Source organism: Gossypium hirsutum, chromosome D12 (assembly GCF_007990345.1).
Source record: "Gossypium hirsutum isolate 1008001.06 chromosome D12, Gossypium_hirsutum_v2.1, whole genome shotgun sequence".
Classification (NCBI taxonomy): domain Eukaryota; kingdom Viridiplantae; phylum Streptophyta; class Magnoliopsida; order Malvales; family Malvaceae; genus Gossypium; species Gossypium hirsutum.
The window spans coordinates 42,229,863-42,301,951 of record NC_053448.1 but is presented as its reverse complement, the minus strand read 5'-3'; the positions used below and the strand labels follow the sequence as shown (position 1 = coordinate 42,301,951).

General features: G+C 35.3%; 3 protein-coding genes, 1 long non-coding RNA gene and 1 pseudogene across 47 annotated transcripts in view; 4 read left to right on the top strand and 1 right to left on the bottom strand.

The window, feature by feature from the left end:
• Window positions 1-29,081: 29,081 nt before the first annotated feature.
• Window positions 29,082-37,472, top strand: LOC107945938 (protein LATE ELONGATED HYPOCOTYL). Of its 7 annotated transcripts, XM_041106785.1 has the most exons (10): window positions 29,082-29,454; window positions 29,741-29,766; window positions 30,025-30,216; window positions 30,343-30,454; window positions 30,635-30,696; window positions 34,940-35,161; window positions 35,251-35,439; window positions 35,524-35,856; window positions 35,974-36,699; window positions 36,796-37,472. In XM_041106785.1, the coding sequence occupies exons 3-10, from the start codon at window positions 30,178-30,180 to the stop codon at window positions 37,210-37,212; spliced, it is 2,100 nt and encodes a 699-aa protein (XP_040962719.1). In that variant the 5' UTR covers window positions 29,082-29,454; window positions 29,741-29,766; window positions 30,025-30,177; the 3' UTR covers window positions 37,213-37,472. The 7 variants fall into 7 exon arrangements, with proteins under 7 accessions (XP_040962719.1, XP_040962715.1, XP_040962712.1 ...); XM_041106781.1 differs by having other exon boundaries at window positions 35,524-36,699; XM_041106782.1 differs by having other exon boundaries at window positions 29,113-29,454; window positions 29,741-29,835; window positions 35,524-36,699.
• A 5,041-nt stretch (window positions 37,473-42,513) lies between these two features.
• Window positions 42,514-49,486, top strand: LOC107923114 (protein LATE ELONGATED HYPOCOTYL). Of its 34 annotated transcripts, none has more exons than XM_041106770.1 (12): window positions 42,644-43,008; window positions 43,087-43,159; window positions 43,271-43,726; window positions 43,819-43,930; window positions 44,111-44,215; window positions 46,096-46,139; window positions 46,980-47,201; window positions 47,301-47,489; window positions 47,574-47,781; window positions 47,854-47,906; window positions 48,024-48,740; window positions 48,837-49,486. In XM_041106770.1, the coding sequence occupies exons 3-12, from the start codon at window positions 43,688-43,690 to the stop codon at window positions 49,254-49,256; spliced, it is 2,109 nt and encodes a 702-aa protein (XP_040962704.1). In that variant the 5' UTR covers window positions 42,644-43,008; window positions 43,087-43,159; window positions 43,271-43,687; the 3' UTR covers window positions 49,257-49,486. The 34 variants fall into 34 exon arrangements, with proteins under 34 accessions (XP_040962703.1, XP_040962699.1, XP_040962684.1 ...); XM_041106776.1 differs by lacking the exon at window positions 46,096-46,139 and having other exon boundaries at window positions 42,690-43,008; window positions 43,271-43,296; window positions 43,564-43,726; window positions 44,111-44,172; XM_041106777.1 differs by lacking the exon at window positions 46,096-46,139 and having other exon boundaries at window positions 42,690-43,008; window positions 43,271-43,296; window positions 43,544-43,726; window positions 44,111-44,172.
• Window positions 49,487-61,057: 11,571 nt separating this feature from the next.
• Window positions 61,058-62,143, top strand: LOC107945914 (uncharacterized). The gene is made up of 2 exons (XR_001696776.2): window positions 61,058-61,442; window positions 61,751-62,143. It is a non-coding gene; the product is annotated as an uncharacterized lncRNA (long non-coding RNA).
• Window positions 62,144-63,552: 1,409 nt separating this feature from the next.
• Window positions 63,553-70,875, top strand: LOC107945913 (caffeic acid 3-O-methyltransferase-like; annotated as a pseudogene).
• An 85-nt stretch (window positions 70,876-70,960) lies between these two features.
• Window positions 70,961-72,089, bottom strand: part of LOC107945912 (metal tolerance protein 1) — a 2,771-nt gene continuing 1,642 nt past the window's right edge. For all 5 annotated transcript variants that reach the window (XM_016880071.2, XM_016880073.2, XM_016880069.2 and 2 more), the window contains exon 2: window positions 70,961-72,089. This exon is cut by the window's right edge and continues 288 nt beyond it. In XM_016880071.2, coding sequence (XP_016735560.1) covers window positions 71,103-72,089 — 987 coding nt within the window. In that variant the 3' untranslated portion in view covers window positions 70,961-71,102.

Sequence of the window (72,089 nt, the reverse complement as noted above, 5' to 3'; positions counted from 1 at the left end):
TATGAATTGACTCTTTAAAAATAGACATTAAAAACAAAAACTAAAGATATCTCAACATGTGAATCGAGGCTCAACTCATTTCTCGCAATATGAGTTGAATTTTGAAAAGCAGAAATTGAAAATACCTCAACGTGTCTTGAGGCTCAACTCACCTCTCGCAATATGAGTTGATTTTCTTGAAAAGCAGAAATTGAAAATACCTTAATGTGTCTTGAGGCTCAACTCACCTCTCACAATATGAATTGATTTTTTTGACAACAGAAATTGAAATTACCTCAGCGTGTCCTGAGGCTCAACTCCTTTCTTGCAATATGAGCTGATTTTGGAAAAGTAGAATTTGAAAAGCATAAATTGAAAAAGCGAAAAATTGAAAATACCTCAGCGTGTGAGCCGAGGCTCAACTCACCTATCGCAATATGAGTTGATTTTTTGAAAAGCAGAACTTGAAAATACCTCAACGTGTCTTGAGGCTCAACTCATTTCTCGCAATATGAGTTAAATTTTTTTTTGAGAAGCAGAAATTGGAAAAAACATCTATTGAAAATACCTCGGCGTATGACCTGAGGCTCCATTCACCTCTAGCAATATGAATTGATTTTTGAAAACATAAATTGAAAAACAGAAATGGAAAATACCTCAGCATGTCCTGAGGCTCAACTCACCTCTCGCAGTATGAGTTGGTTTTTGCCAAACAGTAATTGAAAATACCTCAGCGTGCCCCGAGGCTCAACTCACCTCTTGCAATATGAGTTGATTTAGAAAACAGACATAAAAACAGAAATTGAAAGTGACTCAACACGTGAGCCAAGGCTCAACTCACCTTTCGCAATATGAGTTGATTTTTTGAAAGTAGAATTTGAAAATACCTCGGCGTGCCCCGAGGCTCAACTCACCTCTCGCAATATGAGTTGATTTTTGAAAAACAGAAATTGAACAGGAATTGAAAATACCTCAACGTGTCTTGAGGCTCAACTCACCTCTCGCAATATGAGTTGATTTTCTTGAAAAGCAGAAATTGAAAATACCTCAATGTGTCTTGAGGCTCAACTCACCTCTCGCAATATGAGTTGATTTTGGAAAACAAAAATTGAAATTACCTCAGCGTGTCCTGAGGCTCAACTCACCTCTAGCAATATGAGTTGATTTTGAAAAACAAAAATTAAAAGGCTTAACTCACCTCTCGCAATATGAGTCAATTTAAAACATAAACTAAAAATACCTCGGCGTGCCCCTAGGCTCAACTCACTTCTCGCAATATGAGTTGATTAAAAATACCTCAACGTGTCTTGAGGCTCAACTCATCTCTCGCAATATGAGTTGATTTTCCTTGGAAAGCATGAATATCAAACATCAAAATACCAAAACCAGTCCTTTGGTAGAACTCGGGTTTTTTTTCCTTTGATTCAGTGCGAATCTCATTCAAGATTTCTTGCTTTACTGGATTATTTGTTATGCCATGCATGATGTCATCATGATATGCACATGTTTGTCTTAAATGCCTTTATGCCTACATGATTATGCAGTGCTCCTTAAGCATATTGGTCGTATGTCATTTTCGCCATGATTGTTGAGGATCTGCGTTCATTGCTTTGATTCTCGACCTCCTGTCTTCGAGCTTTACGAGTAATCGACGTTTCTTAGATATCACCCTTTTGCCCTTGGTTAAACTTTGTTCTTGCTTTGAAGATCTTGCACTTATCGAATTCTTATCCGGGTAATGCTTGACATTTCTTTTGTTTAGAGTATGTCATTTCACTATTTATCATTAAATAAACACATAATGAGATGCATGAAAATGGTCAGGTAGGGACAAAAAGGATATCTCATATTCCTTTATTTCAAATGTGGCAAACAAAGAAAGTTAACCAATGAGAGTAAAAATGTCAAAAAGAAAGAAAATGTCGTATTCAACGGATACAAATGCTCTAGATATTCAACACATGAGCTCTTCCACGTTCCTCAATCAATAATCTTTTCGAGCATGGCTTCTTGCGTAGAAAATTTCGAGCTTTCAGAAGTGCTTCAAATACTGTAGTCTCACTACTTGACCTATCGTTCGACCGCCAGGTTTGTTTCATTAGGACGCCCTCTCGGGTTTTCATCCTAATCTTTTTGTACTAATCAAGACGCCCTTTTCGGGTTTTCGCCCTGATCCCCTTATTTTTTTATTTATTTTTTTAAGATGCCCTTTTCGGGTTTTCATCTTAAGCATAATATTTCTTCACCGCATCTGAATTCACCGGATTCGGTAACTCCTTCCCATCCATCTCGTTAAGGATTAAAGCTCCTCCTGAGAATGTCTTTTTTACAACGTATGGTCCATTCCAATTTGGTGCCCATTTTCCTCGCAGGTCTTTTTGTATTGGGAGAATCTTTCTCAGAACGAGTTCTCCTTCATGGAACTCTCTTGGTCGTACCTTCTTGTCATGGGCTGCGATCATTCTCTTTTGGTACATTTGCCCATGACAAATTGCCCTTAGACGTTTTTCTTCAATGAGGTTCAACTGATCATATCGAGCTCGAACCCATTCTGCTTCTTCTAACTTTGATTCTATCAATACTCGCAGAGAGGGGATCTCAACCTCGATAGGTAGCACAGCTTCCATTCCATAGACTAGAGAGAAAGGAGTTGCTCCTGTAGATGTTCGCACAGACGTGCGATATGCAAACAAAGCAAATGGAAGTTTCTCGTGCCAATCTTTATATGTCTCAGTCATTTTCCCAATGATCCTCTTAATGTTCTTGTTAGCTGCTTCAATAGCCCCGTTCATCTTTGGGCGATAGGGCGAGGAATTATGATGCTTTATTTGGAACTACTCGCACACTTCTTTCATCATCTTATTGTTCAGATTCGTGGCATTATCTGAGATGATTCTTTCAGGCAATCCATATCGGCAAATGATTTCCTTTTTCAAAAACTTGCACACTGCAGTCTTCGTCACATTGGCAAACGAAGCGGCTTCAATCCATTTTGTGAAGTAATCGATAACCACAAAAATGAATTGATGACCATTTGAAGCTTTTGGAGAAATTGGCCCTATGACATCCATGCCCCACATAGAAAAAGGCCACGGAGAAGTCATGACATGAAGGGGTGAAGGGGCTACATGAATTTTATCGCCGTAGATTTGACATTTGTGGCATTTTCTGGCAAAATTGATGCAGTCACTTTCCATTGTCAGCCAATAATAACCGAGTCTCATGATCTTTCTGGCCATATTGAAACCATTGGCATGCGTTCCGCAAATTCCCTCATGGACCTCTTCAAGTATTTTTCTGGCTTCAACATCATCCACACATCTCAAAAGCATCTGATCCTTTCCTCTTTTATACAGGATATCCCCATCAAGAACAAATCCCGCTGCCATTCTTCTAATTGTTCTTTTATCGTTCTCATTCGCTTGTTCGGGATACCTTTGATTCTTGATATATTCTAAGATATCATGGAACCAAGGCCGTCCGTCTACTTCTTTCTCAATGCTACAACAGTGTGCAGGGACCTCGTATATGCTCATTTTGAGGGGCATTATTTCTGCTTCTCTACTTGCTTTGAACATTGAAGCCAAAGTGGCTAGGGTATCAGCCAGTTGGTTCTCTTCTCGTGAGAAGTAATGAAAAGTTATTTCTTTGAATTACTTGATCAATCCAGCCACTAAATCGCTGTACTTAATCAATTTTGAGTCCCTCACTTCCCATTCTCCACGGATTTGGTAAATCACTAGGGCTGAGTCCCCGTACACCTCCAAGATCTCGATGTTTCGTTCGATAGCTGAACGAAGCCCCATGATACAGGCCTCATATTCTGCGATATTATTGGTACAGAAGAAGTTCAGTCTTGCAGTGAACGGATAATGATTCCCGTCTAGTGATACCAGGATTGCTCCAATTCCATGCCCTAAAGCATTTGATGCACCATCGAAGTACATCTTCCATGACTTCTCTTTTGATGACTCGGATTCTATTTTTGTGATGCACATTAAGTCTTCGTCTGGGAAATCGAATCTTAAAGGCTCATATTCCTCTATCGTTCGAGTTGCTAAGAAGTCAGCTATTGCGCTCCCTTTTATCGACTTCTGACTTACATAGGCAATGTCATATTCCGAAAGGAGGATCTGCCATCGTGCCATTCTTCCTGATAGTGCCGGCGATTCCATCATGTATTTTATTGGGTCCAGCTTTGAAATTAGCCATGTCGTGTGATACAACATATATTGTCTGAGTCTCCGAGCTACCCAAACCAGAGCGCAACAATATTTCTCAATGGACGAATATTTTGCCTCATATTCAGTGAACTTTTTGCTGAGGTAGTAGATCGCCTTTTCTTTTCTCCCTGACTCATCATGTTGCCCCAGTACGCAACCCATTGAGTTTTCAAACACGGTCAGGTACAAAATTAAGGGTTTTCCAAGGGTCGGTGGTACTAGCACAGGAAGATTAGACAGATACCATTTTATCTTATCGAAGGCCACTTGGCACTCCTCGTTCCATTCTCCCGGGTTATGTTTTCGAAGGAGTCGAAAAATTGGGTCGCATTGGTTGGTAAGTTGAGCAATGAATCGAGCAACGTAATTCAACCTCCCTAAAAATCCCCTGACTTCTTTTTGTGTGCGCGGGGGAGGTAATTCTTGGATGGCTTTTATTTTATCTAGATCAACTTCGATACCTCTTTCACTAACAATGAAGCCTAGCAATTTTCCCGAGGTAGCCCCGAATGTACATTTGGCTGGATTAAGCTTTAGCTGAAACTTTCTCAGCCTTTCGAACAACTTCTTGAGGTTCATTACATTTTCTTCTTCTCCTCGAGATTTAGCAATCATATCATCGACGTAGACCTCTATTTCCTTATGCATCATGTCATGGAATAATGTCACCATAGCCCTCTGATATGTTGCCCCAGCATTCTTTAACCCGAATGGCATCACCTTGTAGCAGAACGTTCCCCACATTGTTATGAAGGTAGTTTTCTCCATATCCTAGAGGGCCATCTTGATCTGATTATACCCCGAGAATCCATCCATGAAAGAAAACAATGAATGTTTTGCTGTGTTGTCCACCAACGTGTCAATATGTGGCAAGGGAAAATTATCTTTTGGGCTTGCTCGATTCAGGTCACGGTAATCCACGCACATTCGTACTTTTCCATCTTTCTTTGGTACCGGGACTATGTTAGCCACCCATTCTGGATATTTGGAGGCTCGTAGGAAGCCAGCGTCAAATTGCTTCTTGACTTCCTCTTTTATTTTCAACAGCATTTCGGGTCTCATCCGTCTTAATTTTTGCTGGATGGGCTTGCATTCTGGCTTTAATGGGAGCTTATGGACCACTAAATCTTCATCTAGCCCTGGCATGTCCTGGTATGACAACGCAAAACATCTTTGTATTCGCGGAGTAAAGTGATCAAACTATGCCTGGTACTTTCTGAAATAGAAGTCCCAATCTTCACTTCTTGTTTCCTCTCTTCAGTGCCCAAATTTATTGTTTCCACAGATTCTTCATGAGGTAGAACCTGTTTATCCTCTTGTTCCACCATTCTTAACAATTCAGGAGACGAGACATAATCTTCAGCATTTTCTTCGACTTCAAATTCTCCTAAGCAAACAGCCTTCTCAAAATCAATTTCAAGATTCGTAACGGGCTTATTCATGTCGTCAATATCTGAGCACCTGAAAGTTGAATGGAAAAGGAAGCTATCGGGGGACATCCAAGTATTGGAAACAACAAACAAATGTTATGTCATGGCAATGACGCAAATGTAAGGATGAGAAAATGATTATGAAATTAGTGATAATGTGAAAAATCGTGACAAAATGCATCTTCATTGATATTCATTTAAATGATAAAGAGCGAATGCAAACTCTTACAAAAGAATTCTATTATATCTAAGGACACAATAGAAGGTTGATGTTTAGCATTACTCTGAAGGCTTATAAACAACAAGAAGCTCCTCAGCAATCCAATTGTTCAACATGAAACCAGGAGGGCAAGGGCGTATCCTCGAGACATCTTTACTTGCACCAGCTTCTTTGTCAATGACATTTATACTGACATTCTAAAATCCCTTTCAATTAATCCCAGCATGTTTCGTGGATCATCTTGTCCAGGGTACATCATTCCCGCAGATGTAAATGTTTTTGACAAAGGAGGGTACTCTATTGGTTCCCATTCTGGTTCTCGGCCTAAAGTTCTTGCAATTCTTCTCTCTTGATCCTTCTTCCACTGTCTTCTTCTTTGGTGCATGTCAGGCTGGAACCCCAAACCGTATCGGGCCTTGTGGTGCACTGGCTTTAAAGCCCTCACTATTCCTTGCAGATGTCTCCCTAAACCTCTTCTCGCACGAGCTCCCCTTCCTACGGTCAACTTGACACCCATTCTGGTATTTCTCGACAGTTTTGGCATCGGAATTCTATTTCCCTCAGCAACGAAAGTGGCATTGATGAATTCAAGGGATCCAAAGGAACATTCCACTGCGTCCTTGCTTACTTCCAGGTATGGCGCATCAGCAGAGATAGATGCGACGATGTCTTCTTCGCCCTCGACTGTGACCAAACAGCCATCCATGATGAATTTCACCTTTTGATGGAGGGATGATGGGACTGTTCCAGCAGAATGAATCCAAGGTCTTCCCAAAAGGCAGTTATAAGAGGGTGTAATGTCCATGACTTGGAATTCGACCTCATAGATGTAGGGGCCTACTTCCAAAGGGATTCTGATCTTTCCCATGACTTCGCGCTTCGTCCCGTCGAATGCCCTCACCATGGAATGACAGGGCTTTAAGTAAGACAAATCCATTGGTATTCTGGAAAGTGTAGCCAATGGCATAACATTTATCGTTGACCCATTATCGATGAGTACGTTCGGTATTATGTAGCCCTTGCAGCGGGTCGTGATATGCAGTGCTTTCACCGAGCCTCTACCATTTGGCGGTATCTCATCATCACTAAAAGAGATGAAGTTGTCCGCATTTAGATTGTTTACCCACCTATCAAGCTTTTCGACAGATGTGTTGTTGGCCACGTAAGCCTGATTTAACACCTTCAATAAAGCGTTCCGGTGTGGCTCTGAATTTAATAGTAGAGATAGAACTGAGATTCGTGCTGGCTGCTTGCTCAATTGTTCCACCACACTATATTCGCTGTGCTTAATAAATTTCAAGAATTCTTGAGCTTCTTCCTTATTCACAAGCTTTTTAGTTTCTTGCACGGGTGGAATTTCTTGCTCGACTTCGACCTCGTACATCACTGCTTTCCCTTTTTGCTTCGAGTCGCTACTTTTCTTTACCGGTTCAACTTCTTTAGAATAGCATCGTCCACTTCGAGTAAAATGACCTACCTCCCCAACATCTTCAGTTATGGCTTTGGACTTTTCAACTTCCGGTGTAACGATATTAACATCATATTTCCACGGTACTGTTTTGTTGTCCTTATACGGGGAAGGAGATGGTACTTCAATTACCATCTGTGGTTTCAATGGCTCTCTCATCGCGTCGTAATAAATTACCAATGGTCGATCAGCACTATAAGGGGGCCCTGATGATTGGCTATCAGAGACGCATACTTCTCTTTCGTTGGCATCTTCACTCTTATTAAGGACCTTGATCTCCTTATTATCCATCCGGTCTTGAAGTAACCTTTTAAAGTCCTCACATGACTGAATGTCATGCCCAACAATCCCATGAAAATTGCAAAAACTTTGACCTTCTTCTCCAAAAATTCTATCAGAATGACAGAGCAATCCTTTCTTAACCAATACCTCCCAGATTTTCTGTAGAGGCTTCTTTATTTCTGATACACATCTTCTGACCTTCCATTCATCCTCTTTCCCCACTGTGCTCACATTCCCTTCGGTATGGTTAGGGAACGGGTTCCCCGTGGCGTTACTAGCACTGTCGAATAGTAGGATACCCGCGTCAATGAGTCCTTGAACTCTCCTTTTGAAAGCGAGACAGTTCTCAGTAGAGTGCCCTTGGTTCCCTGCGTGGTATGCACAACTAGCGTTTGGATCGTACCACTTTGGGTATGGAGGTTTAAGGGGTGCCATGTAATGGGGAGAAATTAGCTGTTTTTCTAAAAGTTTTGGGTACAATTCCCCATACGACACAGGGATGGAGGTAAATTGCGGTCTCTCGGGATTATGCCTTGATTGGCTTTGGGCGGGTACCGTGTTTTGTGGGAAAGTAGTGACGGGTCTTTGGTTGTTCGTGGCGTATACAGGGCAGGACGGATGTGGTGCTTGATAGTAAGGGGTTTGAGGGGGATAATAGGAATTCGGGGTGGATAATTTCGAGGTCGGGGTTGGTTAGGATACGAATTGGGAATATAACGACTCCCAGTTCCCACCATGTGGGCTTCTGGCTCTTTCTTCCTTAAGGGTGCTACTTTTCTTGAGCCTTCTGATCCTTCCATTCTACCGCTCTTAACGGCATTCTCTATGAGTTCACCGGATATTACAATATCCGCCAAATCTTTCGTGGCACTTCCCACTAATTTGTCATAAAACGGTGCCTTTAAAGTATTGATAAAGAGAACGGTTATCTCCGTTTTTGTTAGTGGGGGTTCCACTTGAGTTGAGACATCTCTCCATCTCTGCGCATACTGTCTAAAGGTCTCTGATGGCTTTTTCTCCATCATTTGTAAGGTCATACGGTCTGGCACCATATCCGATACATGCTTGTACTGTTCGCAAAATGCTGACGCCAAGTCCTTCCAGGATCGAATCTTTTCTCTACTAAGTTGATTGTACCACCGAAGAGCTGACCCTGTTAGACTATCTTGAAAGCAATGTATGAGTAGTTTATCCTCGTTCACATAACCGGTCATTTTTCGACAGAACATAATGAGATGTGCTTTCGGGCACCTTGTCCCATCATACTTCTCAAATCAGGCACTTTGAACTTCGGAGGCAAAATTAGATCAGGTACCAAACTGAGTTCCTTGGCACCTAGTGCGGAGAAGACTTCAGTGCCTTCTATTGCTTTGAGTCTTTCCTCTAGACTCGTATATTTTGCGTCATGGTTATCCAATTTCAACTTGGCTACCTCTGCTGGGTCATCCAGATCTGGAACTAGTGGATTAGAAGAACTAGCCCCTGGGTTCGACGCTAACATTCCTTGCCCCAAATTAGTGGGTGGAGCAGGTGGCATAGGTCGATGTTCCAAGCCAGTGGGTTCCTCTTGAGTATACCCTCTTTGTATTGTATATGCGGGCGGTGGAGTGAATCCCGGGGGATAGAGTGGATCCTGATCATGGTGAATTCTTGACCGAGGTTCCATAACATCGGGGTTCTGCATTTTTCCTTTGACCAAAGTTGTCATCATCTCCATCATTTTAGCCATCTGATCTCTTTGCTCGAGAGATTCCTCTCGAGATCTCACCATTAGGTCTCTCGTCTCTTGTTGCGATTTGGCCAGTTGCTCTTGTAATTCCTTTTGAGCCCTTTCCATCCTTTCAATTCTCTCATTGAATTCATTCTCCATTACTCTAGCTTGTCGGCGCGTTTTATACGGATGACGTAGTTCCAGTCTTGAAGTCTGGCAACTGTGAATTGTACGTTTTAACCTCAGCGAACGAGTATGGGATATGCAAAGAATGAACTGATGCATGAATGAATGCATGAATGTCAAATGAATGTCAGTTATGAATGAAATGCAAGAAATTGGTGTTGATTTCAAGATAGCCCCATATTTAGGCATTTCATTTATCAACATAGTCTATTACACAAAGTTCTCATTTTTCCAACAGTTACACAAATTTCCTAGCCACATTGCCTTGTTTCTTCACTTGCTCTAAAAACTCTGATATGCTCGATCTTTGGCTCGGAGGGAATTGGCAACTGAGAACTTCGGCTTCATCTGATAATTGAACAACTTGCATAGCCGCTTTACGAATTTCATTGATCAAGAAGTCAAGTTGCATTTCTTTTTCTTTGAGGGTTCCTTCATACGCGTGAATGTCCCTATCGTACTGCTCACTCTTTTCTTCTAGAGCCTTCAAGAGGTTATCTAATTGTTGTTGACGAGATTGCAGCATATTTTCTAGATCTCGTGTTTTCTTTTTTAATTCTTGATGTTCAGACTGACTATTCGCCAATTTTGCAGCCACTATTTCATACTCGGCGTTCTTCCTTCTTAACTCTATCACAGTGCGCGCAGCCTTTTCCTCCTCTTTCTTGGCTTTTCCCTTCTAAAACTCCATTCCTCCCTTGATATTGCTAATTTCTTCCTTCCATTCTGCTGTCGACTTGCCCAACCCGCTATTCTTTATAGTGTTTCTTAATTTCTTGTTTTCCAAATGAAGGTCCCTTAAGTCGTTTCTCACAATCTCGACTTCTCTTTGTACTTTTTCAGTCCTGGACCTTTCAACCTGAACTTCAATCTTCAGTTGATAGTTTTCTTCTTGAAGGGCACTAAGGTCCTGAGACATCTTGGCCTTTTCTCGTTCGAATTCTTGTATTGCCATTTCTAGCTCAGACGGTGTTTCCTCCGAGAAAGGATTCTGAATGGTGTAGTTTGTTGATGAGATTTGCTGACTATTTACCCGTTGCTTCCTCCATATGTCGTAATCTTGGGTAAGGGTATCAACATACAAAGCTAATTCCATGAAATGAATTTCCTTCCAATACTTTGCAGTGTCTCGGACTCTCTTCATATATCCTTCACCCGCGAAAGTGAACTCGAACTGTGCTAATCCTCCAGTTGCGGGGAGGAATTGTCGCGAAGAAAACTGCCTTTGGACTAATAGCGGGGCATATCCAACTCCTTCCCATAACCCGAGTAAAGGTACCCAATCTTGGCTTCCACATTTGTATAGCAGAATTGAAAGATGGATCCAGGGTGCTCTCCATGTTATATTCTCGGTGCGAAGATTCTGAAAAACTGATACCCAATGTTGCTTGGTGACTTCCTTCGGCCATTCTTTCTTGAGGTAAGCTTCTAGCGGGGAGAATGTTTTAGAAAACATATGGAACGGAGTGCGCTCTACCTTCCAGAAGTGACTCAAAATCCAAACATTGAGCAACTGCGCACATCTGATAAATCGTCCTTCCCCTTTTCTTCGACAACTACTCAGGGACCTGAAGGTCTCGGCTAGGATGGTCGGGACAGGGTTGATTCCATGTTTTAACCTTTCGAAGAAATCAACTACTGCAACTTCGAGATGTCCGAGAACTTTTGGGAAAATGACCAAACCGTAAATGGCCAAAGCGAATAGATTTACCCTTTTCAGCATGTTGGGATGGTTCAGAGCCAAATCTCGTAGGGAGGACCATGGAATGCAAATGGTTTCATTCTTCTTCTTTATCTGTTTTTCGGCCCATGCACCAGTCATGTCTGTCAGTCTCACTAACTTTTTCTTGAAGGTTATCGGCTTAGGCTCTTTCACATATATTTTGCTGAATTGTACATTGTCGATGCGGAGTAAAGCAACATACTCTTCTATGGTTGGAGTCATGTCTTCTTGATTGAAGGTGAAACACTGATAAGCTGGGTCCCAGAATCGAACCATGGCTTGAATCAACTGTTCGTCTATACGGATGGTGATCAGGTGAGCTATATCTCCATACCTCTCAATGAAAATGTCTCTAGTGTCTGAATCCCACTGATTCCAAATTTGAACCAAATCCTCAAGGTTATTTTGGCGAACATTTACAGTTATATATTCGGGCAAATTGGCGACACATCCTTCCACTAGACTATCCCCCTTTTCTTTTTGAATTTTTAGAGACCAGTCTCGAACCACGACACTCTTCTCGGTTATTTGTGTAATTGACTCCTCCATCAGAAACCCGTTTTTTGGCAACCAACCCTTAGTCAACACCTTCTTAATATGATGCCTATGATGCATGATGAAAATAAAAGTGAAAACAAACAAACTTGGTTAGTAAACACAACAAATATAATTTGAAAAACAAATTAAACTACCCAATCCAATTATTTTGCACAAACAATGTAAATGGATGGCAAAAGGTATTTTCCCCATGTACTTGTTTTGGTGACTATAAGCGGACAGAGGTTCGACATGGCTCTAATTGGATAGCTCGTATGGTTCACTATATGCGGTTTTGGTTCTAGGTGGGTACTCAAATTGCCCGTACTATCATCTGCTAAGATTAGCACAGAGCCTCGGTCATGGCCCATCATAGGCTTACGAGATCAATTCGAGGGATTACATTTACTTATGCCTATGCGGAGGGACAAGTTAACTCACGAAAGCATAAGTCATATGTAACCCGAAAGTATTCACTAGCCTGTGCGGAGGGACGAGTTAACTCACGAAGGCGTAGCGTTTACTTTCACTTAAACGGACGGAGCCCGGGTAGAGAGCTCATGTTATGCGAAAATGCAAGTACACGGTGTGTGGGGAACAACTCATAAACCTTTACGTTTCACTTAAAGAAACTAAACCAAAATTAAAACCATAAAAATTGAAACACTGAAAAACAACCAAATAAGCAAGTTAGAAGAAATATTTACAGCACGATACAAATGCATGAATTTTGAAAACGAGATTTTCGGATCATGACCAAATATTTACTTTGAACAAGGAAATTTGAAAATTTTGACAAAATGTGTTTAATTCCAGACACGACTCTCAACAAGGCGGTCCCCAGTGGAGTCGCCAGCTGTAGCGACGTAAAAATTGGTTCCGGGGTCGCTAATTGTGGCGATCTAGTGAAAAAGTTTGGAAACTGAAGTTCGATTTTAAAATAAAGAGGGAGTCGCCACCGATCCTTTTTACTAGGTGTGACCGGACACCTGTTAGACTTCTTTTTTTTTAAACAAAAGGAAGGCTGAATTTAAGTCTACGTTAAAAGCCAGAGGAAAATTAGGGTTCGGGAGTCGGTTACGCGCAAGGAAGGTATTAGCACCCTCGCGACGCCCAAAAATTGGTATCTCATAAACACATGTTGTCTTAATTTTCAAAAATACGGTTCAATGTAAAATTTAGTCGTGATCCGATTAAAAAACAAGACTTTAGTTTATTCCGTTTTTTCTTTTAGAAGGGTATATCACTTTAACACGAGTCAATTGACGTTCACCCAACATAGCGATGAACTTGATAACTTAATGTTAAATCGATATATTGCCTTGACTATTGAAATTAATTAGAAAACCGGAACGTAATTTTCAAGAGAATGCAAGACATAATTGATACGAAATGAAAATAAGCAAATGAAATGGCTTGATACATTTGAAACAAATAACAAACATGACAATAATATTAGAAAATAATAACCGCGCATGCAAGATCAAATGCAATGTTAGCATTGAATACGAAAACGTAAAGAGAACACAATGAATATACATATAAAGATAATTAAGCGTATGTACGTAAAATATATATATTTATATATAAATAGTAATAGTGTTAGAAATATACTATATATAGTGTTTGAAGTATATGCATAAAATAGTAAAAATATATAACTAGTAATGTTAAAATATGTACATAATATATACATATATATGTATAAAATGAATATTGAAAATGTATGTACATAACATATATGAAAAATATAAACATGATATAATATGTAAAAATATAATATAGTATTCGTATGAAATATAAATGCAATATTAAAAAGTACGCACACGTAATACATAAAAAATACATATATAATACGACACTAAAATATTTACATAACATATATATATTGGAAATAATGATGTTGAAGAAAACTATTACAATATTGCAAGAATATATACTTATATATATATTAAAGATATACATGCAAAATAGAACACATGCTAACATTGATAAGAACATATACAAGAGCTAGTATAAAACGTATAACTAATAATACTAACGATATATACATGTAACAAAGTATTCACTATATTAACAAGGATGATAATAATAATGGTAATAATATTAAAATACAAAAAAATAAAGTAATTAAAAATCATACTATATAATAAAGTAATAAAAGATAATACTGTATATACATGTACGTAATATATGTATATTAGAAATAATAATAGGAGTTAATAATAATATAAATATCATATACATAAAAATAATAATAATAACAATAGATAACGTAATAATAAAAATGAATGACAAAATTAATTATTAAAATGTCAAAATGATAGAAAGGATTGAATCGAAAACAAAATAGAAAGCTCGGGATAGATTTTAAAATATAAAACAAAAGAGGAGGGCTTATTTGAACATGCACAGAACCATGGGGGATCAAAAGCACAATATCTCAAATTATTAAAACGCTGCGCAGCGTGGGGGACCAGAACGAAATCAGGGCAAAATAGCGGGGCCGAATTTAAAATATAAAAAAACTTAATTACAAAACGTTGAAAAAGCGGAGGGGCCAACTGCGCAAATAGCCCCTCCCTTAAAAAACACGCGGATCCCTTGGTCGGACGGGTCGGGTCGACCCGACCCGCGTCCAAAACGGTGTCGTTTTTAGTCTAAACAGAGGCGGTCCAAAACGTTGCGTTTTGGACCCCTATATAAGTCAAAAATTTTCTAAAAAAATTCATTTTGTACCGTAGAGAGAAAAAAAAGGGAGAGAAGGGGAGAGGGAAGAAAGAAGAGAGGGGAGAAGAGGGAGCTCCGGCCATGGGCCGGTCACCGGTCCGGTCACCGGAGGCTCGCCGGCGCCGGCGCCGTGCGGTGGCCGGAAAAGGTAAAAAATTTTTTTTTTTTTTATTTTTTTATTTCTATTATTTTATTATATTTTTTGATATATATATGTGTATGAAATCGACCAAAAAACGAATTTAAAATATAAGAAAAAAGTCACCTTAGGTCGGTTCTGATTTTAGCTTCTGATTTGGTGTTAGAGCCCCTGATTGTATATGTATATTTCGAATGGTTCTTGTATTCAATCTGTTAATATTGAAAGAAAATCTCCGTTTTCATCGCCCAAAAAAAATCCCCCTTTACAAATTTCCATTTAGGCTTTATAGCCGAATGTTTCAAAGAAGAGTACAAAAAATATTGTTTCTTCCATTCGCTACTGTTCTGTTGCTGCTGTTGTTTTGTTTCCTTTTTGCAGGTATAGAGTCTGTTGTCATGCGTACGGGGTGTGGGCGTGGCGTACGAGGACTGTGGAGGTATGGGGCTGTTGTAGTGGGGGTATGGGGCGTGGCAGACGCCGGTGGTGACAGAGGCAAGTGGGCGCCGAATGCTAGGGGGGCTAGGGTTTGGGATTAGGTATTTTTGTTTCTGATTTTGTGTAATGGGCTGTTAATTTAGTGGGCTGGTAGTTTAGGTTATTGGGCTTCGGGTATATGGGTTCAGGGATATTGGGTTCTGGTTGTTATTGGGTTTTGGGGGTGGCCCAAAATTGGCCTGTACAATATGTTAATACTAAATTGGTTGAGTCGGAAAGTTTAAAATCTAAGACGTCTAGAGTATCGATAGTGGTGTCTAGCCCATTGGGACAATCTGTATTAATAGATCAGTTGTGTAGGATATGTCTGTTAATCATAGAGAATATAACCTTCCCTATTGATTTGTTGATAATGTCGTTTGACGATTTTGATATGATTTTGGGAATGGATTGGCTTACGGAGCACGGGGTGATTCTAGATTGCTGTAAAAAGAAGTTTATTGTTCAGAGTGAAAGCAATGATATGATTAAGGTGAATGATATTCGAACAAGTGGTTCAACTTGTATCATTTCAGTAATTTGAGCTAATAAACTTCTTAATCAAGGTTGTGAAGCGTTTCTAGCCTATGTTATCAATTCGAATTCTGTTGATAGTCAGTGTAGTAAAATTCGTACTGTTTGTGAATTCTCTGATGTGTTTCTCGAGAAATTATCGAGATTACCACCAGATTGGGAGGTTGAGTTTACAATTGAAGTATTTTCTAGTACGGCTCTAGTGTCAATTTCCCTATCGTATGTCACCTACAAAATTGAAAGAATTAAAAGTACAATTGCGAGACTTATTTTGATTATCGGTAATTGAATAAATTGACAATTAAGAGTCGATACCCTTTACCCCGTATTGATGACTTATTTGATAAACTAAAAGGAGCTTTTGTCATTTCAAAGATTGATTTAAGATTAGGTTACTATCAGTTGAAAGTGAAAGAAAGTGATGTACCGAAAACGATATTTTGTACACAATATGGTCATTATGAATTTTTAGTGATGCCTTTTAGATTGACGAATGTTCCGACAGCATTTATAGATCTCATGAACTGTATTTTCCAACCTTATTTGGATCAATTTATGATAGTTTTTATTGATGATATTTTGGTCTATTCGAAATCCGAATCCGAGCATGAGCAACACCTCAAAATTATTTTGCAAGTGTTACGAGAGGAACAGTTATACGAAAAGCTTAGTAAGTATGAATTCTAGTTATCATAGGTTGTATTTTTGGGTCACGTTATCTCAGTAGATAGAATTAGAGTTGATTCGAAAAACATCGAGGCAATTGTTCAGTGGAAATCATCGAGGAATGTGTTAGAGGTTCGTAGTTTTCTTGGATTAACTGGTTATTACCGAAGGTTTGTAAATGAATTTTTGAATATAGGTTTGCCAATGACAAAGTTGCTGCATAAGAATGTTTAGTTCATTTGGGATGATCAATGTCAAGAAAGTTTTGAGAAATTGAAGCAGATGTTGACTAAAGCACCAATTTTGACTTTACAAGAATCAGGAAAGGATTTTGTCGTTTATAGTGTTGCTTCCTTGAGCGGTCTTGGTTGTGTTTTGATGTAAGATGGGAAAGTGATTCCATATGCATCTCGTTGGCTAAAAATGCATGAACGCAATTATCTGACACATGATTTAGAGTTAGCTGTTGTGGTTTTTGCTCTAAAGATTTGGAGACACTATTTGTACAACGAAAAATGTTATATTTATACCGATCATAAGAGTCTCAAATACTCTTTATCTCAAAAGGGTTGAATTTGAGACAGCGTCGTTAGGTAGAGCTTCTGCAAAGATTTTGATTGTGTTATTGATTACCATCATGGTAAAGCTAATGTTGTAGCTGATGCGTTGAGTAGGAAATTAACAATTGAATTACGAGCAATATTTGCTCAGCTCAGTATCAATGATGATGGAAGCCCATTGGCTGAACTAAAAATCAAACCAGTGATGTTTGATCGAATCAAGTCAGCACAGTTAAAAGATGATAAGTTGGCGAAGAAAAGAAAAATGGTTCAGAATGGTATATTAGAAAATTTCAGCATTGGTGATTATGGTTGTTTGAGATTTCATAACCGAATTTGCGTTCCGGATGTTTCTGAATTGAAAGAGTTGATACTTCGTGAAGCTCATGATAATCCTTTTGCTTTGCATCCTGGAGGAACGAAAATGTATCGCGATCTGCGAGAATCTTATTAATGGCCAAGAATGAAAAGAGATGTGGTCGAGTATGTGGCTAAATGTTTGACTTGTCGGGGAATTAAGGCAAAACATCAGGTTCCCACCGGATTACTTCAGCCTATTTCTATTCCTGAAAAGAAATGAGATTGTATCACGATGGATTTTGTAATTGGGTTACCTTTATCGGCAAGTAAGAAAAATGCTATTTGGGTAATTATTGATCGAGTTACGAAATTGGCTCATTTCATTGCAATCAGGATAAATTGGTCACTTTAAAAGCTTGCTGAAGTTTATATTCAATAAATAATGAGGTTGCACGGTGTCTCTATGTCGATAATTTCTAATTGAGATCCGCGGTTCACTTCGATATTTTGAAAATAGTTGCACAAATCTCTTGGTACGCAACTTAATGTTAGCACAGCTTTTCACCCGTAGGCTGACGGATAATCTGGACGTGTTATTCAGATTTTGGAAAACATGTTTCGTACTTGTGTTATTGATTTTGAATCAGGTTGGAAGCATTACTTACCTTTGGCCAAATTTGTATACAATAATAGTTTTCAATTGAGTATTCAAATGGTTTTGCATGAAGCCTTATACGGTCATAGGTGTCGATCACTTGTTTGTTGGATGGAATTGAGTAAAAGAAGAACGACCGGGCTGGAATTAATTCAAGAAACAAAAGACATTGTTAAGAAAATTCGAGATAGATTGAAGACAACTTTTGACAGACATAAATCATATGCAGATTTGAAACGTCGAGATATTGAATATTTTGTGGGCGATAAAGTATTTCTTAAAGTTTCACCTTGGAAGAAAATTTTGAGATTTGGTCGAAAAGGGAAACTAAGTTCTCGTTTTATTGGACCGTATGAGATCACGAAAAGAGTGGGACCAGTTGGGTATCGTTTAGCTTTGTCTATGGAATTACAGAAAATTCATGATGTTTTTCATGTTTCAATACTTAGAAGATATCGATCAAATCCATCTCATGTTATTTCGACAGAAGATATTGAGATTCAACCTGATTTGTCATACGGAGAAGAACCGATTGAGATTTTGGCCCGTGAAGTGAAAGAGTTGCGTAATGAACGAGTTCCGTTAGTGAAAGTGCTATGGTGTAGTGTTGAAGAAGCGACTTGGGAATCGGAAGAGACAATGAGATCTCAGTACCCACACCTCTTTTCAGGTAAATTTTAGGGACAAAATTTAATTATGGGGAGAATTGTAACGACCCGAAAGTCAAGGGTGTCGAAAAGTACATTCTCGAGACTCCGTTTTCATAAATCAAACTCGTAAATATTTATTAAAAATATTTACGAAGTTAGTTGTGTAGTTAATTAGGTTTTGGTAAAGTAAATTTGCATAAATTAAGAGTAATTAGGTATAAGGACTAAATTGCATATAGGGTGAAAGTTAAATTATAGATTAAAGAATAATTAAAGGAGCTAAAGAAGCAATTATGCCATTATTTTTAGTGAGGCGGCGTAAGTGTAAAATTATTATATATATTATCAATAAATTAATGTTAAAATATATATTATAATATGTCTTTTACTTAAAATTTAAGTAAATATATATATATAATATAATAATAAACTAATGTATAATAAAACAAATGAATAAGTAAAAGAAAAAGAAAGATTAAAACGAAACAGAAAGGAAAGAAAGAAAAGAAAAATGGAAAGAAAAGAAGAAAGAAGGAGACAAACAGCCCTAGGGGTTTCAAAGTTTCAAGTTCAATTGGTTAGTCAATTTACTCCATTTTTCTTGTAATTTTTATATTTTTGGAATCTCGATGTTAAGTGCTACCCGACCTATGTTGAAATTTTAGCAATTATTGAGTTTTTAAATGTTGTTAATGTTGAATAATTTTAGTATCAGGGATTAAATTGATAGATTTTTAAGCTAGAAATGAAAAATGATTAAATTGTAAATTTTGAGTAATAGGGACTAAATTGTAAAAAATTCAAATTTTATAGATTTAAGTGAAAATAGGGAGTTAAATTTAGTTTAAAGTGGAATTTGTTTGAAAATATAGGATTAATTGTAAAGAAATAAAGTTAGTCTCAGTTCAGGGACTAAATTGAAAATTAGGAAAATATTGAGTAAAAATTGAAATATTCAATATGAAATTGAGTTCTGTTATATTGATGAATTTTAATTGTTTTAATTCCGTAGCTAACGTCGTACTAGAATCTTCGACTAAAAAGGGAAAAGATAAAGTCGACGTGGAATAGCTCGAAATTCTTGGTTTGTATTTCTATAATCCAAACCTAGTTACTAATTGTTGTATTTTGATTTAATGTTTATGGTAAGTGGTTGAGGTGAGTATTTGGCGTTTTAATATTGAATTGAATTAAAGTTGATGGAAATTGATTGAATTGGTATATATATTATGAGTGTATTGATTATTTGAATTGAATTGAATTCATGTGTATAAGTGATTATATAAAAAAATTGTGATACTGGATATTGGTTGCTTTTGAAATTTGAAATTAAACCTTATTAACTGTATCGGGCTGAGTCAGATATAAATGGCGTGCCATAGGATTGGAAGAGTTCAGGGGTTTCTTCGACTTCGAGTCGATGAGGCACTGGGTGCCAATTTACTTTGGTTTAACCGATGAGTCACTAGGTGTCAAATTTACATAGCGCTGGGCGCAGTTATTACTTTGGATTTATCCGATGAGGCACTGGGTGCCAAACTGGTGTGCTGGTTGGATCTGTGTATCCATCTGAATTCGAGTCGTGTTAATAGGGGTAAATTAATAATAATGTTCTATAATTGATATTGAAATAGCATGGTATGAGAAATGGAAGTGATATAGTGAATTGAAAATAGAATATGAAATATGTTGGCAATACATGGAATATATGAGTTATATACTCATGAATTGAGTATTGCATGACTAATGCCATTGTATGAATAAATATGGTGTGATATGTGAATAACCATTTATATAGCAATTGTGTGAATTGGGATATTGTTTAACAAATGAAAAATGATAGTTATGATACTAGACATTAATATGTCCTTATAATTCAATTGAGCATACTATATTGTTTTGTCTTTAAATATTCGAATTATAGAAATACCACTGAGTTTCACTCAGCGTACGGTATTGTTTTCCGTGCGCAGGTTAGGTACTTAACTTTTGATTGTCGATTTAGAATCTAACAACAATCCCGAACTCAAATGTGGTGATGTCTATCTTTTGTGTCCGCTTGTAGGGAATGGTAAACTTATTGTTTAAGGTACCTTCTGAGTCCAAACGGCCAAACATACGGGCGTGTGACTTGGCCGTGTAAGACGCATGGCTAGCACGGGCGTGCGAGGCCATTTCGAAAGGGTACATGGCTTAGCACAAGGGCGTTTGGCTTGGTCGTGTGACCTAAGTCAGAGAGTTATACGGGTATAGACACGGGCTGGGACACGGCCGTGTGTCATTATTTCGAATGCCCACACGGTCTAAGACACGGGCGTGTCTCCTAACACGGCTTGACTACATGGCCGTTTGAACCCTGTAGCTTTGAAAATTTTTAATATTTTCTGAAAAATTCTCTGAGTTATTGAATTTGTCCCGACTTGTTTCTAATGCGTATTTTGGGCCTCGAGGGCTCGAATAAAGGACAATATGTATGAGTTTGATTGGTTTCTGACATGAATGTTATGTTATATGAAATGTTGAAATTTCTGTCTGTTTGATCTGTAAACTCCAGCAATGTTCTGTAACCCGGTTTCGGCGAGGGATATGGGTTGAGAGTGTTACAAAGTGTTATTGGTGTCGATGGTTGTGGGAAAAGACGATGCCCAACACTCGACAAATTTGACCAGACTAAGGAGAAAAGTTAGATGTATAATAAATTTTATTATTTATAAAATAAACAAAAAAAAAGTTTGAATATAGTTTAAGTCTTATTTGTGGATTTTTAAAATATATATTATTTATAAAAATATTATTTTAATAAATAAATTCATGTTGAAAAAAGAGAAAAACGAGTATTGATTTACTTGTAATTGTGTATGTAATTTTATAAAATTTTATGTACTTTTATTAAAAAATGAACGCTTAAAAATATATATTTTTATTTTTTAAAGTTTTTTAATTTTAATTTTTAATTTTTAAGAACTAAAATTAAATTAACAGAATATATAAAATTGAGGGCTTAAATTTGTTGATCTTTCTAGAATTAAGACCAAATTGATAGAAACTATAAATATTTGAAAGTTAAATTTGTTATCATAGTAATAGAAAAACCATTGTTAATGACTTCATGGAGAAGTGACCAAAATATTAAAATTTGAAAAATATTTTGGGTCTGTTTGATTGCCAGTAAAATATTTTCCGTAAAATGATTTCGGGAAAATGTTTTACTTTTCTGTAAAATGATTTACTGGAAAATATTTTCTGGTGTTTGATTGAATCTGTGTAAAATATTTTCGGCTGTTTGACAGATTTCCTGGAAATATTTTTCGAAAAAAATTGTTTTTACATATATTGATATATATTAATAAATTTTTATATTTTAAATTATTTTTACATATATTGCAATGATTTATTTATAATAATACTCAATTATTAAGCCACAATATTAATCGTTATAAATTGGAAAAAATTAATATCAAATAAATTATTTGTAATTGTGTTAAAAAAAAAGTATTGAATAATTAAAAAAACAAGTTACTAGAAAATCGATAAATAGAAGCAATTTTCTACCGGAAATGAAGGAAGGAATGAAGGAGGCGATAGAGAGGAGAGCACGGAAAATGTCTTACGGAAATTGAAAGGGTAAGGCATTTTCCCTAAAATGTAACCCATTTTCCCTTGTTTTGGAGTTCATTTTCCAAATGGAAAATGTTTTCCGCCAATCAAACGCTGGAAAAGTTGAAAATGATTTTTCGGAAAATTAATTCCTTCAATCAAACAGATAGTGACAGATAAAAACTTTTAAACTTAAAACTCTTTAAAAAGATTTTTTTTTCTTGATAAGAACTCTTTAGATAGATTTCTAAAGATTATATATATATAATAACAAATATTTTTTAAATAGAACTTTTGACGGTTTTTCTTTAGAATTCATATATATAGTTAATTTTTAATTTCCATTTTTTTATTTTTTTACACAATATTTAAAACTATTCATAATCTCTTCTCAATTTATAAATAGAAAAATATTTTCTGCGTTAACAACAATATCTATACCAATCGAGTTAAGACTCAATCAGCTATTTACTTTCCTTTTCTAAAATATTTTATATAATTTATATATTAAAAAAATAAAATTTCAAAGAATATAAATTTTTTTGAATTTTTATATTTTCAAATTATATATTTTAGATTTTCTATGCATATCACATCATTAAATAACAGGTGTATGAAAATACTACGTCTTATCGCTATCTAGATGTATCACCTTTTATCTTATTGCTATTAATAGTTTATACTAAAAATGATAAGGCAAGTACTATAAGTGGAAATAAAAATTTTAACTACCCAATGACAAAACTAATATACTTCAAAAGATAAAAATTTAATATACTCCTAACTAATTAAAACAAAACACTTGGTTCATTTGCTAAGAGTTTTTATCTCTATATCTATGTCCTGATTTCGAATAGTGAGAATTGTATGCTTTTCGTATCGTGAAAATTGTCTACTAGTGTACGTATGTGGAAGTGTATTGTGAAAACAACATACTAGCCTATAAATTTTATTTGAAAAAACTATTTTTTTACCATGAAAAACCTATCAAATTAAGTGTCTATGGGTCAAGTTGGATCGTGCTTATGTATGATATTTATACATTTTTATGTTTACTCAATCATGACAAGACTTGAAATATAGACTTTAATTTTGTTCAAACTTACTCATATTTATTAAAAGCTATTCTAAACCCATTTTTAGACCTGCAACATTATTTTTTTAAAACTATTTTTAATGTAAAATTTTAGATTTTTTTATTGAAAATTTAAGGGGCGATATAAATTTTGGCCCCTGAACTTGGCAACTAGGTTGACTTTTATACCCATACTTTTTTTTCTTCACTTTAGTCCTTGAACATGGCAATTAGATTCATTTTGATCCCTAAACTTAGATTTTGTCAAGATTTGATGAAGTGACCAGTGCTACTGGAACAAGACTGGATCGGATGAACCAAGAACTGATCAATATAACGGTTTGAACAAAGAGGTTGAATCGATTGACTCGAAAACTGCTTGAAGTTGGTAAAAAACAAAAACAAAGACAAAATCGACAATTAAATAAGTTGAACCGGTTTGATAAAATTTTATTTTTATTATGAATTTTTAATTATTGTTGATTCGACGCTCAAACTGGTTGAAAAATGTGACACAATTTCTGAGTGTCACATCATCAAACTTTTATATTTTTTCAAGTTCAGGACGAAAAGAAAGTACATATACCAAAGTGAATCTTGTTGTCAAGTTCAGAGGCAAAAAGTTATATTATCCCAAATTTTAAATATAGACATTGCCATGTGTCCAATTTCTTTTATATATTTATTTTTTAAAATATTTTACTATACCTTATATGGTAATTGTCATCACCCCAACTCTAATTGTGGAGTTTAAAACTCCCAGTCTACCAAATATTTTCCTATTTTTGGTTAAAACTAATCCTAAAAAATTACTATGTATCTTTATTATAAATATTTATTTATCTTATTATTTTACTATATAATTGTCAGACCTTAATTCTGTTTGTGAAGTCAAAAACTCTGATAACAGTGTACTAAATATTTTCTCTTATTATATATTTAATTTTGATCATTTTACTAAAAAAATGTCTATTTCTTACTTTATTTACGAAAATGGGCCACTTTAAACTTTATTTACCGAAATAGGCCAAAAAACTCAAAACACACCTACGTGGAAGCGTTTTAAGGGGAAATGAACATGAAAAGGGATTTGAAGACAAGATTGTCGAGTTTAAAAACCGTTATAGTAAGTTAGTTTTATTTAATTCGAAAAAAAAAACTTGTTGATTTGCTTTAAAACTTGTCTCTTAGCGGAAGCTTTTGTAACCAATTAATTTAGAGAAAATCATTTCTATTTATGAAAAACCTTAGTTTTTAGAAAAAAACCTTATTTTGTGGAGTTACAGTTTTTAAAAAAAATTATAAAAAATAGTATAAAGTCGCAAATTTAAAGCCAACCAGTCCATAGTCCAGAAGATACATCAAAAACCCCAAATAAGTAATAAATTCTAGGCATTAACAGAAAACAATCTAAAATTTATGTGTGGCCACCGTCAAATCCTCTGCTGCACCGACCCGTCAAGTCTGGGGATTAACTGTACAGATTAAACAGAGAAAGGGTGAATTTTTGCAAACTCAGTGTGTAATCCCCACAGAAAACATGCATATAGATAATCAACAGAATTCAGTTAGATACAGTCTGGGGCCCGTGCCCATCACAGAATTAGTTTGGGTCTTAGCCCATTCAGATACAGTCTCAAAAATACATTAGGGTCTTGGCCCATATCAAATACAGTCTCAGAAATACATTAGGGCCTTGGCCCATATCAGATACAGAATGCAAATACAGTAAATCAGAATCCTACCCACCAGCCTCTACACACCAACTCCGTCCAACCCTACACACCATGTGGGGATTAAATCAACCCACCCATCCTTACACACCATGTTGTACCGAAATGCAGCACATAATCAGAAGGTTGCAGCTGAGCTGCCAGATAACAGGCTTAATAGCCTTTCAGACACTTCCTCCAAATATCATCAACTCACCCCGATGCAATGCAACATACAAAATATGTCATGCCATTATGCAATTAATAGTACATACATTCAGATATCATAATTCATACTCGGTATAGAAATCAGATAGACAATCACACATATAGGGGTCTAGGTAAAGCTTATCGACCCTACAGTAGGTCCACAGTCGACTTGGGCGACCCGTGTAACCTTACAGAACTTTTCAGAAAAATGGGCTCACACGCCCATGTGGCCCACTCGGCCCAAATTGGCCTTAGCCACGTGATCCATTTTTAATGTAACCCATGCTAGTTAATTATTCATATATGTTTTCACTATTTACTTATATGTTCCTTCAAATCTGTCTACTTGAGTCACTGTTACTAAATTATTTATATCTTAAGCTACAGAATTCTGAATTAAGATCCTCTTGATGTCTTTGAAACTAGACTCAAATACATTTCTACCATAAAAATTTCAAAATTTTTGGTTCAGCCAATAAGTACAGTAAAATCTTCAAACCTACACCTATTTTGCTGTCTGAAAGCTTCGTTCCTTCTTTGCTAAAAATTAATTATCTCTTAGTACAAAATTTGGATGATGTTTCCATTTGTTTCTATTGAAAATAAACTCATTAATAATTGAAAAATGTAAATTTTAACCCCTAATTATTTTTATCCAATTTTTGATGATTTTCCAAAGTCAGAACAAGGGAACCTGAATTCAATCTGACCTTGTCTCACAAAGTTTATTATACCTCGTGATTTACAATTCTATTACTTACAGCATTTCTTCTATGAGAAACTAGACTCAATAAGATTTAATTCCATATTTTGTTCATCCTCTAATTCGATTTCCACAATTTATGGAGATTTTTTAAAGTTAGCCTACTACTGCTGTCCAAACAACAAGCAACTTCGGCTTTTCGCTGAATCCCTTTTTTTTGCATTTCGGGTACACACCTGGTTTTGTTTGATGCTAAAACAGTCCCCGAGCACTCCAAAGCCTATAATCAAGATACTCAACATCAATTTAACGAATTTACGAGCAAATTGACAACCAAGAACGAACAGAAACCCAACTTACCACCAACGATAACCCTCTGTTTAACTATTGTTAAGATGAGAACACTAAATTCACCAGTCCAAGCCTCCCCCTACGCCCAAATCGTAGAGAAAAAACATTACCACTTCAGTTGTTAAGATATTCATGACAGAAACGAAGAGAAACACTTACCGAAACTAAGCAAGCACTAACCGTGTGCGAAAACGAAGGAAAATAAATGGATTAGGGAAAAATCAAGAAGAAAAAGAAGAAAAAATGGAAAAACTCAGAGAATTTCAGCAAGAGGAGAGGGAGAAGAATAGACGACATAATTTTTTTTGAAAAAGAGAGTCAAAATTCGGTTATGAGAAAAAAATCCCGATAACCCCCAAAAGCCCTTAATCTTCTCCCCTAATTCCCACTACACATCCACTACTCAGAATCCCCCTATTACACAACTCTATCCCGAAATCTAAGCAAAAGAAAAAAATAATACCCTTGTCTGCTTAGGGATTTAAACACAAGACCTTCACCATAATAATACATTGTTTAACCACCAGACTAGCAAACTCATTCTAATATAATTTATCCAATAATCAAATAAAAGCCTACTAAACAAGAGTAAGGCCTAATTCATTCAAAATACCAAAATTTGCCCAAGCAAAGGCTTAAACTTGGGACCTCTCAAACACTCACAAAACACATAACCACTAAAGCTAACAAATATTTGTGTCATATTTTTACAATAACGAAATTAGAAATTTTGGGGCGTTACAGGAAATTTCATAAAAGCACGCTGACAGAGACACGCTTTCCCCATGTCAACAAAAATGCGTTGGCATGGACACACTTTTGCTCGTTCTCAAATTAAATTTTCAAAAAAGGTCATTTTTTTAAATATTATAAAAATAAACCATTTTTTTTAAATTTACGAGAATAAACCTTTAAAAAGGCTCAAAGTGACAACACCATTTTTTTTAAGGTGTCACCAATTAATATCGAAATAAAACTTACAAAGCAAATCTTTATATAGACCCAAAGTCTCATTTCACTTGTTTTCTTAAACAATGTAGGATATGAGATATGTGTATATATAGACTCATGAATATGTTTCCAACTTATTCCTAAACAATGTGAGATTCCTTCCTCTTTTAATTAACAATGTGAGATTAAAGGCTACACTATATTTTATATTTTTTTACTTAGAGTTTAAATTTTTTTTTTACAAAAAGTTAACATTGTTATAAATAAAACTTTTAAACTCTATAAGTAAAAAAAATTATAAAATATAAAATGAGTATGGTAAAATATTTTAAAAAAATATTTTAAAAAATACTAATAGTTGAGTGATCATTTTGTAAGTTTTTATAATTTGATAGCTAAAAAAGCATAGTTAAGTGACTACTAATGTAATTTGATCTAGATAAAAAAATATGAAAAATAATAATTATATTTTATGTATATTATAAATTTCTATAAAAATAGCTTATTTGACATAATTAATATACTATGTTTAAATAGATTATCTATCTAATTAAAATACATCTGAAATAAATTTATCAGCATTCATTAGGTGATGAAAATTAAATTAAAATTAGAATTAAAAAATTAATGAGTATAGTAAAATATTAAAAATAAATAAATATTTAAAAAATATATATCAAATTTTTAAAATTACAAAAAAGTACTATTTGAATACAAAATACTCACCATTTATTTATTAATCAAACATTTATAATATAAAATAAAAAAATAAAAAAATTAAAAGTATAACTTCTAAATTTAAATCATGGAAAATTATTTTAAAAATTAGAATTGCATTGATATTAACTTCAAACATTTAAAATTGAATAGAAGATTATTGCATGTACAAGTTTTATATGTGCAATTTGTTTTTTTTTTAATAGTTCTTTTGTATATGCTAACAATTCTAAAATGCAACAAGATTAAAGATCTCAAAAGATAATTTTATGATATGAGAAAATGTTAACAAAATATAAAAAAATAGAAATTGTTTTGTAAACAAAATTATAAAATATGTGTAGCATTTAATCTCATGTTGTTAGTTAAAAGAGGGAAAAATATCATATTGTTTAAGAACAAGCTACAAACCTATTCATTAGTCTATATATACACATATCTCATATCCCACATTGCTTAAGAAAACAAGGGAAATGAGACTTTGAGTTTATATAAGGATTTGCTTTGTAAGTTTTATTTCCATATTAATTGGTGACACTTTTAAAAAAAATGATGTTGTCACTTTAAGCCTTTATTCTCGTAAATTTTTAAAAAAATTTGGTATATTTTTATAATATTTAAAAAAATGATATTTTTTGAAAATTTAATTTGAGAACGAGCAAAAGCGCGTCCACATTAGTGCGTTTTTGTTGACACGGGGAAAGCGTGTCCCCTTAAAATGTTTCCACGTAAGCACGTTTTGGGTTTTTTAGCCCATTCCGATAAATAAAATTTAAAGTGACCCATTCCGGTAAATTTTATCTTATATATTAAAAAATATATATAAACAACTTTAGTCTTATAAAACCCAAATCTAAATTTTGATTATCATACTTTTATTCTTATAGCTTGAACCGATAACCCAAGCTGCTATTCTTATCACATAAGGAAAGAAAAAGAGAAAAAGAAAGAACGAAAAAGGGAGCAATGCATAGGAATGTGATGCAATCTTAAAATCATCACCGTAGATCCTGGCTAATATGGTCGCAAACCCGGTGGCTTTTGACTCCGCAGCAGCCCCTGAACCGCCACGTACTGACCACCTGTGCCACGAATCGCCAAAACGTTGACGTCGGGCACCACGTGGCAAAGCTAGAGTCAATTTTACGGATTTAACCCCAAAGAGCATAGCAACTTGTGGCTGAAATTCGAAGACGAAGGTAGGAATTAGGAGCTATTGGCCAAAGGGCAAAAAGAAAAACTAAAAAATTAAGGGAAAAAGCGCAAGGGTGGGCTTTAGTTGAATCAGCCACTAAATTACTGCCGCTTGGCAACATCTAATGCATCTCTATGTTCTGTACATACCGTTCACTCTTTTCCAGCCTCAAATTAAACTCCCCCAAAATTTTTTTATTTTCAAAAATTTTCCAGAAAAATAAATCCACATGAAATTATAGTGGCTGAGATTTCTCGTAGTCTTTTTTGTGTTTTAATTCTCACAAAAAGAAGAGCTTGTTTTCACTTCTTTTGCTTTGCTTTCTTCAAGTTCTGCTTTTCCAATTTCTGTAGATTCCGATGTTTTTTTCATTGCCGGAAACTATGAATTTTCCGACTGGTTTCCGGTGAACTCATTTTTTCATGCGTGATCGTTGTTTCCAGTGTTCTCATCCTCCATGGCTATTTCTCGAGGTATTTTCAGTTTGCACTTCATTTCTAGGGCTTTGTTTGCTCTCCGTTTGGTTGCTTAAAATGATCGTTTTCGCTCTGCTCAGCTGAGTTTTAAAAAAATTAAGTTGTTTATACGAAGTTGAGTAGAGAGACAAAAAGGAAAACGATTGAATTCTTTTGTTTTTTTTTCTTGGTAACCAAACAGAAGGTAAAGAATTATTGTTATTGGTTGTTACTAATACGAGAAAGTAGGAGTGTGTTATTGATTACTAATTAACACTTCTTTTTTTTTGTCATTTCTCGAAAGGTATTGGTGTCTACGGGTTCGTTTTGGTGAGGATTCTGAATAAAGGAATTTTGTTTTAATTTAATTGGAAGAAGCCGTCTCTTCTCTCTGTTACGGTGGATACTTAAATTTTTTATTTCTATTTTAATTCTCTGGATAGTTAGCTTTCACCTGAAGTTTACTATATGTTAATTAAACTAGTAAAAATTTATTAAATGATGAGGCAGTAATATTAGTTGGAGTAGTAATAGAAAACAGAGACGGATCTCTATCGATTGTTGTCGTTGGCTTTTGTGTTTTTGCAGTAGTAAATAGCAGTCATCAGGTTTTGTGGAGTTCAAAAACGGCTTTACTATTTGTAGTATTGAATGTCCAAAGAAATGAAAGGAGGTTTGTGTTTTACCCGTTGCTCGTTAGAGAGGATTTGAAGCAGCGGTAGCGCTGCCCAGGTCCTGTCAATGGACACATACTCTTCTGGGGAAGAACTCGTTATTAAGGTATTAATTATCAAAATAAATTGAGTATTTTTATTTTTTGCTTTTAAGGTTTGCTTGTTAGACTTGTAAAAAATGGAGGTTTTGTTGTTATTATTTGGACCATTGAACTTTTATGTTGAATGATAGACTAGGAAGCCTTATACTATTACCAAACAACGTGAAAGATGGACTGAGGAGGAGCATAATAGGTTCCTAGAGGCTTTGAAGCTCTATGGACGAGCTTGGCAACGCATTGAAGGTGTTTACTTGCTTTTCCCTCTCAGTAATATTTCAATTGCCGCTGTCATTTTAGAACTATTGTTATTGTGGGCTAAGATTTGTTGGATATATCTGTTAGGACTGAAAAATTAAATGCTTTTGTTATTTATTGTCGTAATTGGAGATTTTTTCCCTTTTTCTTTTACGTGGTGATTTTCAGAACACATAGGAACAAAGACTGCTGTGCAGATCAGGAGTCATGCTCAAAAATTCTTTTCAAAGGTCATTTGGTTCCTTCTTGTTTATGCTTATGCTTATGCTTATGCTTATGCTTATGCTTATGCTTATGTTCAATGGTTTTTTCTGCCGCTTAAATCATGTCTTTTCTTGAAATAAATAAGATATCGATTCGTCAACTGCACAATCTTGAATGGTTGGGAAATCTTACTGATTATTCTCTACTTCAGTTTTCCCTCTTGTATAAGCAATTTTGTTGATTTAAAACAACAAAGAAAATATAGGAGGTTTCCTTGGCATATTCAACTAATAGATCGAGGAGAAAGAGTTAATGCCTAATATATGAAGAGATTACATAGTTTTCTTCGTCAAAAACATCAGTTGCATATCAATGATTAAAATTGTAATCATGTGAAGAAGCACACTGGAGTTTATTTATTCTATAGGCAGGCACCAACTTGAGTTAGATGAGAATCTGAGCTACTAAATACTAATTTTTATAAATCATATTTAGGGTGATAGCCTTTATCATCTCTACAAATTTGGTTTTGGAGATGTCAGCTATATGAATTTTATTTATTTGGACTCTTTATGAGATTGGCTATGCAAATAGGTTTGTCACCCAAGGAGTCTGACCTGTCTGAAAAAAAAGGGGTGTGTTTCATTTTTTAAGTTGTTATAAATGGTTCTTTTCTTTCTAATAGGCATTTCACCAGCTTTTGTGCACAAGGCATCCACTTGTCTGATCACTTTTGAATTTGCTGATGCAAATTTGTACTTAATCTACTACAGCAGAGGAAATTTAATATATTTTGTTACTTGACACATACGGGTAATGTAGGCACATGTAGTCTAAATTTGCATAGAGAGTGAATATAGACCATTATGAAGTAATAAGAAAATTTTGTTTCGGGAATGGTAGTAAGAAGTGAATTTGGGCTGGGCCCAACTACCATGTTCTTCGTTGTTATATTATATGCCAAGATGTTGGCTCTGCTGCAAATTGAATTCTTTGGCATCAATGGGTAGTATGCCAGTCATTTGCAATTAGGATTACCTATTAGTGTGTCCTTCATGTTTAGGGTATCTCAAGGTTGCTAATAGTTCAATGCATCAGCATCCATGGGTTAAAATGAATCTGAACCTAGAGTAAATTTGATAGTTGTCTTCAATTTTAGGATCGTTTTCTGTTAAAGCTTTTATAGTGGCAAGTTTCACATCTAGTCTTCAATTTCAGGATCATTTTTGTTAAAACTTTTATGAGGGCAAGTATCACATTCTTTCAAGACAATATCTGAAGGGCTTTTGTCTTCTTCTTCTTCTTCTTTTTTTCTTTTTTTGCATTTTATTTCCTTCTCTCCATTGTCTCCTTTATGTGGTGGAAGTTTAAAATTTAGTTTAAGGCTGTTTTTATATCGAGCCTAGCTGAAGGTCTTGATTTACTTCTAGAAAAAGGACTTTTTTCCCCTTTGTGAGTCAAGATGTGTTTGATGATGTTGATCTCATATGCCAAATGATCTTCTAACATCAGAGTGGAATATGTTGATTAGTAGTTAGTGCTAGCAGGGATTCCACACGTCTTATGATGAAGGATATAATTTTTTGAATTCTAGAGTGAGTTGATGTGTTCAGATTACTGGTGAGAAATCTCTTTAAACATTAGCAATATTACCGAGTTCGAACCAGAGACTTGTTAGATCTATAATATGAATTTTATTTTTCTTTCTTCCATTTTTGGGAATTGGGAGAGTTTGAAATACAGGATAGGCTACTCATTTAAGGCTAAGGATCATACATCTATATAGATTAACCATTTATGACACAAAACTAATTTCCTTTCTTGGTAATGAGGAACATAAAATGCTGATATGCATATTTTTCTTTTCATCTGAAATATGAGTCATAACTGGAAACTATATTATACCTACTAGGTGAATAGTGGGATCATTCTTCCCATAGTACCTTAATTTTTTTCAGCCAAGCTTAGGAGGGGCATGTTTGTTAGATGTGCCTTGTAGCTAATTGTGGTGCTAGACTTGAGGCATGCATCCCATACGTCCATTTGAAGAGATTATCCTTCTGTAGTGAATTTGGTATGCATTTTCAATAAAAGGAATCACTCATAAAAGTTACGGGTAAACTACACCCAAGGACATTAAACTATTGGTAAGTTTACGTTTTGGTCACTCAACTTTAAAAAGTTACAAAATGGTCATTGAACTATTCAAAAGTTTTCATTTAAGTCATTGGACTGTTAAAATCTCTGCTGCATGGTCCTATCTGTTTGCACCGTCTGCATTAAACGAAAACTCTCATTCCCCTTTTCTTCAATAATTCAGTTTTTCTTTCATGAAACAACTTTAAACGTCATGAATCCACGAACCAAAATTCAAACAGCTTTCTTCTCTGATCTCCAACAGTGACCGTCAGATCAACTTGGATTTGAGGTATGTTCTTCTACTCGTCAACGGGTACTAATCCACCGTACTGATAGTCTAATTGTTGGTTGGAGCTTACTAGATGGCCTTTTTTAAAAAAAAAAAACTTAACAGCCCAATGAGTTAAATAAAAACTTTCGAATAATTCAGTGACTTAAATGAAAGCTTTCGAATAGTCTAATGACCATTTTGTAACTTTTTGATATTCAGTGACCAAAGCGTAAATTTACTAATAATTTAATGAATGTGGTATGCATCTTCAGTAAAAGGTATCACTCATAAAATTTTATTGGATTCTTCTCTTTGGCTTTGCTTAGTAGAGCTAAGAGAAAATTGGAAAGATGAAAAATTGGAAGACTAGAAAGATAGAAAATAGTATCTTTTTTCTTTCCATTGGTGTGCTTGGTAACATGGAAAAATTAAAAGAAAAAAGTACTGTTCTTTCCATTGAGTTGAAAAATGAGATGAAAGAAAATGAAACTTTTGAAAAATGCATAATTTTGAATTAACTTTTGTCTCTCATTTCTCTCCTCTTATCATTCCAATTTGGAATGATTTGTTTTTGTGCATTAGGATGAAAACTGGTACCTCTTTTGTTTTCTTTTCTCTCTCTTTCCTTTCTTATCTAGCACACTCAATTTCATTTTCTTTCCAATTTTCCAGTCCTCCCTCTTATTTTTTCACTTAACTCACGTCTGTAAAGACTTATTTCTTGCAGGTATTGGCAGTCACCTGCCAATTATGTTAAAGTTAGGTACATGGTAATGCATTGCATTTTTTTTCCTTTCAAATTTCTGAGTCCACAAACAAATGCACACATTCTGTCGTTAGTAGTTTCGAACATTTTTATCTCAATTAGCTCATAATTGATGAATCTTATCAGGAGGGTAAGCAAATGAAGATCGTTCAAGATATTATGGTTAAAGCTTTGTGAAATACTTTCTTCAGTATGAAGTTCTAACCATTAATGATATCAATTTTACTTGACAAAAGAACATCATGGATAGTTTGATTCACATTATATGGGATAAGTTGGCAATATGAAGGATTAAACTTGTTTATGCAGAACTTAGACTCTGATTCTTAAGAAGCCACTGGTAATTTTCTTTCCATCTGAATGGAGTAATCCTCTCTCCCTCTATATATACAATTTTAAGTTTTCTTCTAGTAAAATGGGGGTTGGTTTAGCCAAGCAGAACTGCCTGCTTGGCTAAACCAGCCCCCTTTTTTTATTTAGTCAGTCTTGGTGTATGTATATGGTCAACTATGGCCTGGGTGTATGTCTGCTACAGTCAAATGTTAGATAGCGTACTATTCTTCAGGGGACATGTGATAGACTTAAAGGAATCGATTTTTCTTTTTGATGACTCTTTAAAAGTGCTTTAGAGGATTCACCTTTTGGTATGAGCTTACCTGATTTGAAGGACACAATTGCGATGTACTTTCTGGAAGCTGGGTAAAACAAATGTTGTATAAATTTGGCTGATGGATTTTAATTATTTGGTGAGAAGCGGATAAATCTAATATTATGTTATAAAATAAGCCATATTAATTGACAACAGGAGTATAAAATTTTGTACGAACCTCCTGTGTGAGATATTATCATGATAAAACATCCATATTAAGGAGATGTTAGAGCAATTATATGCATGGGCTTCTTGTTTCCTGATGATGTTTGGTATTATTCCGGTTAGATATTATCATGTTGCATTGAATTATGCTATTCCTATAGTATATTGTAGTGTCACACACAGTTAATTTTAGAAATTTGATTCTTCATTGGCACCTTCTGTAATCTCCTTTTCTATATTTTCATTTGATTGATGCTACTGACAGTATTCCATTCTCAGTTGGAGAAGGAGGCACTTGCTAAAGGTGTACCAATAGGTCAAGCTCTTGACATAGAGATTCCACCACCACGCCCTAAAAGAAAACCAAACAATCCTTATCCTCGAAAAACCGGTGCTGCTACCACAGTACAGGATGGAGCTAAGGATGGAAAATCTGAAACACCGATATCTTCTTCACGTTGCAAGCAAGTGTTGGACTTGGAGAAAGAACCACTTCCAGAGGTTTCTTTCTCCTACTCAACTACTTCATTCTCACCTTTAGATATGTTCCCTTTTTTACCTAAGCTTTTCAAATATATCTTTTATGTCAGAGACCTAATGGAGATGAAAAGGCTACAAATCTGAAAGAAAATCAAGACGAGAGTTGCTCTGGGGTTTTTACCCTTCTCCACGAAGCAAATTGCTCCTCTGCTTCTTCCATGAATAAGAATTTTATACCAGCGTCAGCAGCACTCAAAAGCTCTTGCACATTTAGGGAGTTTGTACCTTCTCCAAAAGAGGTAGTAAATCATGACAAACATGTATTCTATGTCTCTCTTGAACTTAAAGAAATTTATAAAGCTTATATACTTAATGTCCAACAGAAAATTCATGATAATGGTACAAGTACGGCCTCAAACCTGGAGTATTCTTGCACTTCATATGATAAACCAGCTCAAGTCCAGAGAAAAGATGATTTGGATGGTGCTTTATGTGCAGATGAAATGCAAGCCGCTCAAAATTTTCCTCGACATGTTTCTGTGCATGTCCTAGATGGAAGCCTGAGAACATGTGCTCAAAATCCTTCCCTGGATATGTCATTTCAGGATTCTGTATTTCACCCTATGGGCGATGTTCATGGACCTAACCTGTCTGCAAATCTAGCTGCATCTGCAGCTACTGAACATCAGAATAATGCTCCGAGATCAACTCAGCAGGCACTGCCACCTTTTCACACTCCCTTTATGCATCTTCGCCCAAATCAACAGGACTATCGATCATTTCTACATGTCTCCTCCACTTTTTCCAGTCTCATTGTATCTACTTTGTTACAGAATCCAGCTGCCCATGCAGCAGCAAGCTTTGCAGCAAGATTTTGGCCTTATGCGAATATTGAAAGCTCAGGCGATTCTCCTGCATGCGGCTTAGGAGGTTTCCCATCTAGACAATTCAACTCTGCTCCAAGTATGGCTGCAATTGCTGCTGCAACTGTAGCAGCTGCAACTGCATGGTGGGCCGCCCATGGACTGTTTCCTGTATGTGCTCCTCTGCATACAGGCTTTACCTGTTTTCCTGCATCCACTGCTGCAGTTCCACCAATGGAGAATGGTCAACCTCCAGCTGCCAAGACAGAACAAAAGGGTAAAACTGATCAAGCTCTATCTCTGCAGGTTGAGCAACTAGACCCCGAAAACTCTGAAGCTTTGCAAGGTCAGCATTCATCATCTAAATCACCTACTTCATCATCGTCGGACTGTGAAGAGAGAGGAGATGCAAAAGTGAATACTGGAGTGAAAGCTACCGATGATGAGATGGCTGCTGAAGTAATTGAGCCTCAGGATGCAAATAAAACAAAGAACAAAAAACAAGTTGACCGGTCCTCATGTGGCTCCAACACTCCTTCAAGCAGTGAGGTAGAGACAGATGCGTTAGAAAAACATGAAAAAGACAAGGAAGATTCAAAAGGAGCTGACCCAAATCATCCACAAGTTGAATGTAGCCGTCGTAGTAGTAGAAGCAATAGCAACCTGAGTGATTCTTGGAAGGAGGTATCTGAAGAGGTGAGTCGATATCTCAATTTTCCCATTAGCTTAACTTTAATTATTATTCTAATTGTATTGTACCATTGTCACTGTATGGCTCCACTACTTATCCAGGGGCGGCTAGCTTTTCAAGCCCTCTTCTCCCGAGAGGTACTCCCGCAAAGCTTTTCTCCTCCACATGATGGCAAGAGCAAGGGGCAGCAAAAGGAAAATATAGGTGAAGACAAGCAAAATCCAGCTGAGGAAGATGAAGAAATATCAACTTTAGATCTCAACAGCAAGACATTGGGTTCTTGTTCTGATCATCAAGAAACTGTGAAAAATGCATTATCAAGAGACAAGAACACTACAGAAGAGGGCCTGCTGACTATTGGATTAGGACATTCAAAACTAAAAGCTGGCCGAACTGGATTTAAACCTTACAAAAGGTGTTCTGTGGAAGCCAAAGAAAACAGAGTGATGAACACCGGCAGTCAAGGTGAAGAGAAAGGTCCCAAGAGGGTACGCTTGGAAGGGGAAGCTTCAACTTGACTTTTACACAATTGCATACAATTAACAAGGGCAAAGTTTGTTTGTTGAATGCAACCTCTAATGTTCTTCCCCCATATCTTATTTCCTTTTCATATGTTGATCTTAAAAGACTTTTATTCGATTGCAGCTCACGAGACTTTTCGTGTAGGTGGTGTTGTGTACTATCTAATATCTACATTGACTTATTCGCTTTCCTGGACTTTTTTATGCTTGCAACTGCAGTTAAAAAACTCCCTCTGAGATGGAAGCATTTAAAGTAAGTACTGAATCTGAATGCCTTTCTTTATCATTATTCTTCTACCTTTTGCTTAGTGAACTCTAGCTGAAGCTGAAACCTTTTTTATGCAATGAAAAGGCAATTTAAACAGATTGCCCCACTGATTCATAGTTTAACTGTTTTTATGCTTCGTTTTTTCTGGGTAGATATATTTTTTGATACCTGAATTTGGTTTCGATGTTCAAATTGGTACATATGTAACATATTTGTCCGAATTGTTACTTGAATTTGGCTTTTCTTACAGGTTTTAGTCAATTTTTTGTAGCTCTTTTAAAATTGGATTATGTGGTCCAATCAATTTATTACACGTGGTACATCAGTTGATGACATGATGTGTCCCATGTGTTTAAATCTGATTGGTCCATGTCATTCAAGATTAACGATGTGATGAAATCAAATTTGAGTATAGTCTGAACCGAAAAAAAAAAGGTACTATTGATGGGGGATTGGCTCTTTTAGTGGAAGTATTTGAAGTGTGGTTGGTCGGGCAGTTGATCCGGTCCCTCAACAACTGATGGTTATCCTTGTATTGAGGTTTTTTCCCTAGCTTTTGTGGAGAGCAATGTACGATTCATTAAAGGGGTAATTTAGTTGGTTGCAAGATTTGGGAGAAATGAGAGTATAGGGTGTGTGAATAATAATAGAGGTATCTTGGTGTCTTGAATTTTGCGGTGCCCAAGTACCTTTTTTATTATTTACACACCTTATATTGACATTTTTTTCGAGTTTTGCAAGTACCTATTTCTATCAACTAAGGTACTCCCCTACTGAACTGTACACGACTCTCCTTGGAGGTTGGGGACAAAACCTTAATATCAGTACGATACTATCGATTGTAGAGTTCGAATTGGCTGCCCTAAGGAGCTGACCCCTTAACAGGTACCAATTTAAATATTAAATTCAGAAGAGAACCAAAAAGTATATTTACTCTCTTTTTTTTTCTTCCAAGCCTTGTCTGTTTGCTTTGGTGTTTAGTTATCATTTGACTCATTGTTTTTGTTTTTGTATTGTGGTTTTTTGTTTTCGGAAGCTTTGCAAATGTATACATATATCTGATAAGTAGTGTTGTTAATTTTAAAATTAAATAATATATTTTCATATTATTTATGTTTTGTATATATTTTTTCGCTTTTATATACAATAAAAATGTTACTTTTGATGTATTTAATTGTTTAGGACTTAATATTACTTTTATTAAAAATTAGTTTATCATCATTTTTAACTAAAATTTATTTGGGTTAGTATATAATACATTCACCATGTACTTTTTTATTCCAAAAATAATTTTAAAAAATTACCAATGCACTAAATATTTTCCAAGTTATTTTAGTTCAGGAAAACATATTTCCCAAAAATATTTTTCAAGATTTTGAAGACAAAAATACAAATGGTACCGACATCTTCTCTACCATATAACTTTTTTGATATTAATTCCCTAGCATATAGTTGATCTACCGTGGATGTTTTCTCTGGATTTTTGGTAGTCACGTTTGTTTTTGGTGATTCCAGTCGGTTTTAAATTTCTCTCAAAATTGGAGTAATTGGGGTTTGTAGATTTAAAAAAGCAACTAATGATAATTGATTATAATAGTGATGCTTTTTGGTCAATTATATATAATTTTTATTAGTATAATAATAAATTTAAATAAATGTTGATAATGTGAAAATTTTGTGGATTAAATTTGTTACATCAAAATTGAATTCACAGAATATATAAATGTCGTGGGTTAAATTTGTTATTGTACTAATAAAAAATTATATATATTGTGAAAAATAATTACAGTGTGATTAATTGTCTTAGGTGTTTATTTTCAAACTTGTCAGGGATTAAACCGATTTGATCTTTTTAGAGGATCAATTTATTTAATATCAAAATTTATGCAGATTTTTTTTAATTTATAATATTTAAACTACTCAAAATTTAGACCACGGACATCCGAATAGTAAATTTCGAGATGAACAGTGAACTTAAATATTTATGCTGAAATAAGTAAATTGAGATGGTGTAATTTAAGAGAAAATAGTAGGAAAACTGAAGTGGGGGTTATCTAGTAAATAAATGCTTAAAGTGGAGGGATTCAAATGTGAATTGGTGGGGACAACTAAAAAGTAATAAAAGTTAAGAGGGATTTGAGTATAATTATATCAAGGGCTAGATTTCATTATTGGATGGAAATTATTAAGTAGTAGTACTCAAATGAACTGTTTTCCCTCTTGATTAATTGCTAACTATGTTAATTTAGGATAATTAAGGCAAATTAATGCATGAATTGGATGGTATTGAATAATTAGCATAACATGAATAAATCTAATAATTAAGGGGCTGACCGAATTGGAATTTTATTCATGTGAGTGTATAGGATAGAGTGTTGACTTTGTAGACAAATTAAGAACCGTTTTTGGTTTATTCAATGGCTCTAGTAGAAGTAATATGTGTAACGATTGTATTCGATTTTATTTAATTGAATGATTGAACTTTTAGAGGGTACGAAATGATTATTAATGTTATTTAAATATTATATTTTAATAATTTGTCCGTTAATTTCCGTTAAGTGAATGACATGATACTTAATTCAAATGATTAACAATTAATTTAATTATTAAATTATAGTTAAAAATATTATTTTGATATTTTTCAAAAAATTTAACAATAAATCTTTTAAAAAATCTTAAAAATAATTAAAAATTATAAAAATCATTAAAAGAACGAAAAGATTTTTTTGTCTCTTTTGATTTTTCCCTTGTAGTCTAATTGTCGTTTTTTTTTCAACTTTTGCTAGTTTGATTAAATCAGAGAATTTAAAGATTGGGGTTTTGGGTTCTCTTAATTAAAACCCAGCTTTTTTTTCTTATAATTTCTGTTAAATTGAAAAAAAAAACTGATTCAATATTGAGTTTTTTTTATATTTTAATAATTTTATTATAAAAATAACTGTTCTAATTTTGAGTTGTTTTTATATTTTAATCATTGGTATATGCTAAAACAACAGTCTGGCATTACAGATGTGAATTAAAAAGAATAAGAAAAACATCAAAGGATTAAGTTTCAAAGAATTGGGTAAAACCCAAAAGCTCCGGTTTAAAGGATTAGGTTAAAATTTTAATAATTTTTAACTAATTTTTAAAATAATTAAAAAGAATTTTAAAAATATCAAAATGATATTTTATCTTAATTATTAACCTTTTGAATTAACTATTTCTATAAAAAAATATATGTCAAAGTTTTGCCTTTAAAAGAGGAAATAGGTAGCCACAAAAGCTGCAAGTTGTATCAAAACCATTAATTATTCTAACATATGGAATCCTATGATCATCTCTTCTTAGTTAGAGTAGTTTGGTTGGGATTGATTTTGGGTTTCAAGTGGACTCAAGTTAACAATTGTTATATTCGGAGTTTTATCTTGTATGTTATACTAAGGAGGAAAAGCATCAACATCAATTTCTTTATTTTATTAATGAATAATACGTATCAAGTGATTATATACATTTTATGAAATATACGGATTCATAGAAATAAATGCTATTTTAAAGGTTATGATGCTAATCCTTAAATGTAATCAACAAAGTTTGAAATCTTCAAGGACTATGGATACAGGTGTTTGAGGGCAAGAAATGGAAGAATGCTGCGGAGAGATATTCCCAAGTACAACAGAGCAAATCAATTAGATCGAATGTTCCTCATGGTACCATATCGGGAATTGCTTTGGTAGCTCGGAAGAAAGGGACTATCTGCCTCGGGGTGTCTCTAACAATCTTTAATATTCAAGGAATCAAATTTACAAGTTCTTGTAGCACTTTGTTAGCACTAAGCAAGCTATTTTATTCGTAACAAGAGAAGCAATGATTGAGGCAAAGAGGTTTGGATTGACTATTGGTATCTCTGCACCTAACATGAAAGCTTTATGCAAGAGTTTTGAGCAGGATGTAAGTTCCATCGATTGGAGGCTCCAACCATTAGCGGAGGACATCAAGGCACTGAATAATAATATATCATTACAATAAATAGGGGCGTTGTTTTAGAATGAGTCATTAATGACAAAACATGATACATCATCTTTTTAAATGAAGTTCAGAATCTAGTTTACTCTTATCTTAAAAAGATAAAAAATCATAAAGCAACATTTAGTCCTTAAATTTGATAAAATTTTCATCTTGATCCTTCAATTTTTTTTATCCACTTTAGTCTCTAATTTTGATAGATTTTCTCAATTTAATTTCTTAACTTAGATCTTGTTAAAGTATAATGATGTAACATTATGAGATTATTTCACATCGTCACATGAATTTCTTTAATTTTTACCTTTTGCATTCTTTAGATATCATATAAAGTTTTTAAAATTTTCAAATGACAATATGACCTAATATTAGAGTGACATGCCAATACACTTTAATGAAATTCAAATTTAGGAATTAAATTGTAACTCACAAGTTTAATAAAAAAGGTTAAAATAGGTCATGTCCCTGTACTCTTCGCAAATTTGAAATTTATTTAAGTCTAATTGTTAACATTGTTACAATTTTTTTTGTTAAATTGGTTTATAATACATATTGAAATAAAAAAAATTTACTTGGTAGCAACTTAACTAAAAAAATGATATTATAATGAACCTGAATTTAACAAATAATTTTAACAACGTTAACCGTAAAACCTGAATTTAAAAATATGAAAAGTAAAATGACTAAATTCCTAAAAATAAAATTACAGGAATTAAATTTCAAATCTATAAAAAAAATACAAGGATTTATGGAAAATTTTAACCTAAAAAAATTGGCAACTAAATCGAAAGAAGAAAACGGGGAGCATAGCATATCCCTAGATTTGTTGCAACCCTAAAATCTCATCACCGCATACAGTGGCTAATGGTCACAAATCCGGTGGCTTTTGACACCAAAGCTACCCCTGTAACCGACACGTACCGGTTACCCACGCCAACGAATCGCATAAACGTTGACGGCAGGAACCACGTGGCATACCAAAAGGCGCTTTTACTAATTGAACACCAAGACCATTGGGAGCGTGTGGCTGATATTTGAAGATGAAGGTAGGAAACAAGAAGGGCAAAAAGAAAAAAAGATAAAAAAATAAGAGAAAAAGTGCAAGGGTGGGCTTTTAGTTGAATCAGCCACTAACTTATTGCCACTTGGCAACATCTAATGTATCTTACCGTTCATTCTTTTATAGCCTCAAATAAATTTCTGCCCAATTTTTGTAATTTTCCAAAAAATAAATCCTCTTGAAATTGTAGTGGCTGAGATTTCTCCTTTTGTTTCTTCCCCATACTGTAGTTTCTGGTGTTTTTTCAGTTGATCACCAGAAAATAAGCTTGCTTTCACTTTTTTTTTTGGGTTTATTCAAGTTCTTTTCTCCCAAAAAAGACAATTTTTCTTTTTCCAATTCTGTTGATTCCGATCTTGTCATTGCCGGAAACATGAGCTCTCCGGCTGGTTTCCGGTGAACCCATTTTTGATACGTGATCGTTGCTTCCATTGTTGTCATCTTCCATGGTTATCTCTTTAAGGTATTTACACTTCATTTCTAGGGCTTTCCTTAAAGGCTTTGCTAAGCTGAGTTTGGAAGTTGTGTTCTTTATATGCAGCTGAGTAGAGAAACGAAAGAAAAGTGATTGAATTTGAATCCTTTTGTTTTTTCTCTCGGCAACCAAAAAGGAGGTAAAGAACTATTATTGGCTGTTAATAGATAGATTGGATGTGGAACAGTGGAAGTGTGTTGTTGATAACTAATTAAAGTTTCTTTTTTTTTCGTATCATTTTCTATTAAAGGTTTTGGCGTCTACGGGTTCGTTTTGGTGAGAATTTTCTTTTAAGTTCTTTGGAAGAAGCCGTCTCTTCTCTTTGTTACGGTGGATACTTAATTTTTATTTATTTTATTTTAATTTTTCCAGAGATTTAGCATTCACCCCAAATTTTTATCAAGTAAATATTTTTATTAAATGATGAGAAATTAATATTAATTTAATTGGAATAAAAATAGAAACAGAGACGGATCTCCATCGATTTGTTGTTGTTGTTCTTTTGTGTTTTTTCTTTTTGCAGTATTAAATAGCATTCATCAGGTTTTGTGGAGCTCAAAAACGGCATTACTATTTGTCGTACTGGATGTTGGAAGAAATGAAAGGAGGTTTGTGATATACTCTTTGCTTGCTAGAGAGCATTTGAAGCAGCGGTGACGCTGTTTCAATGGACACATACTCCTCTGGTGAAGAACTTGTAATTAAGGTAAACTCTTCTCTTAAATGAAGCTTTGTAAAAAAATGGGGGTTTCTGTTTGTTATAATTTGGACCATTGAATTTTGTATGTTAAATGATAGACTAGGAAGCCTTATACTATTACGAAACAACGTGAAAGATGGACCGAGGAAGAGCATAATAGGTTCCTAGAGGCCTTGAAGCTCTATGGACGAGCTTGGCAACGCATTGAAGGTTTTTTCACTTGCTTTTTCCCTCTTAGTTTAGATTTTGCTGCTATCATTTTAGAGTTAGTGTTTTTGTGGATTGAGGCTAAGATACGTAGGATATGTTTGTTAGGACCAACAAATGAATAGTTTTGTTATTTATTGTTGTAATTTTCTATCCATTTTGTTTTTACATGGTGATTTGCAGAATATATAGGAACAAAGACGGCTGTGCAGATCAGGAGTCATGCTCAAAAGTTCTTTTCAAAGGTCATTTGGTGCCTTCTTGTTTATGCTTATGCCTATGTTCAATGTATTTTTTTTCTGCTGCTTAATTCTTGTTTCTGCTTGAGATATATGAAATATCGAATCGTCAACTGTACTATCTTGAACAGTTGGGAAATCTTACTGATTATTCTATTACTTCATTTTCTCTCTTGTATAAACAAATTTGTTAGATTTAAAACAACAAAGAAAATATATGAAGCGAATGTATAGCTTTCTGTGTCAAAAACATCAATCATATATCACCGATCAAAATTATAACCAATTATGTAAAGAAGTACACTGGAGTTTGTTTATTAATATATATAGAAAAGGCAGCAACTTGAGTTACATGAGAATCTGAGCTGCTAAATATTTAAACCATATTTAGGGTGATAGCCTTTTATCTTCTCTACAAATTTGATTTTGGAGATGTAAGCTATTTGAATTCTATTTATTTGGTCTCTGTATGAAATTGGCTGCGCAAGATGGTTTATCATCCTTGGAGTCCGAAATAAAAAAGGGCATTTTTGGTTTTTTAAGTTGTCATAAAAGGTTTCTTTCTAATATGCCTTTCACTAACCTTTTATGTGCAAGGCATCCTCTTGTCTGGTCACTTTTGAACTTGCTGAAGCAATTTAGTACTTAACCTACCACAGCAGAGGTTTTGAAAGTTAATATATTTGGTTTCTTCGGATAAAAGGGTCATGTAGATACATGTAGTCTAAATTTGTATAGAGAGTGAAAACACACCATTATGACGTATAGTAAGAACTAAGAAGTGAGTTTGTATACAAAGTAAAAATACACCATTATGAGGTATAGAACTAGGAAGTGAATTTGGGGTGAGCCCACCTATCATGTTCTTCGTTGCTATATTATATGGCTAGATTTTGGTTCTGGTTTAAACCAAAATCTTCAGCATCCATGGGCAGTATGCTAGTCATTGCAAGTTAGGATTACCGCTTACTGTATCCTTAATGTGTAGAGTATCTCAAGGTTGCTAATAGTTCAATTCATCAGCATCCAAGGTTGACAAGGAATCTGCAGTTAGAGTAAATTTGATAGCTTCTAGCTTTTGATTTTAGGATCATTTTTTTGTTAAAAGCTTTTATAGTGGCAAGTTTCACATCCTTTCAAGACAATATTTCAAGGGCTTATATCTTTTTTGCATTTTATTACCTACTTTTTATTATCTCCTTTATGTGGTGGAAGTTTAGGGCTTATAATCTCCTTTATGTGGTGGAAGTTTAGGGCTTATATCTACTTAGTTTATGGCTGTTGAAGATGTTGATCTCATAATACCAAATGATCTTATCTAACATTAGAGTGGATATGATGAGTAGTAGTACTAGCAGGGATGACACGAATTTGTTGAATTCTAGACTTTGTTGATGTGTTTAGAACTTTAGATTACTGATGAGAAATCTCTTTAAACATTAGCCATATTGCTGGTGTGAGCCAGATACTCGTTAGATCTAAAAAATGAATTTTATTTTTCTTTCTTCCATTTCTGGGAATTGGGAGAGCTTGAAATGCAAGATAGGTACTCATTTATGCTTAAGGATCATACCTTCTATATAGATGTTATCATTTATGATACTACTAATATCCTTTCCTGGTAATGTGGAACATAAAATTCTGATCTGCATATTTTTCTTTTAATCAGAAAGATAAGTCCTAATTGAAACTATATTATACCTTCTAGGTGATCATACTGGGATCAATCTTCCCCATAGTACCTTAAGTTTTGCAGCCAAGCTCACAGCAGCATGTCTGTTAGATGTGCCTTGTAGCTACTAATTATGATGTTAGATTTGAGGTATGCATCCTATAGGTCTGTCTTAAGCGATTATCCTCCTTAAGTATACATCTTCAGTAAAAGTAAGATTTTACTGGATTCTTCTCTTAAAGACTTATTTCCTGCAGGTTATCGGCAGTCACCTGCCAATTATGTTAAAGTTAGGTACATGGTAATGCATTACTTCCTTCTTTTTTTCCTTTTCATATTTCTGATGTCGCAAACAAATTCATGCATAACATTTTTATCTCGATTAGCTCGTGAGTGATGAATCTTATCAGGACAGTAAGCAGATGAAGGTTGTTCAAGAATATTATGGTTAAAGCTTTATGAAATACTTTCTTCAGTCTGAAATCCTAACCTTTAATGATCTCAATTTTACATGACAATGAACATCATGGATGGTTTGATTAATCTTATTTATGCAGTACCTAAACTGTGTTTCTTAAGAAACCACTGGTAATTTTCTTTTCATCTAAATACAGCTAATCCTCTCTTCTCCTAGTAAAATGGGGGTTGGTTTAGCCGAGCAGAACTGACTGCTCGGCTAAACCAGCCCCCTTTTTTTATTTAGTCAATCTTTGTCTATGTATATGTTCAACTGTGGGCTGTGTTTATGTCTGCTACATTCAAGTATTATATTGCTGACGAGTCTTGAGCAGACATGTGATGGGATGAAAGGATAAAAGAAGAATCTAATCTAATCTAATGTTATAAAACAGGCCATATTAATTGACAACAGGAGTATAAAATTTTGTATGAACCTCCTGTGTGAGATATTTGTAGATTGTAGAGCAATTATATACTTGGACTTCTTGTTTCCTGATAAGATTTGGAATTATACTGGTTAGATATGATCATGTTGCATTTAGTTACGTCATTCCTAACATTAATTTTAGTGTTGCACGTTGTTAATATTATATTGATGCTTCATTGGTGCCTCCAAAAACTCGTAAGATTTCTCTTATGTATTTTCATTTTATTGATGCTACTGACAATAATCCATTCTCAGTTGGAGAAGGAGGCACTTGCTAAAGGTGTACCAATAGGTCAAGCTCTTGACATAGAGATTCCACCTCCACGCCCTAAAAGAAAACCAAGCAATCCTTATCCTCGAAAAACCAGTGCTGCTACTACAGTACAAGAGGGAGCTAAGGATGGAAAATCTGAAATGCCATTATCTTCTTTGCGTTGCAAGCAAATGTTGGACTTGGAGAAAGAACCACTTCCAGAGGTTTCTTTCTCCTCCTCAACTACTTTATTCATGCTCTTAATTATGTTCTTTTTCTTTTCTTCTTTTTAACGTAAGCTTCAAATATATTGTGTTTGTCAGAGACCTACTGGAGATGAAAAGGCTACAAATCTGAAAGAAAATCAAGACGAGAGTTGCTCTGAGGTTTTTACCCTTCTCCACGAACAAAACTGCTCCTCTGCGTCTTCCATGAATAAGAATTTTATACCAATGTCAGCAGCACTCAAAAGCTCTTGTACATTCAGGGAGTTTGTACCTTTGCCAAAAGAGGTAGTAAATCATGAAAAACATGAATTCTATGTTATTCTTGAACTTAAAGAAATTTGTGAACCTTATAAACTTAATGTCCAACAGATATTTCATGATAATGGTACAAGTAAGGCTTCAAACTTGGAGAAGTCTTGCACTTCATATGAGAAATCAGCTCAAGGCCAGAGAAAAGATGATTTGGATGGTGCTTTTTGTGCAGATGAGATGCAAGCTGCTCAAAATTATCCTCGGCATGTTGCTGTGCATGTCCTAGATGGAAGCCTTAGAACATGTGTTCAAAATCCTTCCCTGGGTATGTCATTTCAAGATTCCGTATTTCACCCTATGGGCGATGTTCATGGACCTAACCTGTTTGCAAATCCAGCTGCATCGGCAACTACTGAACATCAGAATAATGCACCAAAATCTACTCATCAGGCATTGCCACCTTTTCATATTCCCTTTATACATCTTCGGCCCGATCAAGAGGAGTATCGATCATTTCTACATGTCTCCTCCACTTTTTCCAATCTCATTGTATCTACTTTGTTACAGAATCCAGCTGCTCATGCTGCAGCAAGTTTTGCAGCTACATTTTGGCCATATGCAAATGTTGAAAGTTCTGGCGATTCTCCCACAAATGAACTAAGAGGTTTCCCATCTACACAAACAAACTCTGCTCCTATTATGGCCGCAATTGCTGCTGCAACAGTAGCAGCTGCCACTGCATGGTGGACCGCCCATGGACTGCTTCCTGTATGTGCTCCTCTGCACACAGGCTTTACCTGTGCTCCTGCATCCACTGCTGCAGTTCCACCAATGGAGAATGGTCAAACTCCAGCTGCAAATATGGAACAAAAAGATAAAACTGATCTAGCCCTAACTACTCAGGATGAGCGACTAGACCCCGAATACTCTGAAGCTTTGCAAGGTCAGCATTCAGCATCTAAATCACCTACTTCATCATCATCAGACTGTGAAGAGAGAGTAGATGCGAAAGCGAATACTGAAGTGAAAGCTACTGATGATGAGAAGGCTGCTGAAGTGATTGAGCCTCAGGATGTAGATAAAATGAAGAACAGAAAACAAGTTGACCGGTCCTCATGTGGTTCCAATTCAAGTAGTGAGGTAGAGACAGACATGTTAGAAAAACTTGAAAAAGACAAGGAAGATCCAAAAGGAGCTGATCCAAATCATCCACAAGTTGAATGTAACCGTCGTAGTAGAAGCAGCAGTAACCTTAGTGATTCTTGGAAGGAGGTATCTGAAGAGGTGAGTCGATGTGTCAATTTTCCTATATATCTTAACTTGATTATTATTCTAATTGTATTGTACATTGATCGCTATACGGCTTCACTACTTATTCAGGGACGACTGGCTTTTCAAGCCCTCTTCTCCAGAGAGGTACTTCCACAAAGCTTCTCTCCTCCACATGATGGAAAGAACAAGGGGCAGCAAAAGGAAAATGTAGGTGCAGACAAGCAAAATCCAGTCGAGAAAGACAGAGAGACATCAACATTAGACCTTAATAGAAAGATGTTAGATTCTCGTTCCGACAGTCAAGAAGTAGAGAAAAATGCATTATCAAAAGATGAGAAGAAGAATGCAGAAGACGGCCTGCTGAGGATTGGACTAGGACATGCGAAACTTAAGGCCAGCCGAACTGGATTTAAACCTTACAAAAGGTGTTCTGTGGAAGCCAAGGAAAATAGAGTGATGAACACTGGCAGTCAAGGTGAAGAGAGAGGTCCCAAGAGGGTACGCTTAGAAGGGGAAGCTTCGACTTGACTTTTACGCTATTGCATGCAATTAACAAATGCGATGTTTGTTTGTTGCATGCAATCCCTAATTTTTTTTCCCCATATCTTATTTCCTTTTCATATGTTGATCTTAAAGACGAGCATTACGAGACCCTTTCGTGTAGGTGGTGTTGTACTATCTAATATCTACATTGACTTAATCGTTTTCATAGACTTTTATGAATTAAAAACTCCTCTGAGATAGAAGCATTAAAGTAAGTACTGAATCTAAATGCCTTTGTCTTCATTATTGTTCTTCTACCTTTTTGCTTAGTGAACTATGCAATGAAAAGGAAAAACGAAAAAATGTTTCCCATAACAATGGAAACAAGCAAAATTATAGTATTTTGATTATCTAAAGTTTTTGAAGACAAAAACATGTGTTTTTGTTGCCGTTTTTAATGAAAATGGAAATGGAAATGGAAAACAAAACAATGCTTTTATACCTTTGTTGTTGCTTTTAATGATAATGAAAATGAAAATAAAAAACAAAATGCCTTTATTTATTAGATTTTGTGCATTGAAATCTCGTTACGATTTCATTGGAAAGTAGCTTGGATGGCTTTGACTGCTACACAACTTAGCATAGAAGATGTTGAATCAGTGCTACCGATGTGATTATATGTCACTCGAGACATGGATGGATAGTGTTTCATATCTGATCAAGCAGTAGGACTAGCGATAGTGGTACGGAACCAATAGAATGGTTGGAATGAACCGTGAGTCCATGTCTTCTACATTCACCATGTCGTTAAGAATATCTACCATGCCACACATGCTAAGGAATAGTGCCAACAAGTTGTAAATGCAAGTATGTACCGATTGACATCCATAAATTTCAGATTATGGTTTACTGATACGGGGTTGCGCGCGGACCAAGATCGAGTTGCCAAGTCACGGGAAACTCCTACGAAAACCCTAAACAATTAGATCTGAAACGAAACAGAAAATTAAAAGATTAGATTTTTTTGAATTTTCAGATCTGAAATAAAATCCCCAAATCAGCAAAGAATCAAATTGAGAATAGAAATAAGTGTTAGGGTTCTTGAAACCCTCAAGGAGATTGTGATTCTGCCCAATTGAACACCAAGATAGTTTTCCCCAAATTTCGACAATCTAATTTCACCCAAAAAGAGTATGGAAAAACCCTAGAAATTGGGGATTTTTGGGCTGATTCCTTAAGATAGAAAAAGGCTGAAAACACAATAAGAACAGAAAATAGATTAGATAATGATTCAGCACAAGTAGAAATAAAGAAAGAATTGACAGTAAGAAATTAAAAGATAAGTCCTAAGAAGCCTTAAAATCTCGAAAGATCTCACAACTCCCTTCAAACGGCTCTAATCTCCCCTCCAAAGAATATCAATGGCAAGAAGAAGGTTGAAGATGGCTCCCACAATCAAAAAGATTGTTAAAACAACTTCTAAAGAAAACTCAAGAGAAAATCCTTGAAGAACTCAAAGAGAATTTTCACTCAAATCAAATCTGAAATTTTCAATGTAATTGTAATGTAATGTAGGGTGGCTGGCCAAGCCATATAAATAGGCCTTTCAAATGTTTTCCTAATTTAATTAGAACACTAAAACTAAAACTAAAAAAAACTCCTAATTATTTTAATATGGAAATTCGGCCAAGGGTCTTTTATTTGGGACTCTTGGACTGAATATAAAAATTTAAACTAAATAAAATAAATAAATAAATAAATAAAAATAAAACTTTACAACTTGGGCCACTTTGACAATTTGGCCTGATTTTCAACTAAGTATGGATGGATTTCTTGATTGGGCTGGGAATTTGCTTATTGGGCCTCGCCTTCAAGAATTTGGGCTTTTGTGACTCGTATCATTCCCCCCTTCCTCAAAAAGATTCGTCCTCGAATCTGAAAAATTAAATGAACTCGACTTTCCTCTATCGAACGGGACTAATGGCAATTGAGTCCACTGAGAAGAATAGCCATGAGATAGTAAATAGCAACGGAAATAAGCTTGTAGTCCAATCATAAGCATAATAGAACAGGTATAACGCATGTGAATGGACAGATTCAGATTACCATGCAAACAATCTAATTTACTCACCACTGCCTCGTCAAATATTTGAAACAAAGATGGACATGTTTTAAGGCATTCAGTCGTCTCACATTGTTCCCACAAACCATGAATAAATTGCGAGTAATAAATCAAATGGTAAACATAATCGTCACAAGTGGGTATTTGAAAAGATTCACATGGTTCACAGAGTTGCATAATCATACCATTCATTAATCGACGGTCTATAGATTCACTCACACATGCATTATCAAAAACAAGAATCTTTTTATCAACCATCAAAACAGATAGATCATCAATAAATAAAATAGGACAGTCAAGCACGTTTCGATCTAAGTGTTCATCAACACGATCTTTATCACTATCCGAGGAGTACAAAAGTGTTTCAAAGGTTTCAAGCATCTTACCTCGATAAGCAGAAGAATAAGGGTCGATTTTACCTTTTTCATTTAAAACAAACCTTCGCTCATCGGGGGCATAGTGTAGTCGAATCTCCGTTGTTGAGTTAACCTTTGTCAAATGGAACTCAAACTTCATGTACAACCACATAAACTGTTTAAGGCACGAATATAAATTGAAAACAAATTTGGAAAATTTCGTTACCTTATTCTCCAAAACAGATTTGGACAAATTCGAGGATTTTACACAAGGTAAATCAAGAGAATAACAAATCACGCTTCTTTTTGTAATGACTTTATCAACCACAATCGAAGAGTAACAATTAATCGGATCAAAATGAGGGGATCTTTTAAGAACTAAGTCACCAAAAGTTTTATTAATAATTTTCAAATCTGCACTGGACTCGGTTTCTAAAATTTCCTTACCTCGCTTACCTTCGGGATCATGTAGTGTGATTTCATCTTTGCCTAAGTTGATCGTATGAAAGCGTCTTTCATTTGAGAGGTATTGAAGTTGAAAGTTATCTTTCGATCTTTCGGGAACCTGAAAAGTAGCAACACAAGAAAAATTCATATCTTGGTTAGTGGAAACATTCCTCACTAGCCTTTCATCGTCTTTTTCTTTTGTTTCTTTTTCTAACTCATTTTCTCTTCTTTCTTCAACTTCTTTTTCAATTTTCTTTTCTGTTTCACATTCCTTTTCACTCTCAATCTCTTTTTGCTCTTTTTCATTCTCTTTTTCTTTTTTCTCACTTGTTTTAACAGAATTTTTCAGTTTGATTTGGTCCTCATGGACTTGTTCCAGAGTGAGCGGCACTAAGGTGAGTTTCTTTCCTTGATGCTTGAAAGAATACCTATTGGTACGACCATCGTGAGTGACTTTTCGATCCAGTTGCCACGGTTCTCCTAGCAACAAATGGCAGGCTTGAATAGGCATTACGTCGCACACAACTTCGTCTTGATACTTACCGATAGAAAAGGCAATGCGCACTTGTTGAGTGACCCTAAATTGGCCTTCGTTGCTAAGCCCTTGTAGTTGATAAGGTTGTGGATGCTTGGTAGTGGTTAAGCAAAGCTTTTCCACCATCGTCGTGCTGGCTATGTTCGAGCAACTTTCACCATCAATAATAACTCTACAAAGCTTACCTTGTACATGGCAGCGAGTATGAAAGAGATGTTCTCGTTGCTGCTCGCTCCTTGGTTTTGCCAAAGATGATTGTCCACGATCATGAAAATCATCATCCATTCTAGTGACACGTCGAGGGCCGCGCCTTTGGGGTTGGTTATCCCTATCTTCCTTAATTGGATCTCGATATTGATGTTTTTGATTCACTCGTACCTCATTCAAAGTAGTATTCAATGCTTGAAGTGTAGCATTTATTTGTGTGATTGCAGCAGTATGTCCATCTAACTGTTGTTGGACTTTCATAAGTGCATCATTATTATCACCTTTAGACATCTTCAAAACCTGTAAAAAATAAACACTCAACACTCAAAAATAAAAGTTAGCAAACCTCACCATTAATCACTCAAAAAGAAAATTCAAATTCTCAATGAGGTCGAATTCAATCTTGTGAGTTCTTTATCAGAGTTTATATCAACCAATTAGAGAGTGTGAACCAAACTACCAAAGAATCCTAATTTGCACTAGGATGCCAAAAACTGACGAGACACCAATTGATTCGTGTTGCACCGAGGAAGAAGTTGTGCACACGTTTAAATCCTACTAACACAAGAAACAAGAAGGTGTTAGATAACGTAAAGGAAGAATAAAGGTAAACAAATGAAAACCTACAGCTAAGAATCAATAAAAATTGCTGAAAACAGAAAACCCGAAAAACTGCGGAGTAACTTGACAACTTCGTTCGAGGTGTTCCCGATCTCCAAAAATCACGAAATTAAATCTGGAGTGTCCTTATATATTTAATTTTTGATCTGGAAAATTTGGGCACCAAATTCAACCCGCTGAATATTTTTTTAATTTTTTATTGGATTTCGTCTTTTTTCAATTTTTTGACTTTTTCGACTTATTTTTTTGCGGGAAATATTTTTGTATATTCAATAACAGTGCCAAAAATATGTATATAAAATTTCAGATCAATCAGAAAACGTTTACCCACTCAAATGAATTTTTTTCGAAAATTTTTCTGGGTAAAACTGCTGTTTGTAATTTAAAAAATAGAGATCAGTTTAGAAATCAACCAAGAACACCCAAAACGCCCAAAATCTGATACCAAATGATACGGGGTTGCGCGCGGACCAAGATCGAGTTGCCAAGTCACGGGAAACTCCTACGAAAACCCTAAACAATTAGATCTGAAACGAAACAGAAAATTAAAAGATTAGATTTTTTTGAATTTTCAGATCTGAAATAAAATCCCCAAATCAGCAAAGAATCAAATTGAGAATAGAAATAAGTGTTAGGGTTCTTGAAACCCTCAAGGAGATTGTGATTCTGCCCAATTGAACACCAAGATAGTTTTCCCCAAATTTCGACAATCTAATTTCACCCAAAAAGAGTATGGAAAAACCCTAGAAATTGGGGATTTTTGGGCTGATTCCTTAAGATAGAAAAAGGCTGAAAACACAATAAGAACAGAAAATAGATTAGATAATGATTCAGCACAAGTAGAAATAAAGAAAGAATTGACAGTAAGAAATTAAAAGATAAGTCCTAAGAAGCCTTAAAATCTCGAAAGATCTCACAACTCCCTTCAAACGGCTCTAATCTCCCCTCCAAAGAATATCAATGGCAAGAAGAAGGTTGAAGATGGCTCCCACAATCAAAAAGATTGTTAAAACAACTTCTAAAGAAAACTCAAGAGAAAATCCTTGAAGAACTCAAAGAGAATTTTCACTCAAATCAAATCTGAAATTTTCAATGTAATTGTAATGTAATGTAGGGTGGCTGGCCAAGCCATATAAATAGGCCTTTCAAATGTTTTCCTAATTTAATTAGAACACTAAAACTAAAACTAAAAAAAACTCCTAATTATTTTAATATGGAAATTCGGCCAAGGGTCTTTTATTTGGGACTCTTGGACTGAATATAAAAATTTAAACTAAATAAAATAAATAAATAAATAAATAAAAATAAAACTTTACAACTTGGGCCACTTTGACAATTTGGCCTGATTTTCAACTAAGTATGGATGGATTTCTTGATTGGGCTGGGAATTTGCTTATTGGGCCTCGCCTTCAAGAATTTGGGCTTTTGTGACTCGTATCATTTACGTTCAACCTTCTTCTACTAACCCTAAAGTTCACATAACGTTGAATAGGTTATGAGCTGGTTCACCTCAAATTCCATCAGAGGGTGAACCTTACCAAGGTTGTGGATAGCAAAACGAGAGAGTTTATCTAAAGCCTTCGACTGGACCAGTGGGCGTAGGTGTACGACAAAGGCCGAATTGGAGGCATATGACAACCAACCTTTTCAAGTACGCAAATGGAGTTTTGAAGTCCATACGTTATTTTCCAGTCTTAGTCATAGTCGAAGCTAGCTACTATCGATTCAATGAACTTTTGGTTTGAATGAGAGAGGAAATTGCTGAGGCTCTTGGTGGCAAACACACCTTCATTAAGGATGTTCAGGTCAGACTAAATGCTAATGAACATGCCGCAAATGGTCATCACGTCTACATTTACTCCAGTGAGCATCTCACATTTCGGGTTGAGGAAAGTAGACCCTTGGTGGGAGGGTACCACCTAGTAACCATAAGATCGAGTTTCTAGCGCAACATTGTGACTGTGGGCATTTTCAAGCGGATAGATACCCATGTTTGCGCGTTTATGTAGCATGCCAAAAGGTTCATCTTAATGTCTTAGGCTATGTTGCAAACGTGTTTGATCATATGCGAGGGTATACGATACATTGTTTCTTTTGCTCCTAAACCAGGAATTGGAAGCAAAAAATTCAATAATATATATAGTTTATCAAAATCCAAAATCCTCAATGTCGTAGTATATGAAAAGGTCAATCTCAATCAACTCGAATTTGAGCAGAGATAGATTAAAATGAGAGGGAGGCCATTGCAAAAAGTATAATCAATGTTAGGGTGAAGGTTATAATAGTACAAGTGCTCACTTGATATGTTACGATAATGAGCATATTGAGTGATTTTTGGGAATAAACCGCATACAGTATACAAATTTTTCTACATATGTCAATTGAATTACATCAATGCTCTCTCTATTACTTCATTTAATTCAATTACAATTATGATCTCTCTACTAGCAAAACTCGCATAATTATAATACAATTGGGGTATACTGATAGTCTATACATTAATTAAAAATTTATAATAATTAATTCTTTTTTAAAAAATACCCTTAAATTTTGTATGTAACATGCGCGTGAACCCTAAAATTGGGCACATAGACCGTCAACATCCTGAACACAATCATCGGCGTTGCTTGAGTGTATTTCGCACCATGATGGATGCTGCTTGCATGGTGGATTCCGATGAGGGAATCAGCCGCCGACTCCTCGATAAAGGCTGGACTTGGGATGTATGGACTGCTAGGGAAAGGGAATCTAAAAAATACGGTGTCTATGCCATGTTGACACTTGGTGATGCAACGGAAGGGATTGACTGTGAAGTGCTCTCTTTGAATTGGTATGAGGATGTTGGATTTTTGAAGGAGAGTTTGAAACAGAAGCAAAAGATAAAAAATGAAGAAGTTAATTTTTGGTGAATTGTTTCGTTAAAAAACTGTTTCATTAAAAAACTGATGCATAGTTTACAAGAAAAATCATGCTTAAATAAGCTAAAAAATAGTAATAAAATATTACAACTTGGTTTAATTCAGTGATTAGATTCATATAACTTTCTTTTTTATTTGCTAGTTTCTGTCCAATCGCCTGCTAAAATGTTTAATCAAAATTTATCATAGTTTTAGTGCAAGTTGGCAAGTTGGCAACTTACAAAGTGAAGAGTTCGCAGGTAAGCTCTCATGCTTGGTGAGCTCGCTCTCATGCTTGGTGAGCTCGCTCTCATGCTTTGGTGAGCTTGCACATTTGATGAGCTCGTATATTTTGGTCAACTCGTAGTTCTTGGTGAGCTGTTTTGGTGAGCTCACAGTTTGTAGGTGAGCTCGTATCTTTTAGTGAGCTCGTAGTTCGCAGTTAGCATGGTTGGTCATTTCGTAACAAAGGATTGCTATTGCACCGGATAGTGAAACAATCACAGAGTAAGATAAAAGTTGTGATGGTGCATGTTGCATCTCTTGGATTCATTTTATTAGTGTCTGCAATGTGATTTATTTCTTCATAAAGCTTGTGTTGTGTTACCTAGATTGAAACAGGTTGGGCATCATAAATTTGGAAAACCTCTCATGCTTACCCGGGCAAAATTTTTAGATGTGAAAAATGTGGTTACGAGTCTAATGCCCTTGCTTATACATGTATTGAATATAAGAAACATATGCATGTCCTCGTTGTGTAATTGCTTTGACACTCGGTGCTCTAACATGTCCAAAACATGAATACCCTCTCATTTACTACAAAGAGTACACAAAGTGCAGTGTAGTTGTATCACATTTTTTACAGGTCCAAAATTTATATATCAAAGAGCTTAAACTTGCAGCTTGAAGAGTGTTGTGATCCAAATTGAAGTAATAATTCTTAAATCTTCTTAAAATTTATCTTTCACTTTCACTTTCATTTTACACTTACTATTAAATTAAAATTAAAATAACATAATAACATTACTAATACTTATTTCTGACTTTACCTTGTAATATACTATTTCGGATCCTCATCAATACCGACGATGGGGTGCAATTGAATTCAGAAAATGCAGCCTTTGGGGAGTAGTGCATGATGAGAATGGAGATTGAGTCTTTAAGTATAACCGATATTTAGGGAAGTGTTCGATTTTTTATGCAGAATTTTGAGACATTTTAGAGGGCCTCAAGCTTATCTAATGTAGAGGCCATAACAGAGAAATAATCCAATCAGACAATTTGGAAATTGTTAAAGCCATTCAAAGAAGTATATCACCACATCAAACTCAACCTTGATTAGACGAATTCAAAGTATTTTGTCACAATAAAACCAATAACTCTTACGCTACATCCTACAGAGTAAAATCATGCTGTAAATTATTTAGCCAAATTAGCTTTGGTCGAAAAAAGAAGATTTGCAGACTTTTAATCTCCCTCCTACGACTGTTCTAGCTTCTCTAGAAATTAACAAGACAGAGAGTATTTTTTCTTCTTCTTTTGAGCATATTTCTATGTAATTAGTTAGGCAATGTTTTAATGTCACCAAAAAAAACTAAAATAACATAATAAAATTACTCATACTTATTTCTAACTTTACCTTAATTTTATTTTATCCAGCCATTTTACCAACCAATCAAACTTCATCTAATCGACAGTCTTTTCACCAAGCATGGGCTCCTAGCATACAGTTGTCAAAATATCTAACTATGGTAAAATTGCAAATTAAATCCCTTTTCCACAAATTAATAAACTTACATTTTAATCTTTAAACTTTTCATTTTATTCAATTTAACCTACAGCTCGGTTTTCCAGGTATCAATAAATTTCAACGCCACATTCATAAAAAGTTATTTTATTCAACCACACATAATTTTTTTATATGATAAATTTATATTTTTAATATTTAAAATTTTCAATTTAGTCCTTATTAAATTTCATTATCCATACTTTCTCTTCAAATATCTAATTCATCTCCAACATAATTTATTCTAGTAATCTCAACCTATTTACTTGATAATTATACTTGTACATTTCTGGTGGTACTGTATTGGAAATTTTGGGTATTACAATAGTACTTATGGTGTCTACTGAAAAGGGATGTTTCTTTGTAAGGATCGCAAAGCCAAATTTGCTTTAGATCATGTACATTTTAATTAGGGGTGAACAAAATTCGATTTGATTCGAAAAAATTAAAAAAAATGAATTTTGAGTTAATCGAATCGAGTTATTTGAATTATTCGAGTTTCGAGTTCAAGTCGATTTATACTTTACAATTCGAATAACTCAAATAACTCGAATAATTCGAATAACAGATTGGTCTAAATATCCCTTCGGTCTCTGTCAATTTTGAAAATAAACAAATTGATCTTTCTCAACAAAAATTACAATTTTTTTTCAAAAATTCAAAATAATTTTTAAACTTTAAAATATTTATAAAATTCCAATATTTATATATTTTTTAAAAATCATAAAAAAGTCTAAAAAAATTCTAAAGAATATATAAAGAATATTAATTTTAAAAATGTTCTAAAATAAAAATTTTGGGACCTAAATAAGTTAATTAATGATTCAAGTTTATCATACTAAAGTATCTTTTTATTTTATTTTGCTTTGAATATATATGGTTTCAAATTTATGTACTCTAATATGTAATTAGTTATACTGTAACAAGATTTTAGTTTAACATGTTTAATTTTTTAAGTTAACTCGAACAATTCGATTCGAAAAAATTTCAAATCGAGTTAAGATGATAAAATAGAACTGAACAATTCGATTAACTTAAAATTTTTTTTACTTAATTCAATCCAACACCCACTTCTATTTTCCACTACCAATTAAATTTTATATTTTTTACAATAAAAATGTAATTTTATTGTCGAAACCACTTTTTTGAGATTTGAAAAATGAGTATCGATTTTGAAAATAGAAATGGGAGTCGCCACCGATCTTTTATTAAAGTGTGACCGGTTCACCATTAAAACGATTTTTGGTCTGCGAATTTTGAGAAAAACAGGTTCGGGAGTCAGTTACGCACGAGGAAGGGTTAGCACCCTCGTAACGCCCAGAATTGGTACCGAATCGATTGTTTAATGTCTTAATGTCGAAATTTTGAAAAGATTTTAAAATACGATCCTTTTATTTTGAAGTTAAATTTGATTTTTAAAACTATGCATTTTGAGGAGGGTATCTGATTATTTGGGCCAAAAGAGAATATCAAAACCCAGTAAGTTAGGGTTCGATTTCACCAAATTCCCAAATACCGAACATTACCTTTATTTTAAAATCGGTATAACAGAATGTCACATTCAGTAAGTTAGGATCCCACATTCTAAAATCCTAGTTGCTTCGTTTTTAAATTGTACGGTTTTAATAAAATAAGCACATAGCGATCTAAATTTATCGAGAAGAATTGGAACCCAGTAAGTTAGGGTACAATTCTCTCAAGAAATATAAACGCTAGGTTTTTATTGTGAAATGGAATGATTGTTGTGCTTTAAAATAAAACAATTCTTACCAACGAATTATTTTAGAAGAGCGAAACATAACGCAAGAGATAAATAGCAGCTTAAACTTACACTGAGGAGCAATTAAGCAAGTAATAGGCAAATACAAACAAGACTAACACCAATAATTTTAATCATTTTATGTAAATATCAAAATCAATATTCAAAAGCTAAATTAAAGATACTTCAAGATAAAAAGATCCTATGTATAAAAGTTCTAAAATATATTACGTATGCAAGTTCAGAATAGATTTAAAATAAAATAACCATTGAATAGTTGAATTTGAAATATATTCGAAGCGAATTTCATACATATATCAATTTAATAAAAGCAATACATATAAGATAAAAACATTACAGTAATAATACATATATATACATAAATATTGAAGTATATAAAGGATTCAAAGTCAGTTCTTTTCTTTTTAAAATAAAATCAATTTCAAATGAACACATAAACACATCAATAACATTTTAATAGGTATAATAAGATTAGAATAATGATATACCCAAGAAAAGAATAATTTAAGTCATACATAAGAATACTAGCATTAAGAAAAAAAATGTTATCATGTAAACATCAAACGTGTAGTCCATATATATAAAAAGGGGTGAATTTTAAGATATAATATGAAATAAAACATTAAAATACATACAAGTTATAACGAATTTTCATAAAATACATGTATTAACAAATGATGAATTAAATAATAAGATGTTACATTTCAAAATAAAAGTTTATAATGAATTTCTAAAAAAATATGTCTAATAAATTTAACATAGTATTAATTTGAAATATTAAAATGATACTAAAAAATAAAACTAATTTAATTTTAAATTAAGTTAATAAAAGCTTAGTCGAAATTGAAAGGAAATAAAATAAAAAACGAAATAAAAGAAAATAATGGAGCAAAAATTACATTGAAATTAAAACAAAATTTAATTGTTAGCAAACATAAATAAAAGTAAAAGAAAGATAAAATTTGTACTGGATTAAAAATCGGGGGACTAAAACTGCAAATAAACGCATAAGTGCAAGGATTCAAATCTGATTGATAAAACGACGTCATTTGTCTTTGGATCGAAATGAAAATAAAATAAAATGTGCGGTACAAATTAAGAAAATGGTAAGAAAACTGAATCAAACAACTCCCAAATGAATAAGGGCTCATAGTGAAAATAGACCAGAAAGACAGCACGCGCGGATCCTCCCCGGGTCGGGTCATACACGCGGGTCGAGCTCAATACGGCGCCGTTTTGGAGCCACTGATCAGACTCCAAACGGCGTCGTTTTGATATCGAAATAAATCTAAAAAAAAAATCCCTAGATAAGAGTCATTCAGGCATAAATGAAAAAGAAAAAGAAAAAGGAAATAAACCCTAAACCATTCTAAAAGACAGAAAAAGGATCTCCTTTTCTCTCCGCCGCAACCCTGATGCACCCCCTCTCGAATTTCGATTTCGACGAAGCGAGCGAGGTCCGGCGGCCTCAAACCGGAAGGTGAGTCTCTCCCCTGTTTCTTTTTATTTTATATATGCTTATGTATGTATTAATAACAAAACAAAGAACGAAAGAAAGAAGAACGATAAAAAAAAAAAAAAAAACAGAATCGCCAAGAGAGAAAAAAAACCTTTGTTGTATTGATATTTTTTTCTGAGTTTGTTTTTACAATCTCTGTCGCTGTGTGTTGATTCTCAAAATGGCTTTATAGCCGAATCGAAAATAAAATAAAAAAATACATCATTTTTTCTCCTATTTTTCTGCTATTCTCCTTTTTCTTTTGCGTTCTGTCTCTGCTTGTTTTGCAGGCGTTTGTTGCGATTGCAGGTACGAGTACGGTGTCAGGTGCAGTGATGTGGAGGCTCGCGTGAGGCTGGGTCAAGGTGGCAGTGGCGTACGTGCGAGGGAAGGCTGTACGGAGGCGTGCGTGGCTGGGGAGAACGGCGCTGGAAGCTGCTAGGGTTCCTTGCTCCTGTTTTGCGTTTTGGGCTCATTGGGCTAAAGGTTTCTAGGCTAGTGGGTTTGGGTTTTAGTTGGGTCTTTTGGGTTAGTGATTTGGGCCATGTATATGGGTCTGTAATCGGGCTTGAAAAGTGTATTAGGCTTTTGTAATTGGATTGACATTATTGGATTGGATTGCTTATTATTGGTTTTTAATATCTGTATCAGGCCAGGGCAAATTGGGCCTATTACATTTGTTATCTTAATAGTCTATAATTTTATAATTTTAAAGGATTAAATTAGATTTTTATCATTTTGAAGGACCAAAGTGTAATCATATCATTATTAATTTAAAATTTTATAAACTAAAAAAGAAACATAAACGAAAAATTTTCGAAGCTTATCACCCCTTTCCTTACTCCGCCACTTTAACTAATTTTAAGTTTCTATAATCAATCCAATCTTCATATATAGAGATCACTAAATTTAAAAACATGACTTATAAAATCCAAGCTTGAACTTACTCTTTACCCAATTTGAATTAAATTTGAAAACACCAAATTTAAAAAACTTAAAAAGAACTAAACCTGAAAAATCCTAACCATAAAAAGCAAACTTAAAAATTCTTTAACTAAAAAGTTCAAATCCAAATTTAATATTAAAACAAATCAAATTTAACTTTTTCCAAAATAAATTTTAATTATTTTAATAACAAATAATTAATTTTACTATTAAAAAGATTTACTTATCATCGTAAAAATGGATTGTGTTCTTGTTATTAGATCCATTCAGGATAGATTTCAAGACTAACTGAATAGGGATTAAGCTATAAAAATTATTGAATTATGCCGAAGATAATTGAAGGTAGTTATCCAGTATGTCTCGAGGGAGGCTAATACGATTGCACATGCTCTTGTCGAATTGATCAAATATGAAGAGAAAATTCTTCCTTTAGCTTAAGGTACTAGATTAACGTGTAATAGTTATTATTTTGTATAAAAAAGGACAGTAATAATTAAGTTCGGCAGAGGAAATCTATTCCCAACCGCCATTGTTAAAAGACAATAAACTTAAATCAATGCAAGGGACCAAACTGAGCTGCATTGAAACTTATTAATTTGCTACCTAACCGTTGTTCTTAATCATCAACTCCATTTGAAAGTTGATGTACCCAATGAGATTAGGTTTATCATGATTAAACTGAGATTCAGATTGATCGAAATTGAGATCATAATTAGTAGTAATGTTGATTAATATATTTTTATACAACGAGTAGAAAGATTACGTGGAAACCGCAAATCACACTTTAAATCTACGGGAAAATGTATTTTTTTAAGTTTTTTAGATAATTTAAGACATATATAAGATAAAAATAGAAAGAAGTGAGCCGTCATAGAATACTTAAGAAAACAACTTGAGAAATATTATTGAAGCCGTCTCTGAAGCAGATTTCTATCAAGATTGAAGATACCTATATTCATTTATTGAATTATTTTTGAATTAATTCTAGATTTCACTTATAACATACATATATTCACACTTTCTTTTCGATTGGTATGTGTATTATTGCTAATGCAAGAGGACGTGAGTTCAAGTGTGCGGAAACGCATTATATATAATATGAGTAATTCTAGACATTGTATGCAAAGTAATTTAATACTAAAACAAATCAGACTTGAACTCTCCCAACAGCCATTATTAAAAGACACTAATCTTAAACCAACTGAGCTGCGTTGAGATAATTGAAGAACCAAATGGCTATGCCTTCTTCAATAGAATCTCAGCAACAGGAAGTAAGTGGTGAAAATGACAATGAAACTTATTCTTTTGCTTCCCAACTTGTGATGGGAACATTCCTCCCTATGGCCTTGCAAACAGCATGCGAGCTTGGGATATTGGAGATAATTGCAAAAGCAGGTCCAGGTGCCAAACTCTCCGCCACCGATATTGCAGCACAACTGTTGGTGCAAGAGGCAGCAGCAAGCTGTTTCTAGTCTTGCTTGAGTAGTAAGCCTCGAGGCTTGGTGAAGAAGCTAACTCGGAAGCAGAAAAAACAGAAAGATGAAGCTAGCAAGTGAAAACAGAAAAGAGAGAAAGAGATTGAATGAAAATGAGCTGATATTTTCATTAACACATGAACAAGGCATTAAGCCATTACATATATCAGTCAATAAGTAAAACAAACAAGTAATCACCTACTAACATACCTAACACCACTAAAATGCCTAGTAACTTGGTAAACTTGATTGAAAAACAAAAAGCTTCTACCTAAGCTTGTCATTCAGCACCTAATTACATCAAAATGCAGCTACCAACTAAGTTTGATCCTAACTAAATACAAAACATTCAATTAAGGAAACCAAATGAATAGCTTCAGTTTGCTGCATCAATTTGCTGTTGAAGCACGTTCCTTGCATGGCCACCTTTGCTGCTACATGGGAGCTGACTTCAACACTCCTCCTCAGCTTCTATGCAGCAGACTCCTAGCTTCCTCTTCAGGCTTAGAAATCTTGATACACCAAGAGGCTTTGTGAAGATATCGGCAATCTGATTTTCAGAACTGCAATGGATTAGCTCGATTTCTCGAGCTTGTTCCATTTCTCTTATCACATGGAGTTTGATGTTGAAATGTTTTGTCCTGCCATGAAAGACAGGATTTTTAGCAATAGCAACTGCTGACTTGTTGTCACAATGTATCACAGTTGCTTCATTCTGCTGTAGATTCAAGTCACTCAAAATTTTTCTCAGCCACATAGCTTGATTAACAGCATTGGCAGCTGCTACATACTCTGCTTCTGCTGTCGATTGAGCCACCATTGTTTGTTTTCTTGAGCTCCAACAAATCATAGCTGAGCCAAGTGTAAAAGCATAGCCAGAAGTGCTCTTCATGTCATCCTTTGAACCAGCCCAATCGCTATCAGTGTAGCCAATCAGTTTCAACTCTTCAGCCTTTCTAAACTGTATTCCATGGTTTAAGGTACCTTTAATGTATCTTAGCACCCTTTTCCCAGCCTTGTAATGTTGCTGGTTACAGCAGTGCATGAACCTTGATAGCATGCTTACAGCAAACAGAATGTCAGGTCTTGTTGCTGTCAAATACAATAAACACCCAACAAGGCTTCTGTAATCTGTTTCACAGACAGATTCATGTTCCTCCTGGCTCGATAGCTTTATGCCAATAGCCATTGGTGTGCTCACTGGTTTACAATTCTCCATTGAGAATTTAGCCAGCACTTTCAAGGCAAATGTCTTTTGTTTCAAGAAGATTCCTCCTTCTATTTGATTGACTTCCATTCCTAGGAAATATGTCATCAATCCCAGGTCTGACATCTCAAACATTTCCTTCATTCTTGCTTTGAAATCAACCATCATAAACTTGTCTCCTCCAGTCACTAGAAGATCATCAACATATAGTGACACAATAAGCTGTGTTTCAGCTCCATTCCTCTTAACATAGAGTGTTGGCTCACTAGCACTCCTTTCAAATCCCAAACTGACCAAATATGAGTCAATTCGAGCATACCAGGCTCGAGGGGCCTGTTTTAGGCCATACAAGGCCTTTCTTAGCCTATACACCAAATGTTCCTTACCAGGCACTATAAAACCTGGGGGTTGCTCGATGTATATCTCTTCTTCTAGAAATCCATTGAGGAATGCAGACTTGACATCCATTTGGTGGATTGTCCACTGGTTCTGAGCAGCAACTGCAATCAGCAATCTGATTGTATCGAGTCTGGCTACTGGAGCAAATGTTTCCATGTAGTCCAGACCATACCTTTGACTGAAGCCCTTTACAACTAGCCTGGCCTTTAGCTTGTTTAAGCTTCCATCTGCATTGTGCTTCACTCGATAGACCCATTTTACACCGATAGTCTTTCTGTTGGCAGGCTTTTCAACCAACTCCCATGTCTGATTCTTTACAATCATGTTGATTTCATCAACCATAGCTTGTTTCCAACCTTCATCTGCCTCAGCCTCTTCAAAACTGCTAGGTTCTGCTATTGCAACCTGTGCCCTTTCATAAATATCTTCTAGGGGCCTTGTGCCTCTCACAGGCACATCATCAACATCCATTTCAGGTCCTAGCTGCTCAAGTTCAGCTTGATTAGGCACTAGGTCTTCTGAAACTGCTTCTGGCTCATTTTTCTCCCAATTCCAGCAGGCTTTCTCATCAAAGATGACATCTCTGCTCACTTGGACTTTGTTTATCAAGGGATCCAGCACCTTGTAGCCCTTTTTGACTGAGCTGTAGCCTACTAGAACACCTGGTTGAGCCCTTTTAGAGAGCTTGTCTCTCTTTGCTGCTGGTATTTGTGCATAACACAGGCAACCAAACACCTTCAGGTGTGCCAAGGAAGGCTTGAAACCAAACCAAGCCTCGAAAGGTGTCTCGGATGCAAGAGCTTTAGTAGGAAGCCTGTTCTGAAGGTAAACAGCAGTGTTTACTGCCTCAGCCCACATGGTCTTGGGCAGTTTCTTCTCAAACAGCAGACATCTGGCCATATCCATCAGACTTCTATTCTTTCTTTCAGCTACCCCATTCTGCTGAGGTGTGTAGACATTTGTAAGCTGATGTTTGATACCAGCATCATTGCAAATGGCTTGAAACTGAGCTGAAGTGTACTCAGTGCCATTGTCTGTCCTTATCGATTTCAGCTTGCAACCTGTTTCTGTTTCTACAGCATTTTTAAACTTCACAAACACTTGAGCTACCTCAGACTTGTGTTTTAAAAAGAAAATCCAGCAAAACCTTGTAAGATCATCAATGAAGAGGATGAAATACCTGTTTTTGTTGAGTGATTCAGTCCTCATTGGGCCACATACATCAGAGTGCACCAGCTGCAGTCTTTCAGTAGCTCTCCAAGCTGAATTTGTAGGAAATGGCAGTCTTGCCTGTTTCCCCATTTGGCAGACTTCACACACATCATCATGCTCCACTGAGCTGGTGAAGTTCTCTGCCATGCCCTCTTTGGCCAATCGAGCCATTGATCTGAAGTTGGCATGTCCAAGCCTTTGATGCCAAAGCTTGGAGTCTTCAACAGAGGCTGTGTATGCTGAGTTTGAGTCATTTGCCCAGTGAACCTCAAAGCATTTATCAGTCATTGTGACTGTCATAAGGCTTGATCCACTTGGATCAGTAATATAGCATTGTTTATCCTTGAACACAACAGAATAACCTTTCTCGAGCAGTTGAGCTATGCTGAGAAGGTTTCTGTCAATCTGAGGTACCAACAGCACATTTGGAATGATCTTGTTGCCTGTGGGAGTACATATCAGCACTTCTCCTCTTCCTTCAGCCCTTATAAACTGACCATTTCCAACCTTGACCTTGGTTTTATAACTTCTGTCCAAGGTTTTAAACAAGGAGGCATCTGGTGACATGTGGTTAGTGCAACCACTGTCCAGCAGCCAGCCTTTGGAGCATTTCTTCTCAGAAGCTACACAAGAAACAGCAAAGACCTGTTCTTCTTGGTCACTGCTGTCCTCAGCTACTCGAGCTTCAACCTTTGACTGCTGAAGTTGATTCTGCCTTGGCTTACTTCTGTTTTTGCAGACCCTTTCAACATGGCCCTTCTTCTTGCAGTGTTGGCATACTGCATCTGGCCTAAACCAGCATCTGTCTTCTGGATGGCCAGGCTTCTTGCAATATCTGCAGGACTGGTCATTGCTCCTTGCAGCATCAGGCTTAGGCCTGTTCTTCCAAGGCTTTTTGCCTCGTTGAGCATTAGTGCTCGAGGTTTCTCTGGCCTTGGCTTGAAATGCACCTTCTTGGTGATCTTCAGCTCTGCTAGCTCTCCTTTGTTCCTGAGCATAGAAGGTGTTGATTAACTCAGTCAAAGAGATGCTAGCAAGATCTCTTGAGTCCTCTAGGGAGGATATTTTGGCCTCATATCTCTCAGGCAAAGTGGAGAGGACTTTCTCCACAATTCTTGCCTCATCAAAGTGCTCACCTAGGAGCCTTATGCTGTTAACCACTGCCATAATTCTATCTGAGTACTGCTTCACTGATTCTTCTTCCTTCATCTTCAAATTCTCGAAATCCCTTCTCAAGTTTAACAGCTGCTGTTGCCTTGTTCTCTCAGTGCCTTGAAACTCCTCCTTAAGCTTATCCCAGGCCTGTTTTGGAGTCTCACAGGCCATGATTCTGGTGAAGATGACATCTGACACACAGTTCTGGATGCAGGACATGGCTTTGTGCCTTTTGGTCCTCTCATCAGCATGTTGCCTAATCTGAGCTACTGTGGGATTAGCCCTCAGTGGTGCTGGCTCAGTATCTGTGTTGACAACTTCCCACAGATCGAAGGCCTGTAGGTAAGTCTTCATCTTGACCAGCCATATGTGAAAGCCTTCTCCATTGAAGACTGGTGGGGCTGCTGGTGAAAAACCTGAAGAAGCCATCAAGTTCCTTGTTTTGAAGCAACAGGTCCACTAAGACAAGAGCTCTCGATACCAATTGTTGGTGCAAGAGGCAGCAGCAAGCTGTTTCTAGTCTTGCTTGAGTAGTAAGCCTCGAGGCTTGGTGAAGAAGCTAACTCGGAAGCAGAAAAAACAGAAAGATGAAGCTAGCAAGTGAAAACAGAAAAGAGAGAAAGAGATTGAATGAAAATGAGCTGATATTTTTCATTAACACATGAACAAGGCATTAAGCCATTACATATATCAGTCAATAAGTAAAACAAACAAGTAATCACCTACTAACATACCTAACACCACTAAAATGCCTAGTAACTTGGTAAACTTGATTGAAAAACAAAAAGCTTCTACCTAAGCTTGTCATTCAGCACCTAATTACATCAAAATGCAGCTACCAACTAAGTTTGATCCTAACTAAATACAAAACATTCAATTAAGGAAACCAAATGAATAGCTTCAGTTTGCTGCATCAATTTGCTGTTGAAGCACGTTCCTTGCATGGCCACCTTTGCTGCTACATGGGAGCTGACTTCAACAACAACTGCCTAGCAAGAACCAGGGTGCACCAATCATGGTGGACCGTATTGCCAGACTTTTGGCTAGCCACAACGTGCTGTGCTGCTCTGTGGTTGGTCTTGAGAGACACTACAGTTTATCCCCAGTGTCTTACTACTTCATCCCTAACGAAGATGCTGTGTCGTTAGCTCTTGTCTTGGCCCTGAATCAAGATATAGTCTCCTTGGTTATCTGGTCCGTTGCCCATTTTCTTAAAGTTTTTACTTATTAGATGTTTGATTATTTGATGGATTTTATTTGCAGGTGTCAACTTAAATATGCGGTTTTAGAAGGAGGGATCGCCTTCAACAGGGTGCATGGAGCACATGCCTTTGAGTACCCTGGATTGGATGATAGGTTCAATCAAGTTTTCAACACAGCCATGTTGAATTTAAGTACAATGTTTACCAAGAAATTGCTCCACTCTTATGATGGTTTTCATGGCATAAAGCAACTGGTAGATGTGGGTGGTAACCTTGGTATCACACTTCACTATATCACTTCCAAATACCCTAACATCAATGGCATTAATTTCGACTTGCCTCATGTTATACAACATGCCTCGTCCTATCCCGGTATATTTATCATCTTTTTCCTATTTAAATATATGTAGTGCTCTAGTAGTTACAAATGAAATATCTTAAATAACTAAAAATTAGAATTTTTGGTCAAAAGTTGTTACTTTCATAGTAATAAATTACGTCTCTTGATTAACCTGTTGTCTGAATTGGACCAGACTGGTCGGATCAAGAATCGATGAAGATATCGGTCCGATACAAATCAGTTAAAGAAGGCTAAAATTTTGATTGAATCGACAGTTGAACCGATTTTTATAATTTTTTTACTTTTTTAATTGTTTTTAATAGTTCATTTGCTTTGAATATGCTAAACTGATCGAAATAGTTTGACCACCTATCTAATTCCAAAAACATTGCTTGATTGAATAGTTTTGACAATTTAAGAGAAGTGACTTCCAAAAATATATTTATTGGATAATTATGTTTCTATGGAGAGGCATAAAAACTCTTATAAATAAAAATAGACTTTTAAACAAAATTTCATAAACAATTTTAAGGTTTTAATCTCATAAATTTATGACAAAAACATAAAAACAAAGCTCCTTTTTGTTCTCTTACCATGGTTTATATTCAAATATCATTTTATAAAAAATTACTATAAAACTTCTATATAAAAATAAATAATCTGATTATATTTCGTTCAATGCTTAGGAATTATTTTCATCAATAAAAAACACAAACTGAGGCAAAGGCAAAGGGGTAGGCAATGGCCTTGGCCCACTCCAAATGGTAGATTTATCATTTGATTTCTTAAAATTATACTTTAGCTCTTAATAATTTATGATTCATTTTTGACTCTCCAATTTTTTTACTTAGTTATTTCTTCAAAAGTTCGTTTGCTTGTAACTCTTTTACCTACCAAATATAAGTTAAAGAAAGTGAGTCTTTGTTTAATTTCTTATAGATTTATTTTTATCCCTAGGCAAAATATTAATGAATATCTTCCCTTGTGTAGGAATTGAACATGTTGCTGGTGATATGTTTGAAAACGTTCCACAAGGAGATGCTATTTTTTTGAAGTTGGTTCTCCATGATTGGAGCGATGAGAAGTGTTTGAGATTGTTAAAGAACTGCTACAAAGCCATCCCGAACAATGGCAGAGTCATTGTTGTAGATTCAGTAGTTCCTGTTATGGCCGAGTCTACTCCTTCGGCAAAGGCCACTTTTCTACTCGATATGCTAATGATGACTCAAAACCCCGGTGGGAAAGAACGAACGAAAGAAGAGTTTGTCGCGTTGGCGACCGAAGCCGGGTTCAACAGCGTTAAGTTCGAGTGCTTTGTTTGTGACTGTTGGGTTATGGAGTTCCACAAATGATATGCCTTCAAATCCCAAAAATCGGGTTTGTCTATGGTTGTTTAACTTGTAAGTTTATCGTGCACATTGAGTGTTTATCATTATGTTCATCGCTACCTCCTGTTATGGAAGATTAAAATGATTAAATTGCTTTTGCCTTCAAATTCATTACATTAATGTGTAATTGAATTGAATATCTGTCTTTTGCTTCAAGCTCAAGCAACCAAACATGGATTGAATGAAAACAATGATTCAACAAAGGAAATTTACATAACATCTACTGATTAAATACTGGATATGGACCAGTATTTATGGCAACTATAAATATATGTAGAGTAATGAGGTCCATGCATGCTCTAAATTATTGTCTACCATTTTAACGCTCAATCTGAATGGTAACATGACTGATATTATACTCCCTTCTGATATATTCGATTACGTTGTCTAAGACGATGTCTGCATCAGCTTCGGGTCGGATTTTGACATGGCAAGCCAAGAGGACTTTCCCCACTGTAATGGCCCATATATGCAGCTCATGAATGGCAACAACATCCCCCATTTGCAATAGCCCTGTTTCCAGCTTTGTTGCATCGATCTCTCGAGGCGTACTCTCCATCAGCACTTCGAGTATGCTGCGCAACATTTTGATGGTAGTCCCCAAAACAACTACTGAAAATATCAGCGTGCAGATCAGGTCGACGATTTTCCATTCGGGTTTGTACCATATGATTGCCCCTCCAATCATTACTCCGATACTTTGGATGGAATCCCCTAGTACATGAAGATAAGCTCCTTGGACATTTATGTTCCTTCGTTTCTTTGGCTTATCAAGCAGTGGCTTTGACTGTTCTTTGTGAACGTCGTGGTGGTGATCCTCGTCTTTGACATGCTCAGTCTCTTCGTAATGATGGCTGTGCTCAGTCTTGGAGTGCCCCTCGGGATGATGATGATGATGGTGGTGTTCTCCTGTGGAGTGTCCCTCGTGGTGATGGTGCGTGGTAACACTCACACCATGACTATGATCACTATGGCTATGGCTATGGCTATGGCTATGACTATGACCATGACCGTGATCATGGCCATGACCGTGACCATGACTATGATCATGGCCCAATAATAGAGCCATGATAATGTTAACCACTAATCCAAAAGCAGCAACAAGAAACATTAGAAATCCATACACCTCACCTGTGTTATTAATGAGTCTAACAATGGCTTCATACACTAAAATTCCTGCAAGCAACCATATCAACTGGATAGAAACCAAGGCCCCGAGAATCTCGATCCTAAAAAATCCGTATGATTGACGAGGATTAGCTTCCCATCCAGCTGCCCATAACGAAAACAAGGATATGGCAAAAGC

Bases quoted from the DNA above. Each gene is read 5' to 3' on its own strand.
- LOC107923114 (XM_041106750.1), top strand. From the start codon at position 43,688: ATGGACACATACTCCTCTGGTGAAGAACTTGTAATTAAG. The intron at 43,727-43,818 runs GTAAACTCTTCT...GTTAAATGATAG, and splicing joins GTGAAGAACTTGTAATTAAG to ACTAGGAAGCCTTATACTAT. The intron at 46,140-46,979 runs GTAATGCATTAC...ATCCATTCTCAG, and splicing joins ATGTTAAAGTTAGGTACATG to TTGGAGAAGGAGGCACTTGC.
- LOC107945938 (XM_041106778.1), top strand. From the start codon at position 30,178: ATGGACACATACTCTTCTGGGGAAGAACTCGTTATTAAG. The intron at 35,162-35,250 runs GTTTCTTTCTCC...CTTTTATGTCAG, and splicing joins AGAAAGAACCACTTCCAGAG to AGACCTAATGGAGATGAAAA. The intron at 36,700-36,795 runs GTGAGTCGATAT...CTACTTATCCAG, and splicing joins GGAAGGAGGTATCTGAAGAG to GGGCGGCTAGCTTTTCAAGC.